Raw genomic sequence first — 72,089 nt, 5'->3', positions numbered from 1 at the left:
TTCTCTCCCATATCCCTGTCATCTGGGATCAGAAGGAAGATGGGGTTAGGACTTCACTGGGCTAGTGTAGGAGTAGATCAGCTTGAATATTTAAAAATGTTACAGAGTGGTCTTAAAGGAGTGGTCAAATAAGTTATTTGCTCTCTAGTAAGTTTCGGAGTTACCATTAAAGTCAGGATGAAGAACAACAAACCACTAATCAGAGACGATCAAATCCAAACATTAATCCTGAGCAAGGAAGACTCAGATTGTATTCTGTTAAGGCTAAATAAAATATAGCCTAGCTAAACTTTGGGTCTGTTCCCCAACTGTCTGCAAGGGTATCAGAACACTTATTTAGGTAATTTCTAGGGAATATAAATACAATCAATAAATTCAGCCAAATTCTGGAGAACAATATACCAGTCCAGCTTGCTATAAGGCTGCATGCAGATCAGGGAAGAAAGTGCTCAATAGATTTGTTTGCCTAAGTGACTAACAAGGCACTCACTTCCAAAAGATGCCCTAATTTACCAGTGAGGAGACAGGTAGGTAATCCCACTGAACTGAAAAAAAACACAAGAGAATGATGTCATAGGAAGAATGTGAATTCTAAGACTACACTGCAAGTCAGTAGCAGAACATGCCAATTCCAGGAATTTTTTTAAAAATATGTTTCCCTTTTCTAATTTCAGATCCAGTGGAGACATTCTTGTCTCGTTTGAACAAATTAAGTGACTTGATAATGCAAAATGGGGTGCCTGGGTGGCTCAGTCAGTTAAGTCTGACTCTTGATTTCTGCTCAGGTCATGATTGGGTGTTGAGATCGAGCCCAGTGTCAGGCTCCATGCTCAGCTCAGAGTCTGCTTGAGATTCTCTCTCCCTCTCCCTCTGCCCCTCCCCCTGCTCATGCGCTCTTAATTAATTAATTAATTAAAAAATCTTCAAGTTAGTGTCACTTGCCTTTTGGATTGGTAAGCTTTCTTATTCATCTTTTCCTCCCTCTCTGTCTCTGTTGTTTGGTGTCATAAAAAAAGCTCAGAGGTGAAAACTCAGGAACATTTCTCCTCTGAACATAGTTAGGAGCTGAGTTTTCCATTTCAACCCACCACCGGTACCTTGATCATTCAGGACTTACGCACTGTAAATGAGAAAAAACTTGGTGTAACCATACTTGACGGTTGCTTTTAAAAGAGCCACTGCTGAATCGAGATCATCTCTCAACATTGGTTGTGGGTGTCTGTTTAATGAGAACCTCTTTATAATTTTCTAGCACGTTATTAATTCGCAAGAATTTATATTATTAAGGTCATTAAGCTATGTTATTTGCTATGGGCTATTAAAGAGGATGCTAATAATTTAAACTTACTCCCTGATCTGGCAAAAAAAAAAAAAAGATGTTGTGTCCCGTTTCATTATAGCTTCATTCTTGCCTTTTTAAAAAAAGAGGCATCCTTATCTTTGATTAATTTTTTATGAATTGTTACATTTTTCTGTGTCAAAAGATACCATTTGGTTGGGGGGGAAAAAAAACCTTCAACGTAAATGAAAAAGTTTCCCAAAACATTAGTAATATTGATTTATGTCAGCCCACTCATTATTTAAAAGGTGATATTTACACTTTCCTCCCCATCACCCTCCCTCTGCTGGTGACTGTACATGGCCTCGTAAACGCAGCGCGCAGCAGCAAATATGTTTAGCTGTGTCAGGTCATGGGTTTCCGGAGAGCTTCAGACAAGGGACGTAAAAAAGGACGACAGTTTCAGAAGCCACTAAAATTTTATACTTGGCTTTGTGACTAGGATTAACGCATTTTAACAAAACTCTGTGAGGAATGCTGTGTGCCTGTCTCAGCCATCAAAACTCCCAACATGTTGGTCTTCCTCATAAATAGTAAGTATATTGTAAAACCGTTTATAGCCCCTATAAAAATATTTTGACTATTTTACCCAACTACCTGAGTAGGACACCTGGTAGTAGTTAAGGAGGGAAAAAAAAAAAGATTCCTCTTTCCAGATTCCCCTTTCTAGTCAAGGCTTTTTAATTCAGGGGAGGGTAGAGAAGAGGAAAGCCACTTTTCTGTGGAAGTAGTATGCTAGTACGCCTAGGCAGCACGTCTGTTATAATGGATTGTCAAAACAAAGCCTCTTTTCTCGTCGTAGTTTATTTCTAATAGCAGCTATAACAGATCCAGCTCCTGGCTTCATCGGAGAGAGGTCAAGCATATCACTGGGATGGACTCCAAATTACTGTGTATCAAAAGGAACGTGCAAGCCAACAATCCATATAAGCCATTTCCAGTGATGTCCTAACCATATCCTGAGCCTTAAAAGGCATCCCTTCCTCCAGGGGATACAGCCCCCAGGAGCCCCACTCCAGCGCCTACAGCCTGGCACCCTTGTGAGCACCCAACACGTCTCAGCCTTGCACATCTCCACTCTATATGCAGCTCTTCCCACAACTTTTCTATCCATCACACTTGTGTGTTTACCAAACAGACTCTACTCTTCCTGCCAACCAAAACCCCAGAAGCCAGGCCTTATTTCATGTCTATGGACTGAGAGCCTATATATACAAATGGACAATGGCGAGACCATATATAAAAGTAGGGCTCTGACTCACAACCTGCAGGAACCAGCCCAGGAAACCAACCCATTATCCACAATAACCAGCCCAGGAACCCAGCCTGCTAGCTATAAGCCAGACTTATAAGAATTCAGACTACTATCTGTAGTAACAGTTCAGGACACCAAACAATGTGTTAATTAACGGACAGCTTCCCTAATTTTTGTCCCCACTCCCAACCATGGAAAAGTCATATATGCACCCCTACCCAATCACATGGATGCCCCACTTCTAGTTAGCCCACCCCCAGCATCCCCAGGCCAATGGCCTCCAATCAGAGCACACCTGAAGCCTTCCCTTTTTCCTACCATAAAGCTTTCCCAGTCTGCCTGCCTGAGTCTGCCAAAATTTAAGTAAGGGATGGTGGCTGGCTCCCTTGTTATAGCAAGCTCTGTATAATAAAGAGCCTTTTCTTGTTCTTCTTGGACTTTATTTATTTCCACAGGACAAAAGAAATTCTCCCCCAATGACTTCCGACACTTCTTCAAGGGCAATTCTATTGAGTGAAGAGACTCAGTTTACAGAAAGATGTTCTTGAATCCACTGCAAGTACAAACAGATTACTCTCAGCTTTCTTTGGGATTTTCCCAGAGGTCTATGTGAGTTGAGTGACTGGCCACACTGTCCCGTGGGTGGGTCAAGAGAGGAGGATAAAAGTATAGATTCTATAGCACTGATGGCCAGGGACTCTTGGCCTAGTGTGACTATTCAAAATCCTCCCAGACTCCAGTACTCATGTCAACAACTCCTGGTCTTACCATGCCCCAAATATAAAGGGCACATTCATCTCTCCTAAAATGGAAGGAAATGTTTGCCCAATGTTCAAGGCCAAGTGAAATGTCACTTCCTCTCTTTCTCTTCTCCTCATTTCCCCAGGTGAAATGATTTGCTCCCTCACCTGTACCTACAAAACTGGACATAAACCTCTATAACAGAACTTGCCATAGGACATCATAGCAATTTGCTTATATGGCCATCTCTGCAGATGGACTGAAACTCCTCAAGGGCAGGAACTGTATCACTGTCCATCATATCTCTAGATGGAGAGAAATATCCAAAGGGAAGAAGGAAAAAAAGAAAAAGAAAGGAAGAAAGAGAATGGGAAGGAAGGAAAAAAAGAAAGAAAGAAGGAGAGAGAGAGAGAGATGGAGGGACAGAGGGGAGACACAGAAAGGGGAGGGAGGGAGAAAGGTAGGGGGAGGGCAGTGGAGGAACGGGGGAAGATAGACTTTAAGAATTGCTTAGCAACATCTAGCCTTTATCATGTGCTTCAGTTTTCTTTATAAACCCTTCCGTCTTTCCAAGTGCTGTTTTTGCTCAGGCATCCCTAATAATGTTGCAATCAGATCACAGTGTATATAAACTGCTCATAATAGAACATTATATGTATACCTCACTGAAGTCAGTGAGACACCAACCCTTTTTCTTAGCCCAGTAGCAGGTTAGATGGATTTCCTTTGAATCCCTGCCCTCCACGGGCTCTGGTTCTGCTTCCTACTCTCCCTGAACCCTTGCTTTGACATTTCTAACCTAAAAACAGTGACACCAACTCAGAGGGCCATTTTGTGCAAATAAATGAGACCAGTAGGTAAATTTTCTGGACCATAAAAGTCAGTCAATATATATTCATATCTTTCTCCACTTTGACCTTCTCCCTTTAATTCAGACATCCAAGATCAGAATTCAGTAGCCCCAGTTCCTTAAGTCCTTGATTGCTTCAGGCACCCAGTGACACAAGTTAGTAAGAATTTTTTTCTCAAAAGGAGCCCAACTTTTAAGCACTTTAATATTTGTGATCACCACCTCCATAACAGGAAGTTCCATTTCAAGCCAATCCATCACTGATGAAATAGGGTCACCGGTCGCAGAGATGAGAGCATGCTCAGTGCTGTTGTCTTAGAAACCCATTTCTCCCTCTGGACTTGGTTTATCCATCCTTCCTTCCCGTCCCCTGCTCCTCTCCACATCAGGAGGAAGGCTACCCAGACACAGCTCCATAGACACAAGCCTCCAAAAGAGCTCCACATTCCAGGGAGCTGAGTAGCAAACAGTAAAAACAAAAATATTGCCTGAGGTGAGGATAGCAGTAAAAGGATGGTGGGGCATGAAATAAGCTGTCCATTTGACTTCAAGAGAGCCCAGCCGTGCTCTCAAAGGGCAGCTTCTGTGACCTCACCCCTCTCCCAGAATACCTGCTGTCTCTCTGGTTTTATTTATAGTGGTCGCTGTCAAAGCAAAGGGTGAAAAATGGTTTAGGCAGGTTGTGGGGTGGGGGATGGGGAGAGTAAGAAGAGAAGGGGGAGGGAGTAACAGTTAAGAGAAAAGGAATTAAAATTGCCTTAAATCAGAGAGGGGGAAACTCTACTAGGGAACTATTTAAGTGAGGGCAATGAAGGGCTCCCAAGGGTAGCCTGAAGTTAGTCTGAACAGGCCAGGTTCATCCTGGTGCCCTTCCCAAACTCTCTGTTTGGAGTTCCTGTCATTGGAATCAGCTCAGCAAGGCAGAGAGACAGAGGGTTCTCGGGATGCATGACCACAGGTCACACGAAGGTTGGCATCAGTTCCCCTGACATCTACAGATCTGTGAGCAGCCTTCTTCAAACACTGAACAAGTGAGTGTGAAATCTATCGGCTTCCATCCTAAGGATTGCCTTACTGCCCCAAGCTAGGAAGTGGGGGCAGCCTCAGGCTCAGAGCCCATCTGGTTCACGTTAAGTTGACTTTATTTTCAGATTTTCCCTAGGAAGCAATGCATGTGGGAAGCTCAGGACAAAGGGGAGGATCGGGTCATTTGACTTCAGTTCTGAACAATACTTGTCTTTTGAGGAGACCCTGCGTAAAAAGGGTGGAGTGAGCCTGAAGTTGTCCATGTAACACAGAACGAAGGCGGGAGACCCATGAACATTCAGAAAACCTTAGGCAAGACCCTGCATCAACTTTTGAAGTCTATCTTGATCCCAACAGAGCTGACCTCCCCCCCGCCCCTGTCTGTGTTCCCTAACCATGTAATCCACACCCCAACTATATCATAGATCATATTTTTTTTATGATCTGTACATTTGCATGTCTGCCTGCCCAATAGCCCAGAAACCTCTCAAAGGCAAGGAATATGCTTCATTCAACTTTTTACCTCTAGCTTTTAGCACTGTACCTGGTATATTATAGATACTCAGGACATGTTTGTTGGATAAATGAATTGAATGAAACAAAATCTAAAAGAGGGAGCCTCTTTCTCAGTCAGTCCCAAAAGTGATAGCAGAATGAAGAAGTCAATAATTAATCGACTTTTGTATTTCTACCTTTTCCTTCGTTGGTCCCAAAAGTGATAGCAGAGTGAAGTCAATAATTAATCGACTTTTATATTTCTACCTTTCAACTTCTGCTGTACTTATTAAGGACTGCCAATGTAATTTTTTTCTTTTCTTTTTTTAAAGAGGGAGGAGGGGGAAGGGGGGGCAGAGAGAAAGGGAGAGAGAGAATCTTAAACAGGCTCTGTACCCAGCCCAATGCCGGGCTCAATCTCACAACCCTGAGATCATGACCTGAGCCGAAATCAAGAGTCGGACGCTTAACTGACTGAGCCGCCCTGGCACCCTGCCAATGTAATTTTTTAAAGTAAACTAATATCAACAACTTTTGTGAAGCGGATAGTAAATATTTTCACTTACATTTATTTGCACTGCACCCCAAAGCAGCTGGATTCCTAGAACTCTAATCAAGAATTCCAATGATGATGTTCAAATACAATAGTCTCTGCCAATTCTCTAAAGCTGGTCTTTAAACTAGACTCCTGGGTGCCACCCCAGCCTCACTGCAGTAGAAGACAGGAGAAGGATTCAGGAATCCATACATTTTTAACAAGATCTCCAAGTGTTGGGATCCTTTGAGCTGAGGCAGTGCTGTCCTTTACTGGATGGACAACTTCACACAGTTGTTTAACAAAGCTGACTCTGTTTCCCTATTCCATATCTGTAAAGGAAGGAAAATAATGCCTTCCTTACTAACTTGCAGGGTCATTGTTAGGATCAAATGCAATGCTTTAAAAAAGTGACAATGTGCTGGTAAAACTCCATTAGTATAATGAACTCTGCTTCAACCAAAATTATTCAACTTACTGAGAAATGGACCTTCTTCTGGCTCCAAGGCAGCAAAATCTCAAAGTGGAGAATAAATGGGCATTTCAGGGCTGAGCAATATAATCAGGAATGCCCAAAAAACTTGCAAATGGAATGGTTTCCCAGTAATGCGAGTGACAACCCAGAAACAAAACTATTGATGTGCATAGTCTAAATCTCACTAACACAAAACAAGGACAGTATAAGCAGGCAAACGAGAGGTCCCACCCTTCTAGAACCTTCCCAGGGATTCAAGAGCAACATCTGCCCATCTGAGGAGTGAAGGTCAACAAATGCAGTGCTGGTATAAGAGGAAGCATCTGTGGACCCACCGACATGGGAGAAAAAGGAGAGATTCTTTCTGTCTTCTGTTTTCACATACCGGTCATCTTTGACACAGTTCTAACTATGCATCACCCAATTAATTAGGTTATTTCACTTAGTCTGGTTGGAGAAAATGAAAAACAAGGTGCTCATGCTCCTCCCTTTTGGTTTTCATCGCATCCTGTATAAATTGTTGACAATGTGAAATTGATCCCTTAGCCTTTTGTTTTCCGGTGCAGCTCTCCAACGGATGTTTCAGTGGCTTTTTCCTAAATTTGCCGGCTTACGTCTGACACCCTAGGAAGTTGAGTGGGTTTTTTGGTAATGGCACCAGGCATTCTGGTTTTGAGAAGGTTGTTTCGTGGGACGTCAGAACTGCAGAGTCAGCTGGAGGGACAAAGGCAGATCAGCACAGCAAGGGCAAAATTGCACAGGACCAGGAGGTCATAGGAAGGGACAAACATCATTTGAACACAGTGATTCTAACAAGGTTAGCATGTGAGGAATAATTTTATAGTAATTAGGGTTGCCAGGGTTAGCAAATAAAAACACAGGACATCCAGTTAAATTTGAATTTAGATAAACGTGTAATGATTTAGCATAAGTATGCCTCAAGCAATATTTGGGACAGACTTATACTTAAAAAAATGTTTTTGGCCATCTGAAATTCACATTTAACTAGGAGTCCTGTATTTTAGCTGGCAATCATGATAGTAAGAGTGTGTTTTCACTATTTCTTTTCCTGGTGATTCTCAGCCTTGGCTGCCCATTAGAATCACCTGGACAAATTTGAAAAATCTTGATGCCTAGACCACATCCCAGACCAACTAAATAAAATCCTTAGGGGTTGGTACCCAGGCTTCTGTATTTTTAAAACTTCCTATGCAATCCCAAACCTCAGCCAAAGTTGGGAACCACTGTCAGACTTTTGTTTTTTAGCTAAAGAAACTGTAAGAGGGATAGACAGATCACTGATAGTTGTTTTTTCCAAGCCTTCTTTAATTGGGAAAAAGTTTGAGCTTTTCATCTAACTCTGTCTTACCATGAAAGTATGAGCTATGAACTCTTCAGTAAATAAACATTGATGGAGCAGTGTGCTGGGCGATGGAGAAATAGAAATGGACAAGACATGGTTCCTGCATTCATGGAGCTCATGATGTACTATACTTTTATCAAAAATCTTTCCAGGTAAAGCCTTTTCTTTTTTTTTTTTTTCTTTTTCTTATTTAAATTTCTTCCCAAGGAAGAAGCAACTTTAGAATGGAATCTGAAGAATGATGCCCCCATGTTTTGTGGACTATGATAGAATGACACTGAAGAACAAGGAGGAAAGGACGAGGAAGAGAGAGAGAGAAAGGGAGGGAGGAAGGGAGGAAGAAAGGGAAGAAGGAAGGGAAGAAACTATCTCAGTCTCATATCATACACAAAAACCCAAAAATTAATCCAAGAGTATTGTAGATTAAATGTGAAAGGCAAAAATGGAAAGATTTTATAAGATAATATTGGAAGTAGGGAAAGTTCTTTTAAAGGACTAAAAAGTACAAACCATAAAGAAATAGATGAATAAATATGACCACATTAAAATTAAGAACATCTGATCCTCAAAAGACATCAGTAAGAAAATGAAAAGAGAGTGAGATAAGATATTTGCAAGTGTATCCTGCTCCTATCGCAAATATATTTTAAAAGAAAAAAGCTCCTACAAGTCAAAAAGAAAAACATAGACCACTCAGTAAGAAAATGAGTGGGAGACTTTACTTCCTAAGAAGCCATGAGAATGGTCAATAAACATGAAAAGGTATTCAACTCATTTGTAACAAGGGAAGTGCAAATTAAAACCACTTCCATTCTATACCCGCCAGAATAGCTAAAGTTCAAAAAAGCAAACTAACCAAGTGTAGACAAGAAGATGGACCCACAGTAATTCCCATCCCTGCTGGAAAGAGAGGACATTAGAACAATCATTCTGAAAGATAGTTTGACACCATCTATTCAAGATGAGCAAACAGATATCCTGTAACCCTGCAATTCCAGTCTTAGATAAATGCCCTACAGACTTGGCTATACCTGGACACCGGGAGACCCTCACAGGGACATTCATAGCAGGGAATAAGCCAATGGTAGAATGAGTAAAAAATTAGGGGTATTTATTCCGTGGGATATATAACAATACAAACAAACCACAGCTACAAACAACAACTTGGATGAGCTGCACAAACACAATGTTGAGGGAAGGAAGCCAGACAACAAGTAAAATAAGTAAAAATATAGTTCACTGGTATCCTCGAATACACAGATGGGGAATGAATAAAGTAAGCTAGGAAGTGATCACCATGAATGTTTGGAGAGGGGTTACCTTTAGGGAATGGGGGGTGAGCTGTAATTGAAAAGGGACATAGAGGAACCTCTGAGCTTGTTCAAATTCTTGCCCTAAGTGGTGGTTATGTGATTATTTTCTTTATTATAATTCACTAAACTATATATCTATGACTTGTGCACTTTCTTGTATAAATACGCTATATTTCCTAAAGGTTTTTAAAATGATGCTCAGGGCAAATTCATATTTCTTGCATGAAGACTTTTTGCACCCCATTTTCAAAAGAGGTTTTACATAAAACTGCCCCTGAACCATGAGAGACTATGGACCTGAGAAACAAACAGGGTTTTAGAGGGGAGGGGGGAGGGGGGATTGGTTAGCCCGGTGATGAGTATTAAGGAGGGCACGTACTGCATGGAGCACTGGGTGTTATACGAAAACAATGGATCGTGGATCACCACATCAAAAACTAATGATGTATTGTATGGTGACTAACATAACAATAAAATTAAAAAAAAAAAAAAACTGCCCCTAAGGTGGACAGGGCTCTGGGCAGATGACTCTGGTCCCGCGCCGAGTCCCTCGATAACCAGCTTTCTTCCCCAGAGCTTTTTCAGGGGAATTCTGGTTAAAAATGAACTCTAGTCACAAATGCCAGTTGGGTCATGTCACTCCTCTGCTCCCAGAGCTCCCCAGGTATTTCTTTCTTTCTTTCTTTCTTTTTCTTTTTTTTTAAGATTTTATTTATTTATTTGTTAGAGAAGGAACACAAGCAGGGGGAGCAGCAGAGGGAGAGGGAGAAACAGGCTCCCCACTGAGCTGGGAGCCCGATGCAGGGCTCGATCCCAGGACCCCAGCTCACCCTCTGACCCCTCTGCAGACACACAGGACACATCTGTGCTTTGCTGCAAACTGGCCACACAGACTCCCACCTTCTCCAACCTCTCCCTCAGACCACCGATCTCCTCCCCAGTATTCACCTAGTCCACTTGCTCACCTCCCTTGGGCATTAGACAGAAAGTCACCTTCCCATGGAAGCTTACCCTAGCCACTTCGTTTGGAATTCTTACCTCTCCCCACTGCACTCCCCAACTCTTTTGTCTGGTTTTTCTTTTTTTCCCATAGTATATATAACCTTCTACCATAGGATTTTTTACTGTTCTACTAATATTTATTGCTGTCACCCCCACTGGAAAGTAAGCCCCACAAAGGCACGCAGGTTTTTGTCCGTTTTGTTCACTGGGTATCCCTCCCACTTAGAAAAGGGCCTGGAGTGCAATAGGTGTATAATAAATATATGTTGAATGAGACAGTGGATGAACGGATGGATGGATGAAACAATTTATCAAATGCAACTTGAAAAAAAAATAAGAAAAGCAGCTATCACCAAAGAAGCAACATGCACGTTGGGATAGCACGAAGGATGAGATTGTCAAGCCAGTCTCATAGAAGTCAGAAATTCTACTCAATACCAAGCTTTACTGGTCATTTCAAGGATTCGAGGCATCTAGAGGCACTGATGGGGCAGAGGAAGCTCTGGGACCATCATGGTAGCTATCCAGGTTCTTCTCACCACATCAGATGCTCTCTGGGTAACCCACGGTGTCTAAGTAATCTGTATAGCTCATGTCACTGACAGAAGAGTTTCACATCCTATACAACACATCCATTTTTTTAAAGATTTTATTTATTTATTTGACAGAAAGAGAGAGAGAGCATAAGCAGGGGGAGCAGCAGAAGGAAAGGGAGAAGCGGGCTCTCTGCAGAGCAGGGAGCCTGATGCAGGGCTCGATCCCAGGACTCTGGGATCATGACCTGAGCCAAAGGCAGATGCTTAACCAACTGAGCCACCAGGTGCCCCACTACACATCCACTTTTACTCAGATAGTTCCTGTGGTATTTCCCAGGGAGCCATACTTCATATATGCATACATCCTGTGTCAGTTTACGACAGGCAATTCTATGCAACCAGATACATCCTGTTAAAAACATTCCCTGGACAAAGACTCTCCTGCTAGCAAATACCATTCAGTTATTTACCAGAAGGTCTGTCATTTCCAGGTTTACAAAGAAATTAGACTGAGTTATCTGACTTTTCTTCTTCCTGGGGACATTCCCCTACCCCAGTACCCCCCAAAGTAAAGGGACAGAATGGATCGAAGACTTGCTGCCTAATTCTTGTCTTCCCAGATACAAAAGGAACACAGGATCAGAGCTGCTGTGACGCCATCCCCAGGTTATTTAAAATGAGAAAAAAAAAAGTAGTAGAAAAAAAGGCCGACTAGAATAGACTAATTATGCCACATGGGCTTCTGGTCTATTCTGGACCTAACTAAATGTCCTACCCCCTATTGCTCAACCCTGCCTGCTGCCTCCTATGGTCTCGCCGTATAAGGGGTCACAGGTCACTGCTCCAAATAGGTGTGTCAGAGGAACGGGTCTGGATTTCTGATTTGGGCCTTAGGCTCCTAGGATTACTTCCTTCAATCCGGCCTGGAATGGCTTCCAAGGAAAAGGGAAGCAGGGATTGGTGTAAGGAAAAGAGAAGGGAAAGAAATGCCTTCCTCTGTCTCTATGTACAAAGAGGCACATGCAGCTAGTCCCTGTGCCTGTCAAAAAGGAATCAAAAAGAAACGCTCCTGGCGTAAGTTACTCCTTAACCATGAAGCAGGCATTTCTGGAAATAGCCCTAGCTCTTTCAGACACTGGAGCAACGCTTCATGAGTGAGAGCTTCTCTGCAGTGACATTGCTCTGAAAAAGTGCAGCTTCCAGAAAGCTCTTGCCTAACCTGGGGCTCTTACGTGAACCATGGCCCAACTCAAGTCACATTAAGATGCACGTAGGGCCAGTCTTGGGTTTTTGTGTGGCAGCCACTCACATGATGTGACCTCAGCAGTTCTAGTCAAGCAAGCACAAACCCCCAGATACTTCCTTGCATCCCAGCGGATGCCTCAGGTTAGGCTTCATTTCTGCGGCGTGAGGCTTTGTCCGTTCTGCTCCGGTTTAAATGGCATATTCGAGGGTAACATCGCTAGCCTAACATTTTAGCCTAAAATTAGCCTAATGTTTAGCCTGTCTTTCCCACCTAGAATCACGGAGCTGCAAGAGTTCTAGAAATATCACTCACCTAGTTCAACCCTTTCATTGTATAAATGAGGACGCTGGAGGCCAAAGAGGCGACACAGTTCACCTGACATCCACCCCAGGACAAACTGGTAACGAAGCCAGCATCAGGCCCGTGGCCCCTTATTCCCTCTCAAGGCTGTCAAAGTCTTGGCTTCGGTGTAAATAAATTTAATGAGGTATTTCCTAAGAGCAGAGCGAGAGAAATGGCAAGAAGGTGGGTATTGGATTCTTGAAGTAGGTAGAGGCGCAGAGAGAAAATGAGTAGACCCAATTCACAAATTTTGCCTAGGGCTAGACCTTTATACATTTAATATATGATAATAATAATAATAGATCCACTCATTCCTTCTTTTCTTCCGAGGGACTAAATTCGCCAGTTCTTTTTGATGGTCAGATAGGAACGATATTTGAGGGCAATGACATTCCATATACATTATGCCCTTGACGTCCCAGGGTGCATCTTCCTTGAGGGTTATAATTCTTGAGCTGGCTTCTCATCTACTCCTGGTTCTCACACCAATGACTTACACCCAAGAGTGTATATCTATTATAATTGCTACCTAAAGAGAATAAGAATTACAGATAAGTAATTTTCTTTTTCTAATCTAACCCCCTGGAGGCATTTCAGCAGCTAATACGGGCGATGACAGGCATTTCTGCTATAATTTATACAATTTCATTTTTCTTAATCATGAATTTTAGTTCTCTTACGTCACCTGCTTGAAATGGAAGCAGGTCTTTTTTTTTTTTTTGTCACTGCTTTTGCATTTGTAGCCTCTCTTGCAAAACGATTAAAATGTCCACACGATTATGAGAAATGTGGATTAGCCTCTTCTCTGAAAGAGCTTGCCTCTAATTGCCTGTAAATCCTTTTAAAACAAAGTGGAAAGCATGAGCTTCAGTGAGATACCACAGTTTGAGTATTTAAGGATATATGTGAAAAGTTTATAAGTGGATCTCACAGTCCATTTATAAATAGCTATTTGCCTTCACAGAGAAATTGATGATTAAGAATGTGTATTTAAAATAATCTGTATAGTACAATATGGAAGAGATTTAGGGAATGCCTGGGGTGGGTTTGCATAGTTCATTTTTGTGGTTTTCATATCTAATACAATGCTTGATGCATGGAAAGATGTCAGTAAATATTCATCATTTGCATTTAATATAATTAAGGGATAGTATTAATGTAGTATTCTGATTACACCTTTAACCTCCTTACCACTCCTTCAAAGCCAATTCAGTTCAGCCAGCCCTGAGGAATCCAAGACAAACTAGTGTTCTCCAACCAAGAGAGTCCAGACATTCTGGTATAGCCCAGGATCATCTGAATTTAGAATTGTTGGTGGCAACACCATTAACAGGTCATGTGATCGATTCAGTAGATCAGCAAAGAGGATTTTGTTGGAGTAGCACGCAATGATATAGAATGGAATGGAACATAGTACATCTCACATGGTAATAGAAAGTACTGTTTCTGTAAAACTTTTTCATTTCCATGAGGCACCTGGGTGGCTCAGTCAGTTGGGCAAGCAACTCTTGGTTTCAGCTCAGGTCATGATCTCAGGGTCCTGGGATGGAACCCCAGGGTCGGGATCCATGCTCAGGGAGTCTGCTAGAGATTCGCTCCCTCTGTTCCTCCCCCCAGCTCATGTGTGCACGCTCTCTCTCTCTAAAAATAAATAAATAAATCTTTAAAATAAAATAAATAAATAAATAAATAAAATTTTTCATTTCTTATATGCAAGGGAGTTAGATTATGTTGTAAAATGTTTTTCTTCCTGTGGTTCAAGAGAAGTTTGAAAGCTACTATAGGGGGCGCCTGGGTGGCTCAGTTGGTTAAGTGTCTGCCTTCGGCTCAGGTCATGATCCCAGGGTCCTGGGATTGAGCCCCGTGTCAGGGTCCTGGGATTGAGCCCCGTGTCAGGCTCCTTGCTCAGTGGGGAGCCTGCTTCTCCCCCTCCTCCCCACTCATGCTCTCTCTCACCATCTCTGTGTCTCTCTCTCAAATAAATAAATAAAATCTTTAGAAAAAAAGAAAGAAAGAAAGTAAGTTACTATAGTAGGTTAAATAGAGACTCCCAAAAAGATATGTCCACGTCCTCACCCCTAGAACCTGTGAATATTACTTTGAGAAAAGGATCTTTGCAAATGTAATTAAGGTAAGGATCTCAAGATGAGGAGATCATTCTAGATTATGCAGGTGGGCCCCAAAATCCAATGGCCAATGTCCTTATGAGAGAAAGGAGAAGGGAGATTTGAGACAGAACAAAGAGGAGGAAGCAATGTGACCGTGGAGGCAGAGATCGCAGTGATGAGTCCACAAGTCAATGGACACCTGGAGCCACCAGCAGAGGGAGGAATGGACTCTCCTTAGAGCCTCAGGAGGGAACACGGCCCTGCCAACACATTGTTCCAGACTCCTGGATTCTAGAACTGTGATAGAATAGATTTCTGTTGTTTTAAGCTCCCCAGTTAGTGGTGATTTGTTACAGCAGCCACAGGATACTAATACAGCCATTGATCTGAAAGATCCAAAATCCTAGGTGTTTTCAAAAACTCCAGAACCAGCCTTATCCCACCCTACTCTACACTGAAACCCCAAAGTTACCCAAAGGATGAAGTCCATTCTTTGGTTACCCAAAGTTCACTAATATTTCTTAAAAGCCATGGTCTTTTATGAGAAACATAGATATTCAAGGCCCACGATATGAGACAGCCCCTGGGGAGGGAAAAGAATCTCATACACTCATAAAAACCATCTAAAGACAATTCTCAGCTTATTCTCTTCTGAAAAATAAATTTTATCGAGCTTAACTTTCTGTGCAGTAGGTATTTTTTTAATTTTCCTAATATAAATTTATAATAATAGCTATGCTTTTTCAAACCGAAATAATGGATTAGAAAAATCACTATTTTAAACTTCTCCCTAGTCACTAGAGCCAGCCAAAAAAGGGAACTTGGCAAGAATGAGGAAAGATGGCTCATTGAATAACAACAAAATTTTCAATTCTTCCTATATTTTTTCCAAGATTGGCCAAAAGAAATGTTGTTTCTAGAAATGTTCCCACATCAATCACCATAGGGCATGTTTACCCATTGCTGGTCTTACCCATAGGCCTTAGCAACTGTAAGATATCTAAGCTGAATAGCATATACTTTAATTGGAGCATGATAAAATGGAATCATAAGTGCTTATAACTAATCCATTGTCCTATTTGTATGAGCAGTAATTAGTGCTATGAATTACCAAGTACGTATCATAGTTTTAAGCTCCTGGCTTTCTTTGGTTCTTCTCCAGTTTTACATGAGGACTGAAATGTGCATCATTTCAAGACCAGCACCTATGTGAAAAAGGAGTTAGCCATCATCATCTTTCCATCTTCATGTAGTGACTCATTGCACTAGTTTTAGAAAACCTAGTATAATGCTTTGCACATAGTAGTCATTCAATAAATATATCTAACCTAATTGAATTACCTATTTTGAGAATATAGTGAAAACTAGATGGTAGGCATAATTGTCAAGTGGTGTGGGGTGGGGGTGGGAAATAGAAGAGGATATAAGATGAATTATGGCAAAAACCACCAACAAACTCATTGCGCTTCTGAGCAGCGTGCCTTTTTCCCCTTACATCAAAAAAAGAAAAAAAAATCAAGACAAACAACATTTTCAAATTGGCATAGGCCTCCTCTAACAATATGTCAGTTGAAGTTCAAACCTCTCACCAACCATAACCCCTCCATTGCCCAGCAAACCATGTGAAATGAAATTCACTAGGGACTCTCGGGCCTGGCAAAGACAAACCAGCCTTCATCAAGCACATGTTAGCATTCATGAATTGCTCTCTCCATACTCATATCTCTGTCTGTAAAGGTGATTTGTGCACATCGGGATGGTTGTAAGAATGACATGAGAAGCCCTTAAGAATGAATCGAGACAAAGAGAAAAGATGGCTAGGAACGGTCGAGGAGCTACCAGAGTTGATGGGGTCAGGGATGTTCAGGAGAAGGCCACCTTTCCAGATGACAGAACTGAGTGGAGACATTTTTTTAAATTAATATTCTTTCAGGTTTTTAGGCAAATAGCAAGAGATAGAACAGAGCAAAATTATAGAAATAGACAGTCCTGGATTTGAAGATTGTCTCCCCATTTAACTCTGACCTTGAACAGGTGAATTAATAACGTCTCTAAGCCTCAGTTTTCCTTCCTGTGAATTTAAGATCACACCAGATTTCAGGTGGTTATAATTACTCATTGAACTAATGTCTATAATATGCTTAGCACAGTAATTGACGCTACATGCAATGAAGATTTACATGTTTCAGATGCAACCCTATTCTTAGCTTCCCTTGGTTCACTTAGCTTAGTAGAATCTAGGAATATTAGGTATATTATTAACTTTTCTTCAGACACAAATTAGCATATTTCTTCATTGAGTATAAAACTAATAAACTGTATTTTCTCCAGCCCAGCCTACACACCGCCACCAGCTTCCTGAGCAAAGAGCTCTAATGCTGCCTCTCTTCACTCAAAACATCCCCAGAGGCTCCTCCCCTACTGTTTCATTAGAATTTCATTCAAGACAGCATGAAAACATGGAAAAAAATGTGTGCTTAAGAGTCCATCAGACCTGGGCTTAAATGCTAGTCCTGCCACTTAGTGAGAGGTGACCTCTAGCAAGTTCCTTAATTTCTCTATGCCTCAGATTCCCCATCTGTAGAAAAGGAACAATAACACTTTACAAAAAGAAAATTAACATTTATCTGGGGACAGTTGGTCTAGAAACTAAAAATTATGACAACCTCAAAAAGATGTATCAATGCCTGGTACAAAGTAAGCACTAAGTAAATTTTAATATTTTCATTCTTTTCCAGCTTTATTCCACATCTCCCATCCTTCCATCCCATATTCCATTCAAAATGGGGGTTCCCCTTCAATGCCTGTGATGCCTCTCCTTGGCTTTGCCTGCACACTGCATTCTACTGGAGTGTTGTGGCCCCAGGCCTCAGTATCCAAATCTTGCCTATTCTTCAAAACTCAAGTTAGGGGCACCAGGGTGGCTCAGTCAGTTAAGTGTCTGACTTGGTTTTGGCTCAGGTCATGATCTCAGGGTCCTGAGAGCAAGCCCCACTTCCAGCTCAGCACTCAGCGCAGAGACTGCTTGTCCCTCTCCCTCTGCTCCTCGCCAGCCCCCCCCCATGCTCTCTCTCTCTCTCTCAAATAAATAAATAAAATCTTTAAAAAAAACTCAAGTTAAGCACTATCTTTCCCACAAACCTTATTTTTGCCCAGAAGAGATATTGCCTCTCTGAGCTTCCTGGACAATTGTCTTTGGCCTTCTTGTAACCCTTCACAATGTGTTTCTAGTCATTGCTCTAAGTTTTATCTCCCCAAAAAAGTAAACTCCCTAAGGGCACAGTCTTCTGCATCTTCTTCCTTACACACCTGGCATACCTCATTCACTCAAAAAATATGTGTTGAATGAATGAATCAATAACAAATTATGTGCATTGAAAGAAAAATTTCTATTAAATACCTATGCTCAATTAACAAGAAATTTAAATGAACTGTCTGCACTAAAGCAAAGATTCTTTCATTTTACTTTGTATGTATACATAAAGGAAACTACATATGTTTACAAACAAGCTTAAGAAGATTCCCAATGCCTACCTTTAATATTTCATTTTTATGGTTTCCCATTTCCTGTAAAAAGCAAATGGGGAGTGCTGTCACCAAGATGGCAACATAGGCTGTTCCTGACTTAACTCCTCCTCACAAGAAGAACATCTAACAACTATTCAACAAGATGCCAGTGAGAGAATCCTAGAACACAGTGAAACACCCCCGCACCATAGAGACCAAGACAGACTGCATTAGAAAAGTAAGAGAAACAGTTACATGTGGACCACATTGCCCCTCCCCCAGGCCAGTGCAGCACCACACAGAGAGGTCTCTCCTGAGCTTCCAGTTCTTCTAGTGGGAAAAGACAACCCTGGGGAGACAACCAGACTCCCAGAACTGTGGGTCACTTTGTGGGAGCCTCCACTCTGATCTCATACCACAGGGACTGCAGGGGAATCTGTGTGGCTCAACCACTGGGAATTTGAATATGACGGAGAAGGGAGGAGGGGCTTGCAACAACCAGCACAGGGATCCTAGCAGAGCAAGCTCATACCTGCAGTGCCCAAGTAGTAATCCCAACCAGCAGTTTTGTTCATCTGCAGAACCAAGTCAGGGATGCACTCTGGCCAGGGAACACAGTGGGGTGCACATCTGCCTGATTTGGAGTTGCTGACCCTAAAGCCTAGTTTGCCCATGCCCAGGCAAGGAGCTATGTCACAGTCCCACCCTCTGTGGAGAGTGCCTTCTGCCCCATCTGACTAGAAAGGCTAGAGAAAACTCCTGGAAGAAGTCAAAGCATACTGATACCAAAAGACATCAAAACACAAAAAATGACAGCAGGATAAGAAACAAGGAACAAGAATCTATAAAACAAACAAAACAATTAACAAAATGGCAATAGTATCTCCTTACCTGTCAATAATTACTTTAAAAGCAAACAGATTTATTCAATCAAAAGACACAGAATGGCTGAATGGATTAAAAAACAAAACAAAAACAGAAACTAAGATCCAGCAATATGTCTACAAAAGATTTTGTTGCCTACAAAAGATTCACCTTAACCTTGAAGACACACATAAACTGAGAGCAAAGGGATGAAAAAGACACTTTAAGCAAATGGTAACCAAAAAATCAGGAATAGGTAGCTATCCTAGTTATACCAAACAAAATAAACTTTAAAAATGGTAAAAGAAGACAAAAAAAAAGTCACTATGTAATGATAAAAAGGTCAATACATAAAGAAGATTTAAAAAGTGTTAATATTTATGCACCCAACAACAGAGCATCTAGATATAGAAAGCAAAATCTAACACAGTAATAGTTGGGGACTTTAATACTCCACTCAACAATAGATAATCCCGACAGAGAATCAGTAAGAAAATAGTGGATTTGAACAACACTATAGACCAAATGAACCTAACAGACACAGGACATTTACCTAACAACAGCAGAATACACATTCTTCTCAAGTACACATGGAACATTGTCTATGATAAACCATATGTAAAGCCACAAAACAAGGCTTAGCAAATTCAAGAAGATTGAAATCATACCAAGTACCTTCTCTGACCACCATGGCATGAAACTACATATCAATAACAAGAGGAAAACTGAACAATTCATGAACACATGAAAATTATACAACACTCCCCTGAACAACCAATGGATCAAAGAAGAAATTAAAAGGGAAATTAAAATTTTTCTTGAGACTAACAAAAAGCAGGATTTGTAGGATGCAGCAAAAGTAGCTCTAAGAGGGAAGCTCATAACAACAAGTATCTACATGAAGAAACAAGAAAGGTCCCAAATAAACAACCTAACTCTGTGCCTTAAGGAACTGAAACAAGAAGAAATTGAGCCCAAAGTAATCAGAAGAGAGAAAATAATAAAGATTAGAGCAGAAATAAGTGAAATAGAGAAAAGAAAAAAAAATAGAAAAGATTAACCAAACTAAGAGTTGGTTATTTGAAAAGATAAACAAAACTGGCAAACCCTTAGCTAGACAAATAAGGAAAACAGGAAAAAGACCAAAATCGACAAAATCATAAATGAAGAATGAGACATCACAACTGATACCACCAACATCCAAATGATTATAAAAGGCTACTATGAACAACTACATGTCCATAAACTAGACAACCTAGAAGAAATGAAAAAAAAAAAATTAGAAACATACACCTTACCAAACCAGACTAAATCAGGAAGAAATAAAAAATATGTATACACCAATTATTGGTAAGGTGATTGGATCATAAACCAAAAATCTCCCAATGAAGAAAAGCCCAGAACCAGATGTCTTTACTGATGAATTTACAAAACATTTAAAGAATTAATGCTAATCTCCAACTCTTCCATAAAACTGAAGAGGAAAACTCCCAAACCCATATTATGAGGCCAGCATTATCCTGATACCAAAATCAAAGAAAAACACTACTAGAAAAACAAAACAAAAACCACTACAGGCTAATCTCTCCAATGATATAGATGCAAATTTTCCCAATAAAATACTAGCAAACTGAATTCAGGAGCATCATAAAATGATCATTCACCATGATCAAGTGGAATTTATCCTTGGAATGCAAGAATGGTTCAACATACACAAATCAATCAATGTGCTACATCACATTAATAGAATGAAAGAAAAGAATCATATGATCATCTCAATAGAGGCAGAATAAGCATTTGACAAAATTCAACATCCATTCATGATAAAAATTTCTAAATTAGGCACAGAAGGAACATATCTCAACATAATAAAGGCCATTTATGACAAGCCCATAGTTACATCATACTCAGTAGTGAAAGGTTGAAAGCATTTTCTCTAAGATCAGGAACAAGACAGGAGTTCCCACTCTCACTACTCCTATTCAACATAATATTAGAAATCCTGGCTAGAACAATCAGGAAAGAAAAAGAAATAAATGATATCAGAATTGGAAATAAAAAAGTAAACTTGTCTCTATTTTCGGATGACATGACTTTATATGCAGAAAATCCTGAAGATTCAACCAAAAAATCTGTTGGATCTAATCAGTCAATACAGGAAATACGGTATAGCAGCATGATTCAAAATTAGCATACAAAAAATCAGCATTTCTATACATTAACAACAAATTTTCTGAAAAAGGAAGAAATCAATCCCATTTACAATGACATCAAAAGCCATAAAATACATAGTAATAAATGTAACCAGGGAGGTAAAAGATGTCTACTTTGAAAACTACAAGACATTGATGAAAGAAATTGAAGAAGATACAAATAAATGGAAAGGTATCTTGTGTTCCTGGATTAGAAGAATTAATAGTGTTAAAATGTCAACACTACCAAAAGTCATCTATAGATCCAGTGTAATCTCTATCCAGATTCTATTAGCATTTTTTGCAGAAGTAGAATAAAAAACACTCCTAAAATGTATATGGAACCACAAAAGACCCCAAATAGCCAAAAAAGATCCTGAGAAAGAAGAACAAAGCAGGAGGCATCATGGTTCCTGATTTCAAGCTACACTATAAAGCTATAGTTATCAGAACAATGGTATTGGCATAAAGACAAATAGATCAATGGAACAGAACTGAAACCCAGAAATAAGCTCACACATATACAGTCAACTAATATTGATAAGGGAGCCAGGAATACTCAATGGAGAAAAGACAGTCTCTTCAATAAATGGTGTTGAGATAATGATTCAGATGTAAAAGAATGAAACTATACCCATATCTATGTCACGCCTCAAAAATTAACTCAAAATGGATTAAAGATTTAAATGGTGGGGGGATGAGGAATTAGAGGCAGTTGGTCAAAAGACACAAACTTCCAGTTATAAGATAAGTAAGTACCAGAGATGTAATGTACAAGGTGATAGCTAACACTACTGTATGATATACACGAAAGTTAAGAGAATAAATCCTAAGATTTCTCATCACAAGAAAATTTTGTTTCCTTTATTCTTTCTTCTTTTTTTTTAATTGTATCTGTATGGGAAGATGGATATTAGCTGAACTTACTGCAGCAAGCATTTCACAATAGATGCAAATCAAATCAACGTGCCGTATGCCTTACACTTATGTAGTGATGTATATCAATTATTTCTCAGTAAAACTGGGGGAAAAGTAAATGAATTTAATTGTGCTACTTAATAGCATTTGACAGCTTTGGGGCTTTGTGTAAGAGAAATCAAAGCAGTCAGTTATTTCATTAATTCAATGGTGAGAAATGTCAAAATATCACCTGTCTTTGTGTACATTAGTGTTTTAACTGAATTTTTCTCTTTTAATTTGCTTAGGGGTCACATAAACAACACTTCAAACACAACTAAAATATTTAGTTTCCTGAAAATTCATCTCTATACATTTTTAAAGTTTTGTTTTATTTAAATTTTTAAAAATCTTTAGCACTAAAAAAAAAAAACTAATAAATGTGAATTTTTCAAAGTTGTAAACAGAAAACAATACTTTTCCTTTAGGACAACCAAAGTCAAGAAACTGAGCCTGTGAGCTAATTTCAAACTACAAACCATAGAAATGCAAGTCCAACCATCTTGTGTAATTGGAGCCAAATTCTTCCACCCCATCGTATTGTCCTGAGTATGAGAGGTAAACTCTCTACTCAGGACAAAGCAAAGAATAAGTCTAGTTATATTCAAGGTCAACACCGCCTTACACTTTCACCCCAATTTATAGATTTTATCTTTGACAAGAGGCCTTGGGACACAGAGGCCTTGGGAGCCCACAGAAACTAGTCCTAGTGCATTTTTATTTGGCTACCACTTTGCTCAGGATTTAGAAACGACCCATTGATACAGAATCACAAAACTGTGAGATTTTTGCCAGATATATTTTGATTCATTCATCCGGCTTATAGGAAGGCTGTCACGATGTAATGGAGCAGATGCTACCAGCCTGAATCTAACCCTCTCTTGTTCCACAACCTCTAACAAATCCTTCTTCATGACAATGCCACCCTTTTCAAAGGCAAAGCACGATATTTCTGCCATCTTCTTTTTTTTTTTTAAAGATTTTATTTATTTATTTGACAGAGACAGACACAGAGGGAGAGGAAACACAAGCAGGGGGAGTGGGAGAGGGAGAAGCAGGCCTCCCGCGGAGCAGGGAGCCCGATGTGGGGCTCGATCCCAGGACCCTGGGACCATGACCTGAGCTGAAGGCAGACGCTTAATGACTGAGCCACCCAGGCGCCCCTCTGCCATCTTCTAAGAACATTATGAAAGCTGATTTTTAAAAATATACAGCATTTTCAAAAAAAAAAAAGTGCTTTGTTTTACTGACAAACCTCTGAGAGAGTTAATGATCCATATCATTATATCAATACTGTTCTCTCAAATGTTAGAATGCACCCAAATCTCTTTTTGTGATCAAAGTGTTTTCTGCTGAATCCATTTAATGACTATGTAGAAGACGACCTGACATGAGATGAGACTGCATGCCTATATCAAGTCTGACCTTGTCACTGGACCTTATCATTCACTGCCATTAAATTATAAATGAAGAGAGTAACATCAGCAAGATGGCAAACAAGGAAGTTCCAGGCCCTTGTTCACCCATAGAAAACATTGGGAAAATGAAAAGAAAAATGGAGATGGACTCAAATAACTTAATAGGAAAACTAGTCAAAGCTATAACCACTAAGTAAATACTCAGTCAAGAAAAAGCCACATTCAAAATAGCATTTTACTCTCCTTTGTCCCACCTTCTGCCCAGAACTGCACAATCAGAAAGAAGGAGCAGAATAGAATTTATTGGCAACATGTCTGTTGGTTCAGGGGGATTGATCTCTGTCTTGTTAGAATTACAGTTTTCTGATTCTGTATCAATAGGTTGCCTCTCAATCCTCAAAGAAAAGCTCAGAAACAGATGGCTTCACTGGTGAAGTCTACCAAACATTTAAAGAAGAATTAACACCAATCCTTCTTGAACTCTTCTTTAAAGAAAAAATCAAAGAGGAGAAAACACTTCAAAATTCATTCTATGAGGCCAGCATTATCTGATACCAAAGCCAGACAAAGACACTACAAGAAAAGAAAACACAGACTCGTATCCTTAATGAATATTAGTATAGAAATACTACCTAACAGAATACTAGCAAATATGTTCAAGAACACATTAGAAGAACTATACATCATGAACAAGTCGGGTATGTTCCTACAATGCAAGGATGGTTCAACATATGAAAATCAATAAATGTAATATACCACATTTGCAAAATGAAGTAAAAAAAACCCACATGATCATGTCACTTCATACAGAAAAAGCATTTGGCAAAATTCAACACTCTTTCATGATAAAAACACTCAACAAGCTAGGAACAAAGGGAAACTACCTCAACACAATAAAGGCCATATATAAAAAATCCATAGCTAACATCATACTCAATGGTAAAACACTGAAGGCTTTTCCTCTAATATCAGGAACAAGACAAGGATGCCCATTTTTGTCACATCTATTCAACATAGTATTCAAAGTACTACCCAGAGCAGTTAGGCAAGGACAAGATACAAAAGGTACCCAAATTGGAAAAGAGATAAAAGCATTTTTTCTTATATGCAGCAAATCATAAACTCCACCCAAAAAATCCATAAAATATTAAAACTAATAAATGAATTCAGCGAAATTGCAAGATACAAAAAGTTGTTTTTATACACTACTGATGAAGAATCCAAAAAGGAAATTAAGAAAACAATTCCATTTACAATAGCACTGAAAAGAATAAAATATTTAGGATGAACTTAACCTAGAAGGTCAAAGACTTGTACCCTGGAAGCTACAAAACAGTGCTAAAAGAAATGAAAGTAGAAAAAATAAATGGAAAACAATCTATGCTCAAGGACTGGAAGTCTAAATATTGTTAAGATGTCTATACTACAGTGCAATTCCCAACAAAATCCTAATGATTTTTTTTTTCAGAAATAGAAAATGTCATCCTAAATTTCATATGGAATCTCTAGGGACCCCCAAATAGAACAAACAATCTAGAAAAAGAGGAACAAAGTTGGAAGTCTCACACCTTCTGATTTCAAACCTTACTGCACAAATATACTAGTCAAGTGGTGCCAGGGTGATGCAGTCAGTTAAGTGACTCTTGGTTTTGGCTCAGGTTGTGATCTCAGCGTCATGAGATCCAGCCCCACATCAGGCTCCATACTGAGCAGAGAATCTGCTTCTCTCCCTCTCCCTCTCCTTTTGTCCCTGCCCCCCCCAAAATAAATAGATAAATCTTTTTAAAAAAAATTACACTAGTCAAAACAGTGTGGTACCAATATAAAGACATATATAGGCCAATGGAATAGAGAGCCCATAAATAAACCCTTACATATATGGTCAAATGATTTTTGACAAGGGAGTCAAGACCTTTTTCAACAAGTGATGCTGGGAAAACTGGATATCCACATGCAAAGAATGAAGTTGGACTCTTACATCATATACACAAATTAACTCAAAATGGACCAAAGACCTAAACTAAGAGCCAAAACTATAAAACTCTTAGAAGAAAACAGAGGAAAGTCTTCATGACATTGGATATGTCAATGATTTCTTGGCTATGACACTTAAAGTACAGGCAACAAAAGTAAAAGTAGATAAATTGAGCTTCATCAGAATTTTAAAACTTTTGTATATCAAAGGACATAATCAACAGAGTGAAAAGACAACCCATGGATTAGGAGAAAATATTTACAAATCATATATCTGATAAGGGATTAATATCTAGAATACATAAAGATCTTCCACAACTCAACAATAAAAAACAACTCAAATGAAAAATAAGAAAGGGCTTGAATGGACATTTCTCCAAGGAAGACATACAAATGGCCAATAAGCACATAAAAAGATGCTCAACGTCACAAGCACTAGAGAAATGCAAATCAAAATTGCAATGAGATACCACTTAACATCCATTAGGATAGTTATTACGTTTTTTAAAAATCTTAAAATAACAAGTGTTGGTGAGGATGTAGAAAAAAATGGAACCTTTGTGCATTGCTGATGGAAATGTAAAATGGTGCAATTGATGTGGAAAATGATATGGTGGTGGGGCGCCTGGGTGGCTCAGTTGGTTAAGCGACTGCCTTCGGCTCAGGTCATGATCCTGGAGTCCCAGGATCGAGTCCCGCATCGGGCTCCCTGCTCGGCAGGGAGTCTGCTTCTCCCTCTGACCCTCCTCCCTCTCATGCTCTCTGTCTCTCATTCTCTCTCAAATAAATAAATAAATAAATAAATAAATAAATAAATAAATAAAATAAAATGATATGGTGGTTCCTCAAAAAATAAATGTAGAATTACCATATAATCCAGCAATTCCACTTCTGGGTATATACCCAAAAGAATTGAAAGCAGGTACTTGAACAGATATTTGTACAACTATGTTCATAGCAGCATTACTCACAATAGCCAAAAGTTTGACACAACCCAAGTGTCCATCAACAGATGAGTGGATAAACAAAATATGTTGTATACATACAATGGAATATGATGCAGCCTTAAAAAGAAAGAGCATTCTGACATAGGCTACAACAGGGATGAACCTTGAAGACGTTATGTTCAGTGAAACAAGCCAGACACAAAAGGACAAATACTATATGATACCCTTATCTGAGAAACCTAGAGTAGTCAAATCATAGAGACCGAGAGTAGAAGGGGGTTGGCTGGAGGGTAGGGGGGCAGGCAGTATGGGCAGTTAGTGTTCAATGGGGGCAGAGTTTCAGTTTGGGAAGGTGAAAACATTCTGTGGATGGTGGTGATGACTCCACAGCAATGTGAGTGCCACATGAAGCCACCGAACCGTACACTTGACAATGGTTAAAGTAAAAAAATTTAAGAAAGAAAAAATAATAAAAAAGATCTGAATCCTTTCCACATTATCAAAAATACTAAACATATGATAGTAACTGCTGAAAGAAAGTTTGTGTTATAGATATTAAAAACTCAAAAGATGAATGGATAGAGCCTATCCTACACGCAATGGTGTGCACCATTCCTGGCCGACAGTATCTCGCCGAGTTCAATGGTCAGACCTCCGCGTTTCATATCTCCATACTTTCCTCCTATTTTCAAACATATTTTACTAAACCATTGACCTGGAGTAAAAACAAAACAAAACAAAACAAACAAACAAACAAACAAAAAACACCTCTACACTGAACAGCTAGGTAGCATTAAATTATTAAGATCAGAATGAATTTGCAGAATTTGTCATCCTGTAATCAAGTGGAATCATGGGAATTCAGTCCTAAAACAATCAAAATTAGCAGACCATTCTGCAAAGAAAAGACAGATTCAAGTTTTAAAGAATGTGACGCTAAAGGAGCAGCACCTGGGAGTTTGGAAGTTTATGGAAATGGTTTTCATGTGCTTGTGGTTGCACGAATCTCTGCATGTGTTAAAATTCATACAACAAAAAGGAGTCAGTATAAATGTTTTCAACAGCATAGATCCCTGTGTTTAATTTAATCATTTCTGTCTTTTGCATTTTCTCTCAGTCATAGAATCCACATCCGAGGCCTCTCCATTGGCCACGAGAGTCTACTTGTACTTGTGGAGGATGAGCGAGAATAGCTAGTAACCACCCTCAAGTACTAAACAAACACTCCACGATCTCTTTAAGCAACTGAAAGAAAGTTAATCTGAATTAAGCATATGATATGACATTCCACTCTTGGTCTCTCCTAGTTCTTGAGCTCTCTGAAGCTTCAGAAGTGTGCACCCCATAAATATTAACCACCAGACATAGACCAGCATCTCCCTGTTCCACAATATGCCTCTTGTCAGCTCTCCTTAGGATGTAATCAGACCTACATTTAATATACTTGTAACAATAGCAAAGCGCCTCCGGGATATGATGTGAAAAGTAAAAGTCAGAAATTATTTTTGCTTTATTTATTATGCTGTCATTTACTGTCATGTGGTAAAGGCCAAAGAATCTAATTCCCTTCGCTACTGGGATTATAGCAGCTTGTCTTTTTTTTATGCAGATTTCATATTTGAAAGATGCTTAACTGGGCTCGCATTGTTACCTGATATTGGTGATCTGGTCTTCCCACTGTCTGGGTCTTACATAGACAAAAGTGAATTCAGCCCGAGTCGTCTTGCTGTACCTCGTCATCTCTTTTGGTGTCTGCCTGAGACAAAACTGAAATAGAGTATTTTTATGTGAATATATTTACATCCGTGCCCTTCATTATATGCATTTTTAAACTCAGCTGATCGTTCAGATGTTGACAGAAGTACCATGCCAGACCACGCTGGGGCAAAAGGAAAAATTGGCAATGCTGAGCCTGTATTTAAAATTTTGATATTTTTGGGGTGCCTGGGTGGCTCAGTCATTAAGCAGCATCATTCGGTTCAGGTCATAGTCCCAGGGTCCTGGGATCGAGCCCCACATCAGGCTCTCTGCTCAGCAGGAAGCCTGCTTCTCCCTCTCCCACTCCCCCTGCTTGTGTTCCCTCTCTCGCTGTGTCTCTCTCTCTCAAATTAATAAATAAATCTTTAAAAATAAATAAAATAAAATTTTGATATTTTGTTCACCATGGCTTTCTTACATTAATTTTAATTTTTTTAAAAAATATTGCCTCAGAATGCTATTTACCTTAATTGTTGAGTTTTTGGCAGCTGAGGAGAATGCCGAGTTGCTCCCCTCTCTCTGGTCCCAGATGGCAGTACAAAAAATTTAGGTGGAAAGTCATAGAATTTCCTTAAGAAAAAATGCAAAAGACTGAGAAACATAACTTCTTGATTCTGCCATTCAGAATTGTTTTACCAACTATATTCTTTTCCTAGGGCTGCCATTACAAAGAACCACAAACTGAGTGGCTTAAAACATCATTAATCTATTGTCTCATAATTCTGGAGGCCAGAAGTCTGATATTAAGTTATCATCCAGGGCCTTGCTCCCTCTAAAGCCTTTCTAGAGAGACTCCTTCCTTGTCTCTTGCTGGCTTCAAGTGGTGGCAGGAAACCTTTGGCTTTCCCTGGCTTGCAACTACATCACTCCATGTTTCGTCTCTCCCATCACATGGCCTTCTCTCTATGTGTCTTCATATCATCTTATAAGGACACCAGAGGTATTGGACAAAGGCCCTACCGTCCTCCAGTATGACCTCGTCTTAACTAATTACATCTGCAATGACCTTATTTCTAAATGAGGTCCCCTTCTGAGCTACTGGAGGTTAGGTCTTCAACATGTCTCCTCAGAGGACAGAACTCAGCACATAACACCCACCAAAACAGTTGATAATTTTTATGTAACTACTTATTCAACCTGCCAGCACATCAAGTTGCTTGGTGGGATTTGTGTGGGATGTGGCAGTGTGCTGGTGGCCATCGAAGGTCTCCTTGGCTGCCTGATGGTCCCACTCTACTTTCTCAATCACTGAATACACTCCCTCCACACCCCCTCCTGCTCGCTTTTTCCTCTTCTCCCTCTCCGCTCCTACTTGCTGCCTGTTACCACCTACCCTCATCCACTCTGTTCCCACTTGCAGCCCAGCTCCCTAATATCTTTTCTCTTCCCAGGGCCCCACGGGTGCAGAGCCTGTAGCCTAAACAGTCCATCTTCCTCTGCCCAGATGCTTCCTGTTCTCATTCAATTGACCTGAGTCTCCTACTCAACTCAGGTGCCTGAACTTTGCTCGAGCTAGGTTGTGCAGACCTCATGTGAGGTGATTCTCATGCATGCTATTTTCTAATGACTTCTTTTCCTCACTACATGGGGAGTCTCCCAAACTCCTCATGCCAGCCACCATCAGACTCAAGATTCCATGAGGGTTTGGGGGAGCAGGAAAAGAGAGAGAGCCAAGACAGAAATGCAACATTTGTCTACCAGCCCCACACACTGGTTTTCTATTCTTCTTGGACGGCCACCACCTAAGAGCAGTAAACCATTTGTTTAATCACTTTGCTTTTCCCCGACTGCTAGTAATGAAATGCTGCCCTCTCTAAAATAATTTCCTGACTATTTGCTAAGATTCATCTCTGACATTTCATTAAATATGATCATTTAACTGTACAAGTACAAATGCATTTTTAATTTAGCTTACTGCAGATATTACAGATGTGGGGAAATGAATTCGTATTGCTCTAGGACAAATATATCATTCACATATGCATGCGACAAAAGAACAAATTATTAAAAATTACTGAAACTTCCACGAAGATTTATATTTAACTTTTCCATTTTCAATCTCCATGTCATTGTGAAAACATATAGCATGTCACTTTGTCAGACATGATTCTATGAAGAATGTGGGGGGGATTCCATAAGGATCTTGATCAATAGCCTACATCTCTGTCCTTGACACAGTGTGGTATTAAAAGAGATGGAGACCAGTTTCAAGTGTGAAGTGATGAGGTTAGCAGTCTTATCACTAAAGCAGCGGGTTGTTTGCCTTCTCTACAAAAAAAAAAAAAAAAAAAAAAAAACAGCAATAGGAAGTGTGTCTCCTCTCCCGTGGATGGTAAATCAAACTATCATACACACTAAAGTTTTGTTTAGTAGGAAAGTACTCAAAACGTAAACTGACATTCTTGGGGCGCCTGGCTGGCTCAGTTTGTAGAGCATGGGACTCTTGATCTCAGGGTCATGGGTGCGGAACTTCATGCTGGGTGTGGAACCTACTTTAAAAAAAATGTGAACTGACATTCTTGAATGTCTTCTTGGTGTCTCTTGTCATTGGACTCAAAACTGACCAATGAAATGCACAAGGTTGGCTTTTTTGGCTTCAAGCTACAGAATCTATCACTTAAAAGTCATGAGCTAACAATCGTTATCCTATAGGATGTTCAGTGTTTCCACAGAATGTACCTTTATTACTGTGGAAAGAAATAAGCTTATTTTCAAAAATCACTGTGGCATATTTTAGACAGAAGATGAAAGCAAAATAAAACAGGTTTGAGGCAGAAGAAGAAAATTTTTTCCAAAGTGGGAGTTCGAAGCTTGTCATTTTCAGATATCAAAAAGCTAAAAGAACTCAAATAATCCTTCACACTTAAGACACCAATAAAATAAAAATAGTTTCCAAATCATCTACTAATTACAAGATTTGAAGTTTGGAAGGGACCTTGGAGATCATGTAAATTATGCCTGACTTGGTTGTTTTATAAATAAGAACAATGAGGCTCAAATAACCTGCACAGACACACAAGAAGTGGGTGGCCAAACCGAAATGAAAAGCCAGGGCACCCAGTTCCTGGTCAGCACATGATCCTCAAGGAATTCCTAAAGGCCACACAGGCAGGGAATGTAAGCCTCACTTTGTTTGAGGATAGGAAACTCTACAATCAAAGGACCAGTATGCAGCTGAGCGATCAGCCTTCAACTGAGTGACCTGTGGCTCACCCACCCACATTGGCAGAGGTAAGAAAGGTTGTGTGATAACAGGGAGTTAGAAGAATTTGCCTCATCAGCCTAGTGAAAAAAAGCTTATCTCATAGACCTCCTGATTACCAATTTAGTACTTTGTTAGTTGATGCCTGTGCTAGTTATGTTTATATGTCAGTTTGACTTTGTGTATCAACCATGCCATTCTGGGTGTGTCTTTAAGTGTGTTTCTGGACAAGATTAACATTTGTATAGGTAGACTGATTAAAGCAATTTGCTTTCCCTAATGTGGGTGGGCCTCATCCAATCAGTTGAAGGCCTGACTAGACCCAAAGGGCTGACCCTCCCGGAGTCATAGAGAATTCCTCCCATCTGATTGTCTTTGAACCAGGATATCGGCTTTTCTCTGCCTCCAGACTCAAACTGAAACATCAGCTCTTCCTTCAGATGCTATACCATTAGCTCTCCTGAGTCTCTAGCTTGCCAACCGTAGACCTTGGCATTTATCAGTCTCTATAATCACATGAGCCAATTCCTTACAGTAAATCTCTTTCTCCATATATATGAATCCTATTGATTTTGTTTCTCTGGAGAACCCTGCTACAATGTCCCCGTCATCTTTCTTTTTTAGAGAGAGAAAGAGAGAGACAGTGCAAGCGAGGTGGGGGGATGGGCCAAGGGAGAGGGAGAGAGATTTTTAAGCAGGCCCCATGCTCAGGGCTCAATGCGGAGCCCCATGAGGGCTCAATCTCACGACCTGACAGTCTGATCCGAGCCGAAATCAAGAGTCGACTGCTTAACTGACTGAGCCACACAGGCACCCCTCCCTGGCATCTTTCAATTTCACACTATCTATTTATAATTGTGTTTTTTTTAATTTCCAAGTCTCCATTCAGAAGAAACTTTAACTCGGGCAAACACTGTAGCGACCCAATGCCCAAAAGAGTTTGCAGAAATACAAAAGCTTACATACCAGGGTTATTGGATTATAGTTCTAAAATTGATGCCACATAAATATCACACGTAAAAATTCTCTCTGTGACTATGAGAACACTGTCATTCTCTGGCCTCTGTTGAGTGTGAAACTGACCAACCCAACCATCTTCTTTTGCCAATGGAGGGGGTTTTGCAATATCACACTGAGTGATCACACTACTTGCAAGATTACTAGCCCTGCTTCAGTCACTCATATTTGATTTGGTTTTTCTCCCTTCTAATGAACAAAATATTTTTTTCTCCCTCAGCAAGCTGTGAAGGGGGATGTTTCCAGGCACAGTGTGTTAAAATGCAAGTTCTCTTACTTTTGAGTGGTAGCATAGGATCACCTTGTTATGTGATGAAGCACTTAAACCTGCCAGGAAGAGCCTCATGCGCTCCAGGCTGGTACAACACCATCATTTACAAGTGTTATTTTTCTGCTTCTGTGACGAGTGATGGCATTGAATGAGACTGTGTCCTGTGAGGACTTTGCTCATTGCCAACTAGGGGGAATGAGGGGCGTAGGAGCATCCCAAAGTGATAAAGTTGAAGTGAAAGGATCATTGACAAAGATTTTTTTTTTTTAACACAGGAACAAACATGTCAGTTTTCAAAAGCTGAACCACAATCTGCTAATTCAAACAGATTTTTGCATGCGACGTGTCAAAACATGAAGAGAATAAGTCTGTCTCTTCAAGACTTAGCACACAGCTGGACCCAAGATAGAAGTGAACAACTCTCCTCCCGAAAGTGTTTGTTTTCAAATATTTGTAGCGTGTAAGGCTACTGCTGAGTGTCACATGCAAACACATACTAGTGAGGGCTTGTACCCCACCTTTCATGGAAGAAGTCTGGTGGCAGTCTCGTTTGTGTTTGATGAGAACAATAGCATTGCTTCCATTACTTGTAGTGTGTACGAGGAAATTGCATCCTCTGCTTGCTCAAACAGAAATTTTCCTTTTTATGATGAGTGGTAAGGAAGGAGCAGCTGTATTCTCATGGAGGTGGGAATAATAGAAATGATCCCCTCACCTGAAATGAGACTCAGCTGTAACCTCCTATAGCGATAACCCAAGGGGAAGTAGCAGTAGGCTTATCTTGACTGCATTTTCATCCTCTCTTCCTAAGAATTTGGAGTGCCAAGCAAAGCCTTATATGGGATAGACAGCTTGACCCCATCACCAACCCCATTCAGCAGCAAACAAGCCTTCTGTAAAAGGAATGCCTGCAGTTTCCCAACCCTGATGCAGTTTGGTCCAGAACTGCCACATCTCCTCAGTTTGATCCCATACATATCTTGACTGTTACAGATGTCTACTCTTTTGTCAATCACACCTTTGGTGCCCTCCCTCTATCCCAAGCTTGATATTAAAATTTGCTACCCACACCCCCCCAGCCCTTTGAATTCTGATCTCTTCTGTCCCCATATCATGAACTGATAAGACTGATAATGACCTCACTGTTGAGAATCAACTTCCCCACCTGGGTACTACTCTTGCAGGTAACTCCTTTTAGAAATGAGTCACCTTTTGGATGCGTATGAGTGGTCACAAGGTAGAAGTCAGTGGGCTCTTGAAGATAGAAATTGAGCTTTCCATCCAAACATAAATCCACACGAGCTTTCTCCACCCATTTAAGCAGGTCATCCCAACCTGGAAAATATACAGTATCAGCAAAGTTCATCTCGTTAGGCCCAGCCTCCCTCTTGTGTGCTCCTATTCATCCTCCAAAGCCCTGCCTCTCCCCATCCTCTCGCAGGCATCAAGACTTTCATTGCCTTTCTGCTGATCCTGCAACTTTCTATCAGCTTCCAATTTCAAGAAAGGATGTACTATCAATTCCAAGCACCCCAGTGTAAAATCAAGTTGTGTTGCCCCTGATGATCAAACAATTATTTGGTGCCCAGGAAGTGCACTGTTCTGCCTAATAAGAGAAGCAGTGGATGGAGATCAGACTGCACCTGCTCAGAGTCCAGAAACCTGAGCACCAGCTCAGCCACACTAACCAGTTCTGCAGCTTTGCCTTCGAGAATTTCAGTGTCCTCATGTCTTAAACAAGAGCACTGGCCTAGGCAATATGTAAAAGATCTGTCCTTCTGTGTCCCTGTGGACCTACTCTGCACAGTATTTTATACTTTTCAACATATTTTCACTTATATATTCAACATGTATTATCTCATCCTTAGCTTCAAAACAGCCTGTGGGGTAGATTGGGAAGGTATTATTAGTAGTAACTCCCATATTATAGATGGGAACTTTAAGACTCAGTCCGATTAAATGGCTTCTACTAAGTTATGTCTCTGAAGAGACTCACTGTGTAGTTAGAATTCATGCAAAAAAGAATAAATAATAATAAAATGTAATATGTTTTGTAAGGCAGTGAATACTGTGGGAATTCAGAAAAACCACCCCACCCTTTCAAACCCCAAGTATCATGATTGACAGCTTTAGTTGGAAAAAAATATCTCCCAAGGGGAGGGAGAGTCTGGGCCAGACCAGAATGGAAAAGCAGGTTTTAGTAAATGATGGTGATCCAAAAAGGCATTTATAGTGAGGAAAACAGCATGAGCAAAGGTCTAACGAGTAATTATCATTTTCCTAGATGTATACTTGGCAGAGGATCTTCCTTTCAGTTCTACCGGGAAACGTTGATTTCCGAAAGGTAAGAAGTAACTAAAAGGCTATTTCTGGACCATAAGAGAAGTGCCCACTGAGTTCTAGAGTGCAGTGGCACTTAAGATAAATAGAAATCAGGAGGAGAGAACATATTCACTGACCCAGATGAAGTCAAATACCTTGCCATGTATCAAGGGCTACTTTTGATCACCAAAGAAATGACTATCCCCAATTTACCATGACTGCTGTCCTGCCAAAGAAAATAATCCCACTTTCATAAAAATTACTAACATAATTTTTAAAAAGCTGTCAGTGCGGCTGAAATACCCTATCAAGTGAGACATCTGTTTCCCTTTTCCAAAGCAGTTCCTAAACTAATGCCCCCCTACCACTTCCCTAAGTCTCTCTCCAACAAATTAGAGGAGGGGTAAAAGCATTCTCCTGCCACCCACTCTGGATAAAGTACACAACAGTTGGAGTTTTCCTTCACTCCTCATCCTTAAAAAAAAAAAAAAAAAAATGTTATATGTAAAGGCAAGGTTTCAATTATTTCTGCAATCTAAGCTCTTGTTTATTCTTTATTCAAAATGCAACATTTTATTGTTAGCCTATGTATGAATCAGTTGCCTTGAATTGCATGACCGAGAGGCAGGACTGCATGCATTTATTTCCATTTTTATGGCATTCCTAGTGCTACTTCACATACACCAAGTACCTAGTGGCAGTGCAAACACGCACAATGCTGGTGAAGACGATGTTGGGGCAGAGGAGGAAAAGAAGGATGAAGAGGTTTACAATGATTAATGATAAAGTCTTCCTCTTCGGTAGCTTCTACATCCAATAGAAGCCATTTTTCCATAGGTTTTGAATTTCTTTCCTCCTTGGTGACACCAAGTTTCACTAAAAGGCTTTCACCTGCCCTTCAGGATGGAAATGGGAAGGCGATCATCTTCAGGATGATTTGGTGGGACAAAAGAAAATAAGAAGTTGTCCATAACTCAGAAGAACTCCTGCTTCATCACCAGGGAATGCTGCAATAAAACATGTCAAGTGGGATAAAGGAGAAATTGCAGAAGAGAAATAAATCAGAACGAGCCTCAGATGACCTTCTCTGAGTAAGAGGACGATCAAAATAGAACAACAAATAATGCAGCAAAAAAATGCAAGAAAGTTAAGTTTTGCTGATAAATGTTTGAAACTTGAGCCCTTCTAAGGAGATGCTGGAGGCAAAGATGCCATCGGATAAGAGCGCTGGGTCTGAGGAGGCAGGACAAGTCCACCTCTTCCCATCAGGCAGGGCCAGAGCTGATTAGCTGTGACAGGTAGCTTTGAATAATTGCTCTAATCGCTTCAGTGAGCTCTCTACCTTGTCCTAGCAGAGGAGTGATGCTTTAGCCAGCTTCAGAGGCCAGACGCCCCTAAACCTGACATCTCTAACAAAGATGCATTTATTTTAATGCAACCATTACTTGATGTCGCTCATCGGAAGAGGAGATGCGAAAGAGTTCTTTGGAGACCTCAATGTTGGGTGTAGATACAAGGGCCTCATTAAATGACTCGGGAGTTTGTATTTGCAAGTTGACCTGATGTGATGACCGGTCAGCGGAGACTGATAATAGCAAGAAAGGCAAAAAGATGTCACCCAGAATTGGGTTGTGGATTCAGCTCTTCCAGAGAGTAGGGATAATTAGGGCGGTGTGTCATCAAAACTTTTCATGTCAACTAAGGAACGCACTCTCTCTAAACAAGAAACTGTCAGATCTGCTTAAAGCTATGAGCGACGGAGACTTAGTTCCAGACTATACCTTCTCTCTAGAAATGCCAACTTACTTTAGAAGGCTAAGTGGTGAGATGCTTCACTTGTTTCTTGGTCTCCTGTGCATTTGTCTGTTTTGTTACTAAATAAAACACAAATAATAAAACTTCTTCACCCTTGAGGAAATCGAGTGTCTATGGCTTTCCCTTACACTGAAGCATTTTTGCCTCACTACCAAGATAATTTTTATAGAAGCCTAAATAACTGATTCTGAATCTGAGCAACAAATTACCCCAACCGTCCATCCAATGGCGAGGAATTTTCGTGGGGGAAGAGCATTGTATCAAAAGCTCTGTAATGTACTAGTGACTCTTGGAGCTCAGGAAGCTTCATCTGAGTAATCTTTGTAGTGTAATATCACCCATCTGCTCACCAATGTGCACACTCTTCTTTATTACAGAACTTAGTATATCTTATTGGAGATAATTATTTTTGTATCTGTTTCCCCACATGAACTTGAGCTCCTAGAGGGCTGGAACTAGTCTGCTCACCAGGTAATCCCTGGTGCCTACCCCAGCAATTAGTAGGTGCTAAATAAATGTGGCACAACCAATTTTTCTTTAAAGCCTGAATCAATTACTTTGGTTAACACGATACCACATAATCATTTTAGCTAAACTTGTGCTTCCAAACCAATTTTTATGTTACGTTGACACAATTCCTTTATTCTTTTTTTCTTCTCTTTTTTCCTCCCTCTCTCCCTTCCTTTTTCCAGGGTTTCATTCATTCTATCTCATTCATTATGAGGCGAACATGAGATTTTCCTTAAGGGAAGAGGATGTCAGAGAAGAAAGTGAAAAGGAATGGATATTTATTGAGTGACTATTATGTGTGATGGAATGCTAATTTTTTTTACACTTTATCTCATTCAATATTCACAAAAAGAGAGGTGGTTAATACTATTTCAACTGAGAAACTGGGTCTCAAAAAAGACTGAGAATTTGCCCTGTGTCTATTCCAACTCCAAATGGCATAAGCTTTTCCCTGTACCAAACTGCAAGGAAATAAAATAGGAAAGTTGCTAACCGAAGTAAGGTAAAACATGTTCTAAAAAAAGGCTCAAAGTTCCAGTGGATTCCTTTATTATCCAACCAAATTTTCTATACCTCTCTTCTAAGGAAACTAAATTTTGGACCAACCAAAGCTCTTCACATCTGCCTTAAGCCTTACTGACTATATAAATGTGGAAGCTCACAGCATCTGCCACATAAAAGAATGTTTTAAAGAAAATACACACCTACTCACGTAACGCCTCTGCCCTTCTTTCCAGGAAACCTATAAAAATTCTATGTCCTTTTATAGAGGGGAGAAGGTAAAAAGGCACGAAGAAGTGCAATCCATCTGCAGATTAGTTATCACACTTTGAATTGTAGAAATGACTACTGGTAGAGCATACCCCTAAAATTTGATTATAGCTGCTTTTACAAGTATAACACATGGTAAAAAAACAAAAAAACAAAAAAACAAAAAAAACAATGGATTCTATTTTGGTAGTGAAGAAAAATAAGTCATTTTCACTATGAAACATACTGTTACATTAAGAGCTTTAGTCAAGGGGCACCTGGGTGGCTCAGTCGGTTAAGCAGCTGCCTTCGGCTCAGGTCATGATCCCAGGGTCCTGGGATCGAGCCCCGCGTTGGGCTCCCTGCTCAGTGAAGAGTCTGCTTCTCCCTCTCCCTCTGCCTGCCTCTCTGCCTACTTGTGCTCTCTCTCTATCTCTCTGTCAAATAAATAAATAAAATCTTAAAAAAAAAAAAAAAAGAGCTTTAGTCAAGAATTGGAAGGCCTCCAATGCACATGAGTTGACGCAGGGGCTGTGTGCTCATGGAGACCAGCATCACAGGATTGCTTCCCGGTTGAATGCAGCCGGGCTGTAGATCCACTGGAGCGTTTGGTTCATAACCTGACAGTTATCTGAAAAACAGGACATTAGAAAACATAACCTTGAGTGAAGTAACTGCATTTTCTCTTCAGCACCGAAAGACTACCTGAAGGCCCCCTAAAGCCGGGAGACACAAAAGTCACACAGCCCTGGGCTTCTATGTAAACAAGAACCTTTTTAAATTTTTTTTAAAGATTCTATTTATTTATTTATTTGAGAGAGATAGAGACAGAGACAGAGACAATGGGCATGAGCAGGGGGAGGGGCAGAGGGAGAAGGAGAAGGAGACTCCTCGCTGAGCAGGGAGCCTGACACAGGGCTCGATCCCAGGACCTGACCTGAGCCAAAGGCAGATGCTTAACAGACTGAGCCACCAACCTTTTTTTATTTTTTTTTTAAGATTTTATTTTTTAAATAATCTCTATACCCAACATGGGGCTTGAAACTACAACCCTGAGATCAAGAGTTGCATGCTCTCCTGACCGAGCCAGACAGGTGTCCCTAAATAAGAACGTTTTTATGGGGATTTTACTCCAATTGGTGCCCAGCTCTCCGACTTTGACCCTGTACCACAAGGAGAAGGCACAAACTTGTAAGCCACTCTGACTGGCATTCTGATGAACAGATTGCAAGCTATTCTGCCTTTCGAAGGTAGCAGTTGGCTTTCTTCATCTGTGCATAACCTCAGACCACGTCCACTAACATTTAAAAAGACATGAATGTATCTTTTACAATTCTTATGCCATGACCACGTAGGTTTTTTTTTTTTTTAATCTATAGGCCAAATATTCAAGAACTTCTTCAAATAGTTTGGGGATGATAAGTACATAAAATATCTAAAGATTTGGAAATGGAAAGCAAGATCCCTAGGAGAAAACATGCCTTTTCCGTGACACGGGAAAGACGATTCCTCGCATGCCATGTTTCCATTCCATAAAATCCACCGTAGACTTCCCTCTAAAGAACTCAAGGAAACCATCCAATCTCCCTTATAAATCTATGGAATTACACATAACATGCAGCCGTAAACTTCTCCCTCTAATTTTCTCTCTTACTTACAGCAACTAGTGACATTTGCCGAAAATGACACAGCACGTAGATGCACGGGAAGGCACAAAAGGGCACAAAATCAGAACAAACATTTTATAGTCACCACCAAGAACCAACTCACATAATAAGATAGCCGTAACTGCCATGCAGGGAACTTTAACAAACAGGAAACCAAACCTACCCATGCAATCAAAGACTGGAATTTAAATGTTACAACTCCTTAAATAGGACAGAAATATTGACACATGACCCTCCCCCCCAAAAAAGGGATGCATATTATTTGCATGAATTTTGCAGACTTTCACTAAACCGTTCACAATTGTGTCATTTGAGCACCCGTAAACTGGATGCAGATATTCCCCCTGCCTATGGTACAGAATCTGTAGACAGATAGGCATCTTAAAGCAAAGTGCCTGGGTGCTAACTTCATGTCAGTCCATTTATCAAAAGCAACAAAGTCATGCATTTTCATGGGGAATACTTCTGACATGTCTCCCTCTGAGCTTAACGAGGAATGAGCTAGGAAGCTGGAGGGAAAGGGAGATGGACAGGGAGGGTAGCAGCCTCCAGATACAAGGGGAGGTCTGAGAGGGAGGTTCCCTGGGCCACATCTTGGTCTGGAGAAAGCTATCTCTCCTCCTCTCCCTGGCTAACCTATCACCCTCCATTTTCTTATGATGGCACACCTAAATGCCTGGGAAGCATCCGTTTTCATGCAGAAGCCAAGTTAATCACTGTTTTCAGATTTCCCATCTCCATAGGAAATGGAGATATTTTAAAGCTCCATATTTTGGATAATATTATTTTATGATGTAATAGAGTTATGTTCATCAGAACAGGTTATGCTGGGGTAACAAACTGTACCCCAAATCTCAGTGTCTTGCACTGATCTTTTGATCATTTTAATGGTCCACAACATGTCACCTAAACACAGGGAGATTATAATCCCACCAGATTTTAAATGTATGTGTTTTCATCTATAAGTCATTATCCATTGAGTGTTTTTGGTATCATAATTATTCTTTTTTTTAAAAAAAAGATTTTATTGGGCGCCTGGGTGGCTCAGTTGGTTAAGTGACTGCCTTCGGCTCAGGTCATGATCCTGGAGTCCCTGGATCGAGTCCCGCATCGGGCTCCCTGCTCGGCAGGGAGTCTGCTTCTCCCTCTGACCCTCCCCCCTCTCATGTGCTTGCTCTCTCTCATTCTCTCTCTCTCAAATAAATAAATAAAATCTTTAAAAAAAAAAGATTTTATTTATTTATTTATGAGAGAGAGTGCATGAGCAAGAGAATGAGAGAGAGTATAAGCTGTGGGGAAGGGCAGACGGAGAAATGACTCCCCGCTGAACAGGGAGCCCAGCGTGGGGCTCCATCCCAGGACCCCAGGATCATGACCTGAGCCGAAGGCAGACGCTTAACCAACTGAGCCACCTAGGCACCCCTCATAATTAATTTTTCAATGGAGCATGGGTAGGAAATAAACCATGGAACATATAGAATTTCCAGTAAGTTAAAATTTTCTGATAAAATTTTAGTGTATGTTAGTGATTTCTATTTTTCCAGGAAAAAAAAAAAAAAAAGCAATTGTGTTTAATGATGTTGGATGCCAACCCGTGACCTGAAAGGGGGATTTCGCTGAGCTAGTCATATGTTTCTTCAAACAAATACCTCGACCAATGCAACAGACCCCTTTGATCTGGCCCTTGCAGTACAGCCCACAGAGACCATGTGACCATGTTACTCATCTGCTTACGAACCTTCAGTGGCTTCCCAGTGCTCTTAGACCACACTTCCTGTGGGTGCTATAGCCCATCTCACGTGGTCCCAGGTCCCTCCTCCAGCCTCATCTTTTGCTGCTCCCAGCTCCACCTAAACACACCTTACTTCTACCTTACCTCCCTCCACCTCTGATTTGCACATCCCCTGATACTCAGTACTTCCTCTACCACAGCCCTTATTAGGCTTTATGCAAATTGCTTCTTTAATTGTTCACCTCCTTCAATAGACTCTTAAGTGAAAGTACTAAGAGAACCAATAGCCCATGGAGGTCTGGGGTCAGTTCAAAGGGATCTCAGAGTTCAGGGACCACCGAATTCCCCAGCAGGCACTAGGAGGATGCCCAAGGCCCATGCAGAAACTGCCATATTTCAGCAGATCCCTGTCAAGGTACAAAGTGGCCAGGAAGGAGTGGACACCTCAGCCCCCCCAGGAGGATTTATGGGCTTCTCCCGTCATTCAGATGCCATCTGGAGAAGAGTGAGTGACAGGAGAAGACCCTGCAAGGGAATTTGAAGTTTTTGCATTGAACCAATTTATCTGAAAAGGACTATTTTAAAGAGAAAGAGACCATTATATTCCGTTGTCAAATGTAAGTGTCTTCTGGGGTGTGCCTGGGTGGCTCAGTCGGTTAAGCGTCCCATTCTTGATTTCTGCTCAGGTCGTGATGTCAGGGTCGCGAGATTGAGCCCCGCGTCAGGCTCCACAGTCAGTTTAGAGTCTGCCTGAGATTCTGTCCCCCTCCCCCTCCCTCTGCTCCTCTCCCTGCTTGCTCTCTCCCTCTCTAAAATAAATAATTAATAAAATCTTTTTAAAAATGTGTCTTTTAGCATCAGTGAGAATAGGGCTCAAGAGTAATACACATTTAAGTTAAAAACAATAAAGACAACTACATTTTTTTCACACATCTACAGTATAGTGTATTCAATTTGAAACTGCTTTATCAACAGGTAAATTATCAACTAAACACTGCTGACCAAATTATTATATTTGAACAGTACAGATGTGTGAAGAGTAATTAAATTCACACTTTTAAGAAATACTCATCATCCTTAAGGAGGGCACTTGTTATGATGAGCACTGGGTGTTGTATGTAAGTGATGAATCACTGAATTCTACTCCAGAAGCCAATATTGCCCTGTATGTTAACTATCTAAAATTTAAATTAAAAAAATAAAAATAAAAGCTATCAGCCTCAAAAAAAGAAAAAAAGTACTCCTCATCCTTAACAGAAACTTCCTCATTGTGATCAATTCATGTGATATATTTAGAATTCTACAAAATATAACATTTACCGGGTGCTTACTATTTCTCAGGACAAGCATTTTCATGTTGTAAATGAAGAACTTGAGGTGGGGGAGGGGTAAACATACTGCAAAGGGCCCACAGCAGCGTGTGGACGTTAAGCCCCGATATGCTCAATTACAAAACCTATGCATGTTCTACTTTTTCCAAAAGTTTGTAACAGGAGTTTCTGTCTTTAAGGCATGAGGTTAAAAACATTTTTTTAACCTCTAATACAAGATTTGAAGTTCTATAAGTATGGAGTATCATCTATATAAGTAAACAGCATGATTTTCTAAAAAAAAAAAATAGAAATTTCTATTTTAGGAATCAAAAGCTTGACTCTTCTATGGATATCTATGTGACACCTTGGACAAGTGATTTAACCATTTTGAGTCCAGTGTTTCCTCAGTGGTGAGATGAAAGGAATGATACTGACATCAAAGGAAGGGCTTGAGGTATTGTAAACATTAAATGACTCTGCCCTTGAACTCCTCCTTTCCCTGGGGGAGTCAAGAGGAAAATGAACTTTGTTTGAAGAGAATGGCTGTGGATCATGATGTGTCCATGGCTTCTTCCATCTGACTGCACCGTGCTGCTCAGGTTGTTGACATGGTTGGTGTTTCCGTGGGAAAGGCAGTCCTTGATGCCCTTCCCTCTCCTGTCCCTCTTTAGCAGCAGGAGCACCAAAGATGGGCTATTTCTCCCCACCACTGGTTTTGAAGCTTATAAAGCAAGAGCAGAGCTTGGCTCCATGTCCATAGGGTCAGAATTACAGAAGAAGCCCTTGTACACGTGCTTCCTCATCTTCCTGCTGCGGTTCTCAGTAGACTCTTGTTCCGTGAGCGACAGAATGCAGGACCAGAGAGAGAGGACAACCTCACTACGGCACAGAAGAGTGCAGCACATTTAATGCTGCCATCGTGATTGATTAAACCTGTTAACAGTATAGTGATTTTTATGTGGTCATTGTTCACTGTTGAGAACATACTTTCCTAAAACTTCACATTAAATTAGGCTGATCTGGTGATAAAAACGTGGTTGTCCAGATGATATTAACCAAGCCTGGGCTATAACAAATACAGTTGACCCTTGAACACCATGGGTTTGAACTGTGTGGTCCACTTATACATGTTTTTTTTTTTCCAATAAATATAGTACAGTACTATAAATGCGTGTTCTCTTCCTTAGGATTTTCTTAATAACATTTTCTTTTCCCTAGCTTGCTTTATTGTAAGAATACAGCATTTAATTGTTATATAACTTACAAAATATGTGTTAACCAACTGTTAATGTGATTGGTAAGGTTTCTGGACAATGGCAGGCTATTAGTAGTTAAGTGTTGGGGGGGAGTCAAAAGTTATATGCAGATTTTTGACTGCATGGTGGGGAGGGGTTGGTGCCCCTAATCCCAGTGTTGTTCAGGATTCAACTGCATACATTCTTCAGGATGGCAGGCACTGTCTGTTGGTTATAATCCTACTGGCTGGTATTAATAGCAAAGAAAGAAAAAGTCTTTTAAGCTTAAAAAGAAAAGTCACTCATGTTTAAACCAAGAAATCACAATTTTTTTAAATAAAATGAATAATCAGACAACTTATGAAATATATTATTTTATATCTATTATTTTCAGGGCTTTTTAAAAATGCAAGTCATAGTCCAACACATAGATATCACCTTACCATCTTATACATGTTTTAAGTAAAAATCAGAAGCAGTTCAAAGAAATTAAGTGTAAAATAGAACTCCAGAGTTAGAATCAGGGCCTTTGTTGTTAAGAATTAAGGAGGAGGTTTTCCCTAAACATACATTTGAGTTTGAGCGATGTTTGACAAATAATATATTATTTGCAATAGGAAATAAGTAGAATAACAACAACAACAAGGAAGTTTCCTCATAAGTAGAACCAACATTTCTAGAAAGAAAATTAAGTGGTTGTAACTGTGATGATTTAAGTTTTCCTACATAACCTCTAGGTGGCATGGTAGAGACCAAGCTTTTTATTTAATGATTATGACCTAAAATCTACTGTAAAAAAAAAAAAATTACTTATTTACCTCAAAGCACTGATTCCACTTCAAATACAAAGCATTTAAGAAGGGGTACACTTTAATCTTTTATCAGTCATTTACCACTTAGTATAAGTTATCTCCTAAAAGCAAGTGTTGACAGCAAGAATGTGTAGGGGAAATAGGGCGGGTAGAAAGATGGAATGGGGTCTTAGAGGCAGTAGGTCCTTATAAGGTGATGTCTAGAACACTAACCAAAAAAAAGGAAATTTACCCAAAATGATGTCTACCTCCTGAAAGCCAACTTCTTCTATTTAACATTTTTGCCAAGTCCAAAGCAAATGCTGAAAGAACTAAATAATTCCCAAGTAACTTTAGTGAGAGGCAACTCAAATCCATTTATAATGTCCATTTATTTCCTTTTTGAATATGGCTCAAACGACGACAACTATTCACACCCTTTCTGACATACTGCACATTAGTTTTTATCAGTTGAGCAGAGGAAGCAGAAGGAACCAGGGAAAGGTCTCCCTGGATAGATGGGGAAAAGCTGGATCAGTACTCCATCAAGTGTTGCCCTCTGAAGGAGGGTACCATCTCTGCCTTCTTCAATCCTATACTCCCCACACCAAGCACAGACCTGGGGCATGGTCCTCAGTAACAGATCATATGAATAAATATGTTTAATGCCACCATTAAACCCCTACAAAATACAGAGGGTAGGTATGATTTGACCAATGAGGATACTGAGACTGAAAGAAGTTAAAAGATTTCCCCAGGGTCACCCAGGACAAAAATACAGGTGCTCCTGCTTCCTCCTGCAAAACAGTTCTATCCAACTGGGTGCCTCTCTTAATGGACTGAATGTTTTCTTCCTCCCAAAGTTCTTATGTTGAAGCTCTAAGCCCCAGTGTGTTGGTATTTACAGATGGGGCCTTTGAAAGATAATTAGTTTTAGATGAGCTCATGAGGGTGGGGTTTCCATGATGGAATTAATGACCAGAACGCTTTCTTTCTCTCTCTCTCTCTCTCTCTCTCTTTCCAGATACAGCAAGTAGGGACCTTTTGAAAGCCAGGAAGAGGACCCTCCTGATCAGGAACCAAGTCCAGATTTTCAGGTTTCTTGATCTAGACTTCCAGCCTCCAGGACTGTGAGAAAAAAATGTCTATTGTTTAAGCCACCAGTCTGTGCCATTTTGTTATAGCAGCCTGAGCTAACTAATACAGCCTCCAAGTTTACCTTGAATTTATATGAGTGACTTATTACTACCTGATACAGCACCATATTTCATAGAATCTAAAACACAATTGAGACATGCACCAGGATTTTATGTGTACCACTGAGAGAAAACTACCTCCGTTTCCACTAGGAAACACTGCTTCCTTACCTCACAGAAAATCATTTTATGTTCATTGAGAGAGCTTTTTTAAACCAAATCAGGCATAGATTTTATCAACTATTTCTTTTGCACATACGTTTGCAGAAAGTGAAATAAATTGGTTGATATCGCTAAAACTTTTTCATAGAGTGCAAATTTTTGTATCATTTTTTTACACAGACCCATCCTTTTATGTTTTAAGTTTTTATTGAAAACCCAGACCCATCTTATGTTTATGTTTTGCTATGCAATGTCATCTTCAGTGCCTTAAAATCTTTGGCCACGGGCACCTGGGTGGCTCAGTCGGTTAAGCAACTGCCTTTGGCTCAGGTCATGATCCTGGAGTCCCGGGATCGAGTCCCATGTCCGGCTCCCTGCTCAGCGGGAAGCCTTCCTCTTCCTCTGAACTGCCCCCCTTCTCATGCCTCTCTCTCTCTCTCTCAAATAAATAAATAAAATCTTTAAAAAAAAAAATCTTTGGCCATGCAACATTTCTTAAAATAAGTTCATGGGCGACCTTAACTCATTGGACCTGGGCTCCCACTCAGCTTCGTATCATGCAGTGTGGGCCTATTTTGGAGCCCTTCTTCCTGGAGGCTGCTTTACATTGCTCAGATTCATCACTGTTCCAACTCCCACCCCATGACCATCCATTCACAGAGGTTAAAAGACTGATGATACCCACTGTCTCTAGAATTTTCTTCCAAGCTCTTGACTCTCATTGTGCAGTCTCTGATGTCACAAGTTTCAGGCAGTGACCAATACAAACCAATGGTGACTGTAAGATGCAACTCAGTATCAAAGATACTTCAACAATTATATGCATTTGGAATCAATGAAATGCACTTTTATGGATTTTCTATTTGCTCTGTGCTTCCTCACTAGAACGTGAGATGAGGGATTTTGCCTATTTATTTACAGCAATGTCTCCAGCCCTAACACAGTCCTGGTGTGATCAGTGCTCAATAAATATTTAATGAAGACATGATTGAGTTAATTTATTCATACATTCTATTAAGTTACCAATTTAGGAGGAGCTTCCTTCTTTTCAGTTAAGATTTGTTCTTTGTTGGAAAGCAGTATTTATAGTATGATCTCTTCAGAGAGAAATAAAGAAAAGATAAATAATCCTATGTTAAGAGTTGTAACTGATTTTTCTTCCTTTTATTTATCTATACTTTCTAAATTTTCTAACATGGTATTATGCTACTAATTTTATAATAAACGTATAATATCTGCACATTATTTTAACTTGCATTACTTTAATTTTGTTTAGTAAAAGGCTAAAGTCATCTATACTACAAAGCAAAAGCACAATCTCAATTCAATTATTTTTGCATTAACTCTATTTTCAATAATTTAAGTTTTAGAGCATCTTGGTATAGGGTTCCTAAAAAATGCATATCTATAGCCTGAGGATAAATGGAAAGAGTCCAAGTTAAGGTACTATGGGATCAATCAAAATCTCATTATGAACCCCAGGCCTGAGCCTCGGCTCCTAGTGGCTTGAGCAGATCCCTGTTGCCCAGGTTCTGTGGTCTTCAGGGGGATCCCTGGACATCCAGAGGTTCCCTGAGATCTCATGGTTGTGAAGAGGCTATTGGCAAGTCTATTATATGCTACTCAAAAAGACATAAAGAAGCTAAGGAAATTGGGAAACATATTTCTGTCGAATCATCAGCATCCCAGATGCTGATCTATCAATCTAGATGAGTAAGGGGAGTGGAAAGAGTATTATGGGCTGAACTGTTTTCTTCCCTCAAATTCATATGCTGAGGCCCTAATCACCAGTACCTCTGAATGTGACTGCACTTGGACACCTGCCTTTAAAGAGGCGATTAAATTAAAATGGGGCCCTTAGGGTGGGTCCTAATCCAATCTAACTAGTTTCCTTGTGCAGAGAAGAAATTAGAAAATACAAGAGAGACACCAAGGATGCTCACCTGTACAGAGGGGTGGCCACGTGAGGACACAAGGTGAGGAGAGGAGCCTCAGGAGGAACCAATCCTGCCTGCGTCTTCATCTTGGACTTCTAGAACTGTGAGAAAATAAATTTCTGTTGGTCAAGGCACCCAGGCTGTGATACTTTGTTACAGCGACTCTAGCAAAGGAAGGCAGGAGGTGTGCAGTTAGTGACCGTGAGTCAGTAGGACTCTTCTTTTAATACAACTTTAAACTTAAATTTGAAGTGATCCCCTGCAGGGGCACCTGGGTGGCTCAGTTTTGTTTAAGCGTCCAACTCTTGATTTTGGCTCAGGTCATGATCTCAGGGTTGTGTGATCAAGCCCCACATCGGGTACAGAGCCTGCTTAAGATTCTCTCTCTCCCTCTTCCTCTGCCCACGCCCCTCTCTCTCTTTCTCTAAAAAAAAAATTAAGTTAAATTAAAATAAATAAGTAAATAAAGTGATCCCCTGTGGCCTCTGAGAACCTGTATATGATTTGTCGCACGGATAGGAAGTGATGACTCTAAGTAATTCCAAAACTCTTATTAGCTCTTCCTCTCAACCTTCCCCCGTACCAAATCCCCACGGTTTCTAAAACTTTGTGACCAAGAGACTGATTTGAAGTCTCAAGTCCAGCTGGGACTCTGTGATAGCCCAAATAGATCAAGGGCAGGCACAGAAAAGGATACAGGACATAAGTCTAGAAAATACACCATCCAGTTAATCAGCCCCTTTATAGATAGTCCTAAGTTGGTTGTACCTAATGATGGAAATGAAAGCTTATAGCGTAGGAAAAAGAAACTGACAGATTATTAGCCTGACACTCTCCATTTGCTGAACAGAGATAACAGATTCATTATCTCGGCCCCCTCTCCTTAACAGTATGGGTTTGATTGCCCTCTTGCCTACAGGTAATTCTCCATCAAAATTAAATCCGTCAGCTAGTTCTCAATTTTATAAACTATGCAGGCAGGGGGAGAGAGGAGGTCGGGGCGGAAGCTGGCACTGGGTGGGAGGGAGGTTATCTTTCCCGGGGCGACTAGAATGCCAATCCAAAGTTTCTCTGAACCAAGGGCCTTGAAACGGGCCTGCATTCACGGTCCCATAGTGACATCAGCTGGTCAGATCCCAAACAACAGCCTAGCTAGGGAGGACACGGTTCAAGAAAATGTTTAAAAGTCAGCTATAGCCAGGAATCACTGGGTAAACATATTTTTTTCAGCACCAGCACATGTGCTAGATTTTCATATTTCTTCCAGATATGTACGGGCAGACCTCATTTTATTACACTTAGCTTTACTGTGTTTTGCAGATACTGCGTTTTCTACAAATCGAAAAAAATGTGGCAATCCTAGGTCAAGCAAGTCTATCAGTGCCATTTTTCCAACAGTATTTGCCCATTTGGTGTCTCTGTGTCACATTTTAGTAATTCTCACAATAGTTTAAATCTTTCATTAGTATTATATTGGTTATGATGATCTGTAATCACTAATTAGGACTCACTGAAAGCTCAAATGATAGCATTTTTAGCAATGAAGTATTTTTACATTTAGATATGTACATTGTTCTTTTAGACATAATGCCATTGCACACTTAACAGACTACAGTAGAGTGTACACATAACTTTTATGTGCACTGGGAAACCAAAAAATTCATTTGACTTACTTTATTATGACACTCACTCTATTGCGGTGGTCCGGAACCAAACCCGCAGTACCTCCTGGGTGTGCCTGTAATATTAATAGCTGGTGGTAAGTACAAATTTAGAAGCCAGCTCCTAGAAATGGGACTTTAAACCTTCCAGTGACAACAGTATGATAATAAGTCCAAATTAGCTACGTGAATTTTATGGATCAGGAATGATTTCTAATGTTATGATATTGAGTGACACCTGAGTGCAAGTGAGCTAGGGTCTCCGACAATGGTTTTTTTTTTTAAGATTTTATTTATTTATTTGACAGAGAGAGACACAGCAAGAGAGGGAACACAAACAGGGGGAGTGGGAGAGGGAGAAGCAGGCTTCCCGCGGAGCAGGGAGCCCGATGTGGGGCTCGACCTCAGGACCCCAGGATCATGACCTGAGCTGAAGGCAGACACTTAATGACTGAGCCACACAGGCACCCCTCTCCGACAATGTTAAGACATAAAATGACTCCTTTTGGAGAGTTGCATAGCTCAATTAGCCCAGGCCCAGTTTAAAATACAAGAATACTAATGATTCAGGGATTTGGCCATAAGAAAATATAGCAGAGCCTATCTTAGACCTCTTTGATTGGTTTACCAGAGGAAAGCCTTTGGTCGAAATTTTGGCACAGTGCTGATAATTTCTTAACCCTGTGGTTTCCTTTTTTTTTTTTTTTTTAACAGTACAGGAGATTCTGTGGTTGAAGCAGAACTAGAAGGCAAGGATGGAAGAAGAATCTATAGCACTATGCTTATAATTCACAGTGGGGAGCAGAGGTGAGATTAAGAAATATTCTTGGTATCGACAGAGCACAGTTTGAAAACAACTGTCTAAAACCTACCAGCGTACTGAAGAAATGAAATCAGGTGACCAAGTATTAAATGAAAGAAGCTAGGCACTCAGGAAATGATTTATTTCTTAATTCACAAACTCATTTTAAAAGTAAAAGAAATATATTGTTAAAGAAAGAATAAGGAGATTGATTAAAACTGGTAAAAGCCTTCAAATTTAGATATCGGAATGTTGTGTTATTGTAAAAACACAACCAATAATTCAATCATTTGAGTTGATTTTCTTATGCAGAAGGTAGCTAAGATCTTACTTGTAACGACTGCTACAATAACAAAGATTTCTTGCTCACTATCCATCTCAGCCACAGATCTGCACTTGTTCTGTTCTATGTGCCTCCTTCATTCAGATTCTAGGCTGAAGAAGTGTCCTGTGTCTAGGACATGGTAATCTTGTGGCAGAGAAAGGAGCTAAGATCAAACCATTCAATGGCTTTTCAAGTTTCTGCTCGCATTTCATTGACCAAAATAAGTCAAACATCCACCCCCTAACATCAGTGGGGTGGGGAAGTATAATCCTCCCATAGAGAGACACTGCAAGCCACATGGCTACAAACAAGAATATATAATGCTCTTATAGAAAGGGCAGAAAACAATTAGAAACAATAATGTAATCCACCATTCCACAAAATGCCCAGTGTCTAGCACAAGGTGTTGTGCAAAGTAGATGCTCAATAAATGCTTTGAATTAGTGTGTGAATGACTTACCATTAACAGTGACCTCACACTAAATGTAGATAGATTTATCTGCTCTGGTACAGAGTTTTATCCCATGGAGTATTACAAAATAACTTCCCCTTTTCTCCCACAAATGTCCTACTAGGAATGAATCTCACAAACATAATGTTGAGCAAAAGAAGCCAGATGCCAAAAAGTACTTACTAACAGGTGCATGGATAAAGAAACTCCAGTATATCCATGCAAAGGAATACTACTCAGCCGTTACAAGGAATGATCTTTTGATACACCCAACAGCATGGATGAGTCTCAAAATAGTTAAGGGGAGTCTAAAACAAAAAAGAAGAGCACATTCTGTAAGATTACATTTGTATAAAATTCTAGAAAATGCAGACTAATCTGTGGTGACAGAATGTGGTGGCCTGGGGAGAAGAGAGGTAGGGCTGGGAGAGAGAGTGATAAGGAAACTCTGGGGATGATGGATATGTTCATTATCTTAATTGGTCTCATAAGTGCATTCATATGTCAAAACCCATCATATTGTACACTCCAAATATATGCAATTTATTTGTGTCAATTATGCCTCGATAAAGCTTTTAAAAGAGAACTTGTCATATGATTACCTTTATTTGACATTCAACAACAGGCAAAACTAATCTATGGTGGTTCCTCTTGGGATAGGTCATGACTAGAACGGGTGCAGGAGATCTGGCTTCCTGATCTGGATGCACATTCAAGTTACACAGGTGTGTTCTACTGACGAAATTTCATTGAGCCACATGTTTATGATTGGTGCACTTTTCTGTAGGCAAGTTGTGCTGCTATTCTTTTAACAAATAGTAACAAATACCAACCATATTTTTTTAAAGATTTATTTATTTATTTTAGAGAGAGAAAGAGAAAGAGAGAGTGTGGGGGTGGGGGAGGGAGAGGGAGAGAAGCAGACTCCTTGCTGAGCGTGGAGCCCTGACATGGGGCTCGACCTCACAACCGTGAGATCATGACCTGAGCCGAAATCAAGAGTCAAATGCTCAACTAACTGAGCCACCCAGGTGCCCCCAGATAGCAACAGTCTTAAAAATATGAAAGAAAGCCACTCTCATCAATAATTTATTTATGACAGAAAAATAATAGTTATGGTAATTGCATTCAGTTATCATCTACTTCTGAAATTCAATTCGAGAGTGGTGAGTGGATTTTTTCCTGCAAGTCTCCATGACTGAAGACAGACCAAAAAGATTTGTAGGCTGTAGACAAAGGGACCAGTGGGGGAATGCATCAGCATGTTGACCGTGGGGGCAGTATCTGTCCCCAAAAATGTGTAAATGCTCATGCTTCTGCTCTCTTTTGTGTCACTAATTTTAATTACTGTCACTTGCACTCTCTTTTTATGCAGAGACATGGGGAAACTACATATATACACAAATGGTACAAAGGCACCCAAAACAACTCAAAAAGCAAGTGAGATATATATATATATATATATATACATATATATATATGTATGGGATCATACTATTGCAGAAGGCGGAGCTAAGATAAGAAATGAAATTTCCCAGACATTTTTATTAACTCATCATTTTCACCATTTAATATATTTAAAAAATAAAACCTCATTCCCACTGATTGATTACTTTAATGAATAAATATAATGTAGAGTCAATGGTTTGATGGTCGAAGTGGATTAAATTCCACTTCCTGACAAGAATGAGCTTAAATAAAAATGTATTGAAAATTTATCACTTTCAGCAACCCCCACCCCCCCAAAACAAAGATAGAAAATCAGTCTGAATGCCAAGTGACTTTGATCTTTGTATTTTTTTTATAAACAATTACCTGGTTACTGTGAATGACCCTATGGAGTAAAAACAAATTACAGTGTCTCAAATTGCTTAAGTAATTTTAAATTACCTAATAATTTATAATAAGTAATTAGTAATAAGTAATTTTAGAAGAAAATTTTTCAAAATGCCATTGATCTGTTATAAAAACTACTACACTCTTCTCATGCATAAAACTTTAAGATAAGCTCCATCTAATAAAAGAAAAATGAAAATAACATAACTACTATGATTATCATTAAAAATGTGAAAAAGACAAAAATAAAGAGCTCACAATTCCATTCTGCATCAGATATCCACTACCTACCAGGTGCTGTGCTGTGGCTGACATGGATAAATTACAGACTGATCTGGGTATGCAGAAATGGGGTACTGCCCTAACAAAATCCTAGAATATATGCAAGTTTTCAGGACAGAATGGTTGGTAAAAGTCCTGAAGGCCAAGGGGAGGTCCTTGAGCAGAATCTTATCGATGGCCCCAAGGAGGCAGTTGCAGAGATCTCAAAGGAAAATGAAGAAAATGTCCTAAGAAGCTAAGGGAAAGGGAGTCTTCAATGTAGTATCAGAAAATTTAGCAATATTGTTGCTATGCAAAGGTAGAAATGTGTGTCTGAAATGGATAATCTAGGTAAGGAGATACCCAAGCATAGTACTGAGAATGTCACCTGCCTCTATTCACAGTGTAGAGTAAAATGTGAGTACAGAAATAAAGTAAATTAAATAAACTAAAGGACTAATACATATAAAGGATCCAGGACCTGCTAGGTACAAAAATAAAACACTCTTGGGGCACCTGGGTGGCTCAGTAGGTTAAGCCTTGGAGTCTTGATTTCAGCTCAGGTCATGATCTCGGGGTCATGAGATCTCCAGCCTCACATCTCTCTCTCCCTCTCTCTAAATAAATAAATAAATAAATAAATAAATAAATAAATATTTTTTTTAAATAAGAAATAAAAATAAAACTTTCTCACTCCCAGCCTTTCCAGATGGCAAATGATGATAAGACTAAAATACCTTTTGGACAAAGATTGAATCCAAGGCATGATCAGGAAAACATAGTCTAAAGATAAAGCCAAGGTTGTGACTATAAAGTCTTTTGTTAAGATCTCAAAAGACTTTCAAATAGGGAAAAATCTCAGGTCTTAAAAGTCATTGTCCCTCAGCTTCCTTTCAGGGAATCTAAGCTGCAGAGGGATTCATTCAAGAGATTTGGGGTTTTATAGATCAACGGAACAGAATAGAGAGCCCAGAAATGGACCCTCAACTGTATGGTCAACTAATCTTTGACAAAGCAGGAAAGGATGTCTAACGGAAAAAAGACAGTCTCTTCAACAAATGGTGTTGGGAAAATTAGACAGCCATATGCAGAAGAATGAAACTGGACCATTTCCTTACACCACACACAAAAATAGACTCCAAATGGTTGAAAGACCTCAATGTGAGACAGGAGTCCATCAAAATCCTAAAGGAGAACACAGGCAGCAACCTCTTCGACCTCAGCCGCAGCAACTTCTTCCTAGAAACATCGCCAAAGGCAAGGGAAGCAAGGGCAAAAATGAACTCTTGAGACTTCATCAAGATAAAAAGCTTTTGCACAGCAAAAGAAACAGTCAACAAAACCAAAAGACAACTGATAGAATGGGAGAAGATATTTGCAAATGACATATCAGATAAAGGGCTAGTATCCAAAATCTATAAAGAACTTATCAAACTCAACACCCAAAGAACAAATGATCCAATCAAGAAATGGGCAGAAGACATGAACAGACATTTTTCCAAAGAAGACATCCAAATGGCCAACAGACACATGAAAAAGTGCTCAACATTGCTCAGCATCAGAGAAATCCAAATCAAAACCTCAATGAGATACCACCTCACACCAGAGAGAATGGCTAAAATTAACAAGTCAGGAAATGACAGATGTTGGTGGGCATGTGGAGAAAGGGGAACCGTCCTACACTGTTGGTGGGAATGCAAGCTGGTACAGCCACTCTGGAAAACAGGATGGAGGTTGAAAATAGAGCTACCATACGACCCAGCAATTGCACTACTGGGTATTTACCCCAAAGATACAAATGTAGGGATCTGAAGGGGTACGTGCACCCCGATGTTTATAGCAACAATGTCCACAATAGCCAAACTATGGAAAGAGCCAAGATGTCCATCGACAGATGAATGGATAAAGAAGATGTGGTGTATATATACAATGGAATATTACGCAGTCATCAAAAGGAATGAACTCTTGCCATTTGCAACAACATGGATGGAACTGGAGGGTGTTATGCTGAGCAAAATAAGTCAATCAGAGAAAGACATGTATCATATGATCTCACTGATATGAGGAATTCTTAATCTCAGGAAAGAAACTGAGGGTTGCTGGAGTGGTCGGGGGTGGGAGGGATGGGGTGGCTGGGTGATAGACATTGGGGAGGGTATGTGCTATGGTGAGCACTGTGAATTGTGTAAGACTGTTGAATCATAGACCTGTACCTCTGAAACAAATAATACATTATATGTTAAAAAAAAAAAAAGAAGAAGAAGAAGATAGCAGGAAGGGGAAAATGAAGGGGGGAAAATCGGAGGGAAAGATGAACCATGAGAGACTATGGACTCTGAAAAACAAACTGAGGGTTCTAGAGGGGAGGGGGGTGGGGGATGGGTTAGCCTGGTGATGGGTATTAAAGACGGCATGTACTTCATGGAGCACTGGGTGTTATACACAAACAATGAATCATGGAACACTACATCAAAAACTAATGATGTAATGTATGGTGATTAACATAACGTAATAAAAAAAAGAGATTTGGGGTGTTGTTTTTGTCTAATGGAATGGATTATAAACCAATTCCCCCCAAAAAATCTATGAATTTTTTAAAGGAATAATATTAGCTTGAATTGAGGGGGATAGACAGTACAAAATTAATGCTAAAACTTGCACGGTTAGGATGTAGACTGAGGAATTACTCAGCTTCAAACAAGGGCCACATCTGATGGACAAGGAAAGCTATTTCAGAGGACGGTGTCAAGAGCCACAGTGATTCACTCCCAAGCATTAATCATGGAACTGGCAACACTCACCCAACTGGATTTCAGGATTGTTGTGAACCTGTAAGGGTGGATGTACCTTCACCTTTTCTGAACAGGAATGTCTACAATGGTTACCCCATTTCTATTCCATCATTGCATGTTGGGTTAAGTGGGATCTAGGTAATGTATTACTGTATTTACAGGTGTTTCAGTTAAAAAGAAGAGTTCTCAAGGAGTTGTTTCAGATGTATAATGTTCAAAAGCCTCATCCTCACCTGGATAAGACTTAAATGACGGGATACTGGACATTGAGTTGGAGCCTGTGCTCCAGGTGAGGCTTTGGGGCAAGTGTAATTTCCATACAAGGAAGACTTGAATTGTTGTGGCCAGAATGGAGACTCTAGTAGATGGCATTTTCCAAAAATGGCTGCAACAATAGTTTTAGTCCCACATGCTCTTCCAGAGTTTGCGGCTACTCTTCCAGAGGTAGAGTCTATGTCCCCTGCCCCTGAGTCAGGGCACCCTTGATTAATAGACTGGGATAGAACTGATAGTGAGACTCCCAAGCCTTGGTAATTTTAGAAGTAAATTTTTCAAAATGTCATCAATCTGTATGAAAGCTACAACTCTCTTCTCATGCATAAAGTTTTAAGATTCCCCATGAATCCCCACCAGAAAAGAGGAAAAAATTAAAACAACGAGAATAACCTATGACCATCACTTGAAATGTGAAAAAGACCAAAAGAAAGAACTAAAAGTGCAATTCAGAACTGGATATCCACCACTGATCTGGTGCTGTGATAAGACTGGGTGTGCCCAGGAAGGTAAGATGGCAGCGGAGTAGAACTCTAGGCTGGTCTTGTCCATGGAACACAAGGTAATTGTCAAATCATCCCAAATTGGCCTGAAAACAGAGAACAAACTCCACAACTAAAGAGAGAGAAGAAGCCTCATCAAAGAAGTGAATACTTCCCTTTAGGAAATTAAAGAAAGTATGAGAGTCCTGGAGGGAAGATGGCAGAAGAGTAGGGGACTCTCATTTCACCTGGTCCCTTGAATTCAGCTAGATATCTATCAAATCATTCTGACACCTGTGAATTCAACCTGATATCTAAGAAAAGAATTGCTGCAATTCTACAAATAGAAAAGTGACCACTTTTTGCAAGTGGTGCAGAAAGCATTCAGGTAATAAAAGCCACATAGAGCAACCCAAAGCAGTTTACACTGAGCCCGATCCCCTGGCAAGGGGTGGTGTAATTCTGCCCTGGCAAAGACACCTGAGAATCAGGGCAACAGGCCCCTCCCCCAGAACAACAGCAGGAACATCAGGCTAATACCAAGTTTATGGATCACACAGAACTGAAAAACCCCTGTGCTAGGGAAAAATAGTATACAGAATTCAAGGTTTCGTCTCATGAGTCTTTAGCCTTTCAGTTTAAAATTTTCTTTTTCTTTTTTTCTTTTCAAGTAGTTTCTTGTTTTATCAACTTTTTGTGTTTTTTTGTTTGTTTGGTTTGGTTTTTGTTTGTTTGTTTGTTTTAAAGATTTTGTTTATTTATTTGACAGAGAGACACAGTGAGAGAGGGAACACAAGCAGGGGGAGTGGGAGAGGGAGAAGCAGGCTTCCTGCTGAGCATGGAGCCTGATGCGGGGCTCGATCCCAGGACCCTGGCATCATGATCTGAGCCGAAGGCAGACGCTTAACAACTGAGCCACCCAGGCGCCCCCAGCTCTTTGTTTTTAAGTCTTTTTCTAATTCTCATTTTTATATTTACATTTTATACATATGTTCTTCATTTTTGGCTTCTTTTCACTGTATTCAATTTTATTTGTGTGTATATCTATAGATAGATAGATATAAGTTTCTCTTTCTTTACAGTATTGGGATTTAATGTCTTCTAACAAACAGAACAAAATACATACAGGACCAAGTGGATCACCCTGTTTTGTCCACCTGTGAGATTATATTCTCTTTTTTTTTTTCTTTTTTTAGTTTCAGATGTCTTCAGATTTGTCTATTGTGTACTTTACTGGGGTTGTGGTTGATATTTTTGATTTTATTCTATCGTTCAACTATTCTTCTCTTGGCAAAATGACTAGAAGGAGAAATTCACAACAAAAGAAAGAACCAGAGGTAATACTCTCTGCCATAGATTTAATCAATATGGATATAAGTAAAATGACAGAATTCAGAAAAATGATTATAAAGATACTAGCTGGGCTTGAAAAAAGCATAAGAGACACTAAAGAATCTCTTAATGCAGAAATAAAATAACTAAAATCTAATCAGGCCGAAATTTAAAATGCTTTAACTGAGATGCAGTCTAAAATGGACACTCTAACGACTAGGAAAAATGAGGAAGAAGAGAGAGTCAATGACATAGAAGACAAAATTATGGAAAGTAAGGAAGCTGAGGAAAAGAGAGAAAAACACTTACTAAATATTTACACTTACACTTACTAAATACTTACCATTTACATTGACATGGATCATGAGGGGAGGCTTTGAGAAATCAGAGACACCATAAAGCAAAACAATATTAAAATTATTGGGGTCCCAGAGGAAGAAGAAAGAGAGGAAGGGACAGAAGGTATATTTGAGCAAATCATAGCTGAGAACTTCCCTAATCTGGAGAAGGAAACAGGCATTCAAGTCCAGGAGGCACAGAGAACCCCCCTCAAAAATCAATAAAAATAGATCAACACAATAGATCAATATAATAGTGAAGCTTGCAAATCTCAGAGATAAAAAGAAAATCCTGAAAGCAGCTCAAGACAAGAGGTCCTTAACCTACAAGGGTAGAAACATTAGACTGGCAGAAAACCTATCCACTGAGATCTAGCAGGCCAGAAAGGGCTGGCATGATATATTCAGGGTACTAAATGGATACTAAATGAGAAAAACATGCAGCCAAGAATACTTTATCCAGCAAGGCTGTCATTCAGAATGGAAGGAGAGATAAAGAGCTTCCAGGACAAACAGAAACTAAAAGAATTTGTGATCACTAAACCAGCCTGCAAGAAATATTAAAGGGGATCCTGTAAACAAAGATAGAGCTCAAAAGTAACATAGACCAGAAAGGAACAGAGACAATATACAGAAACAGTGACTTTACAGGTAATACAATGGCACTAAATTCATATCTTTCAATAGTTACTCTGTAAATGGGCTAAATGCTCCAATCAAAAGACATAGGGTATCAGATTGGATAAAAAAGCAAGACCCATCCATATGCTGTTTATAAGAGACTCATTTTAGACCCAAAGACACCTCCAGATTAAAAGTGAGGGGGTGGAGAACCATTTATCATGCTAATGGACATCAAAGGAAAGCTGGGGTAGCAATCCTTATATCAGACAAATTAGATTTTAAACCAAAGACTGTAGTAAGGGATGTAGAGGGACACTGTACTTAAAGGGTCTATCTGACAAAAAGATCTAACAATTATAAATATTTATGCTCCTAACTTGGGAGCAGCCAATTATATAAACCAATTAATAACAAAATTAAAGAAACACATTGATAATAATACAATAATCATAGGGGACTTTGACACCCTACTCACAGCAATGGGCAGATCATCTAAGCAGAAGATCAACAAGGAAACAAGGGCTCTGAATGACACACAGTACCAGATACTTCACAGACATATACAGAGCATTCCATCCTAAAGCAACAGAATACACATTCTTCTCGAGTGCACATGGAACATTCTCCAGAATAGATCACATACTGGGTCACAAATCAGGTCTCAACAGGTACTAAAAGATTGGGATTATTCCCTGCATATTTTCAGACCACAATGCTTTGAAAGATGAACTCAATTGCAAGAGAAAATTTGGAAGGAACTCAAACACTTGGAGGTTAAAGAGCATCCTACTAAAGAATGAATGGGTCAACCACGAAATTAAAGAAGAAATTTAAAAATTCATGGAAACAAATGAAAATAAAAGCATAACTGTTCAAAACCTTTGGGACTTCATCAAGATAAAAAGCTTCTGCACAGCAAAGGAAACAGTCAACAAAACTAAGAGGCAACCCATGGAATGGGAGAAGATATTTGCAAATGACATTACAGATGAAGGGCTGGTATCCAAGATCTATAAAGAACTTCTCAAACTCAAAAGCAAAGATAGAGCTCAAAAGTAACATAGACCAGAAAGGAACAGAGACAATATACAGAAACAGTGACTTTATAGGTAATACAATGGCTCTAAATTCATATCTTTCAATAGTTACTCTGTAAATGGGCTAAATGCTCCAGTCAAAAGACATAGGGACTTCTTCTATCTTGTTTATCGGCCATCCTCCAAGTGTGGCTTCCTCCTCATGGTCCAAGATGGTTCTTCCAACACAAGCCATCTATATCTGCATTCCAGCAAAGAAGGGAGAACTCCTTCATGTGGCACTTTAGCTTAAATCATTCTAGCCAGAATGTGGTCTCCCCTACATACATGAGAAACTGGGAAATGTGGTGTTTATTCTGGACAAACAAATAATCCAGTTAAGAAATGGGCAAGACATGAACAGACACTTCTCCAAAGAAGACACACAAATGGCTAACAGACATATGGAAAGAATGTTCAACATCACTAGCCATCAGGGAAATACAAATCGAAACCACAATGAGACACCACCTTACACCAGTTAGAATGGCAAAAATTAACAAGGCAGGAACCAATGAATGTTGGTGAGGATGTGGAGAAAGGGGAACCCTCTTACACTGTGGTGGGAATGCAAGCTGGTACAGCCACTCCAGAAAACAGTATAGAGGTTCCTCAAGAAGTTAATAATAGAGCTACCCTGTGATCCAGCAATTGCACTACTAGGTATTTAACCCAAAGATACAAATGTATTGATCTGAAGGGGCATCTAAACCCCAATGTTTATAGCAGCAATGTCCACAATAACCAAACTATGGAAAGAGCTGAGATGTCCATTGACAGATGAATGGATAAAGAAGATGTGGTGTGTATATATATATACACAATAGCATATTACTCAGCCATCAGAAATGATAAATACTGGGGTGCCTGGGTGGCTCAGTTGGTTAAGCAACTGCCTTTGGCTCAGGTCATGATCCTGGAGTCCCAGGATCGAGTCCCACATCAGGCTCCCTGCTCAGCGGGGAGTCTGCTTCTCCCTCTGATCCTCCCCCTCTCATGCTCTCTGTCTCCCATTCTCTCTCTCAGATAAATAAACAAAATCTTTAAAAAAAAAAAAATAAATGATAAATACTTACCATTTACATTGACATGGATGGAATTGGACGGTATTATGCTAAGCAAAATAAGCCAATCAGAGAAAGACAATTATATGGTTTCACTCATATATGGAATATAAGAAACAGCACAGAGGATAATAGGGGAAGGGAGGGAAAACTTAATGGGAAGAAATCAGAGAAAGAGAAAAACCATGAGAGACTCTTAACTATAGGAAACAAACTGAGGTTTGCTGGAGGGGTGGTGGGTGGGGAATGGGGTAACTGTGTGATGGGCATTAAAGAGGGCATGTGATATGATAAGCACCAGGTGTTGTATGCAGCTGATGAATTATCAAACTCTACATCTGAAACTAATGATGTACTATATGTTTTCTAATTTAATGTAAATTAAAAAAAAAAAAGACTGGGTGGGCCCAGATAAATGAGAAGCAATCTCCTCATATAGTTCACTGACAGAAGGGACAGAATGTGATCCATTATTATAACACAATGTAAGAAGAGCTGTGAAAGATGCCCACATACAATGCTTTAGATATAAAATAGGACAACAAATAATTATTTTTGAAGAAGACCAATAAACACTAGTTTCAAAGAGATTATATCTGAATTAAGTGTTGAAGGATGAATAGGAATTTTCCAGGTGGGCAAAAGTCATCCACATAAAGGTCCTGAAATAATTAGGACTAGGTTTCACTATGTGTGTGACAGGAAAACACACACAAAAAACAAAAATAACTTGGCTTAACAAAACAAAATTTTATTTCTCTATGACAAAGAGGCATCTGGAGCTAGTATGGTATCTCTATGATCATCAGTGAGTTGGACTTCTATCTTGTTTGTCCGCCATCCTCCAAGTGTGGCTTCCTCCTCATGGTCCAGATGGTTCTTCCAACACAAGCCATCTATATCTGCATTCCAGCAAAGAAGGGAGAGCTCCTTCATGTGGCACTTTAGCTTAAATCATTCTAGCCAGAATGTGGTCTCCCCATGAGAAATTGGGAAATGTGGTTTTTATTCTGGACAGTCATAAGTCCAGGTGAACATCAAAGTTTCAATAACTGAGGGAGAAGAGGAGAACACTGAAAGATACTAAGAGTCTCTGCCACAGCCATGGAGAAATTAAGGTGTGTGGCCCATGGAAGGAGCTGAGAGAAATTCAGCATCTTAAAAACATAGCGAATGAGAAAGTTAAAAAGGCAGCTGGAAGATAGGTGGGGGCCACTGATGATGAGTTCCTGGCTGAGCTAGGGAATTTTAGAATGGCTCTCTAAACACCAGGGAGTCACGTGGAGATGTTTAAGCAGATAAATGACATGATTAGAGCATTGTTTTACGATAACTGGCAAGAGTGAGGTGATGGCTCTCAAAGTGAGAGAATACAGGTAATATAGTACATATTCATCACATGTGGCCAACTAGTATCTCCGAACATCCGCCCTACATTATGATAATTTCTCTAATTATGAGTTCCACCTTCTCAAAGTAGAAGCCAGAAACTCTCAACCCCAAACTCCCTTGGGGCTGCTAAGTGGAATCCAAGTCCCAACCCTTGTGAAATTGTATCAATCTATGGATGGAAGAAATTAGTTTAGGATCTGGGAATACCCATGAGGGTATCCTGGGTATGTTCCTCAGGAAGGGTATAACTTCTGGGAGAGGGACAAGTCCTTGTACTGACAGGCCAGTCAAATTTGAATTCAATTTTTGCTTTCTTCCTTTTGTTATAATTCCCTGTACTTGCTTTGACCTTTCAGTAAAATCAGGTGGTATGAAAGAAAAAAGTAAGAGACCAGAAATAGTTGTGGAGCGTGCCTATCTTCACTCCTCCCTAGGCATGTAGAGAGGAAGCAAAATTTATCAAAAAATTGTATCCAGCAGAGAAATGAGTAGATGTCCACAGGAAAGATGGGAGCAGAGATGAAGAGGACCAATGGCCAAGAGAACAGCTCAGGAGGAGTACAAATCAAAATCTTCTCATTCAATTTTACCAAGACACTTCAAGACAGGAAAGCTTAAGTTGCCTGTAAAACTGAATCATGGGAACTTGAGACATCACCCAATCCAGCAGTTTCTTAATTCACATTCATTGGCAGCACCTCTCTTCAAAAGAAATGTTATCATTGTTGAAACTGAGGGATTGGTAATCGGGATTCTTTATATTATTCTACTTGGTGTATGTTGGAAATTTTCCATTAAAAATATTTTAAAGAAATATTGCATTGAAACATAATCTACAAAACAAACTGAATGCATGCAGCTTAAATACTGTCAAATTATGCTTCCAAGATTCAGCATACGTGCTAAGAATGATTTCCAAGGTGGTCTACCATATACCAGAATGATAAGGAGCACATTGATTTTGAGGCACTCAGAGTTGGATAGCTCTGCTTGTCAGAAAATGCTGATATTGATCCAAAGTATGACCTCTTGTAACTTCAAATGAGAACCAGACAGTTCCCCCATCAAGAAATTATATTTACCCTTTTTGCTGCATTCAGTGCATTTTCAAATAATCCCAAATAATGGGCAAAGTTTGATATTCTGTATCACACTAATACATGCTACAAAGTCTGCTAGAGAGATGCTGAGGGCCATGTTCCAATCCTCTGGGTTAAAGAGATGTGAGCAAAATATTTAAGTTAAATTAAGACACCTACAGGCAAAACCTGACAAAGTGTTTTACATTGTGCTACATAACAGATTGAGATTTTTTTTTTTTTTTTAATATCATGGTACTCTCCATCTTCATCTACCTGTCAGCTCCACATCATTTGTTATTAATTTAACACCAGAGAGCCTGGAAAGAGCTGCAAGCTAGTGAGGGCACACAAATCAGGAGCAAAGACGGCAAAGCCTCCCTGGTGATTCTTGTTCACAAACTTTAAGGGAATTTGAAAAATGCCTCTCAATTTGGAAAATGCTTGATATGAAATCAAAGAAAGTCTAGCAACACAAGTTTCAGTTGCTTAATCTAAATGCATCAACTGAGAATAAAGTATAAGCAGCCAGGTCATCTGTGGAATTCCAAGACCACTGTGGGAACACATATTTGTCCTCCTGATTTTCTTTAGCATCTCCTTCCTTAATTACATGGACCTATTTCCCGGACCAGCTGATTCTAAGCCAGGGACATCTCTTGTGCATCTCAGCTTGGAGGATGAGTTGGAGGAAAAGATGTGTCTAGTTTGCAGACTGATCTTTATAGCAGTGCTCCTTTACTAAGAATCACAGTTGGCCTTACACTGAAAAATTACATGAAACATGCTTGTCCCATGTCCAGTCTCAGGTGAGTGGTGTTCATTCCAATACATGTCTAAATTCCAGCCTACTCTCAAAAATGTTTTAAAGCAAAATGACACTTCAGTGTCAAGTACATGGAAAAGACCCATCTCTACTAAATTTCCTAATCGAATCCCGTCTACTTAGGTTGGCATGCATATATATCCATATATGCTGAAAGTCAAGGATAAAATCTAAAGGTTGGCACTGACCATCATGGGATAGCAACTGACTAAATGTTCAGCAAACCTGTTTCCTCTTCTGCTGTCAATCAGGATTCTTGCAGGAAACAGAACCCAGCTCTGATGATTCAAGAAACTTTGATGAAAGAACTATTTACAGAGGTGTGGAAATGATTAAGAAAATCAGTAAGGGATGCTGAGGCACCCAGGGTCTAGCAAGAAGAGAAAGTCATTACCACTGCTAGGCTGCCAACTGCTCTCAGATAGCATAGCCTGTCTTCTGGTCATCCCATAGACACAGGATGGACGACTCCTCAAGGCTGGCCCTCTTGACTGATGACACTTCTTCATCCACCAAGCGAGTTGGAAGGAAGTCTATTACTCACACCCAAAGGACTTCAGGGGAGAGAAGGGTAGGTGCAAGGCGGTCTAGAATAGCAAGAGCAAAGAGCAGAGAGTTGCTTTGGCCATCATGCAAATGATCACTCTAGGGCATCAGAGTGAAAAGGGTTCCCATGCCCAAACTAGGACTATGAGGTTCAAACTTCCCATTGATGTCAAGAGCTCAAGGAGGTGTGTGGAATTTCCTTATTTAAAGTACCAGATATGTGCTGGTAGGGAAGAGTTAGCTGGAAGCCTAAAAGCTGTCAGCCATCAAACATCAAAAATTGAGCAGACTCTATCAGACAGCCAAATAAATGCAAGAAGGGAGTAAGACATAAAAACTCCAAACTCTAACCCTTCAATCCCCTGCCTATGCCTCCCACACTGAAACTTTCTGGAAGCCAGAGGGTGAGAATTCTTGGGTAATGTCATCCATAGGGTGATGTCACTCTTCTGGGGCCAAGAGCAGAGCTAAAGAGAGTGGAGAAGGGAACCTGGGGGTAAATACCAAAGAACAAACAGATACACAGACACCATTACTCAGCCTCTCCTCAGTTAGGTGAAACTTCACAACAGACTTCTAGCCAATAGCACGTGGACAGAAGTTGATGTGTGACAATTTCAATCCTAGCCCATAGCTCTTGACATGGCCCTCAATGTTCTTCCAGTGTTTTCATCTATAGTTCAGATTGAAAGGGTTCAGAGAAGGATTTTGAGGTCTTCAATGATCATGGAGCTACTAGACTAGCTGAGCCTGAGTTTTTAAATGACTATCAATCCCAGAGACCCACACTCAACAATGACATGAATGAGAAATCAATTTGTATGTGCTAAGCTTCCGAGTCTGTGGAACTGTTATGTAGACAACTGTAACCAATACATACATGAATATTGTTGGGAAAGAAAAAGTCTAAAATGAGCTGAAGTTTGCAAAAGAGACTTAGAATAACTTTTTAAAATCCATTCTAAAAATTATTAGCAATAAAGGACCATGAAATAATAGGTTACCTACTTGCGGCCAAAATGATCAAACCTTTGGTTCATTAGTTTTGCCTCTGTACTTTCTGCCAGTATTATAGGAGGTGTGCTCTATTGTATGGAAGAAAAGGAAGGAAAATAGCTTTGGGGTAGGAATCCAACCATATCTGCCATAAATCGGGACAAGTGGGACCCTTCAACACCAGCATGTAGACTGCTAGTCCTTGCATGTGTGTATAGTTTGGACCACTGTAAAGCCCATCCTCTTTCTTCAATGCTATTCTGTCTCCCTAAGATTTCATTCCTAGGATGACTATTGATTTAATCTTCATTCAATCTTCATTCACTCATTCTAGAAACATTTATTGAATGGCAACTCTGTGCCAGCCACCTTCCCAGTGACTTAGTGTCTACTTGGAAGAATCCTAGATGTGAAGTGTAGCAAGTGCTTTGTTGGAAGGACCTATAGGGTTCAGTGGGACCCCAAAGGGGGGTGACCAGCTTTGCCTTGCTCAGGAGCAGGGGTATGGTTGGATTAGGAAAGTCTTCAGAGAAAAGGTGACCCAGAGCAGGGGGAAAGGAAGTAGCTATATGGGCACATGTGCTTCCAAAAACCTGTGCTCCTCTTATGAGAAAGAATTAGCTGGCCCCAAGAGATGGGTCAGTGTATGCTGGTCACAGACTAACTCTTCACTTTAAGGGTAGCAGAGAGGACACGCTTCACCTTTGGGCCTTCCTCCAGAAACGTTGGGCAGATACTCTGCTGCTACAAATCTTGTGATTATCTGCATCATTGCCCCGGGGCTGAGGTTGAAGCTGTGCCAACAGCTCTTCCCTAACACATTCTCAGCTCAGCAACAATGTTGGCACCAGCAGCAGCTGCTGGAGGGCGGACAAGCCACCACTGCATAGCAGTGACCCCTGGATGGCTCTCAGGCCAAGCTCTAGCTGAGTTCTAATGAAGTGCTATCCCCAGGAAGAACCTAGAGCTTCATTGAGTTGCCACTGAGTCTGAGAGGTCTGAAGCTGCAAGGAACCCATCCAGCAGGGGTGGGCCTCAAAGCCTAGGGAAAATTGGATTCTTTCATTCTTCTAAGGTACTTCCCTCTCTGAATGCTCTGAAAATGCATTTTCTTACCTTCATGTGAGCCTCAATTTTCTCCTCTGTAATACAGGGTTCATAATAGTATTTGCTTCAAAGGTTGTTGTGAGGATCCACAAGCTAATATGAGTAAGGAGCTTAGCGTGGTGTCTGGGGCACAACAGTGAATGACAAATGTCTGAAAGTCCAATGATGAGTATGACAGTGAGATGGGGCTGATGAGATGATAAATGGCCATTCCTGAGCCCAAAGAAGGTGGTTCAGGTGATCAGTAAATGAGTGATTGGGGGCCGCTGAAGGAAATGATTTTTCCTTGAGGAAACTGCTTGCCAACTCCCAATTTGTAGTTTTCTGAATCATTTTATTTGCACTGGCCTACTGATCACATATGGATTTCTTGCTTTTGGGTTTTTAACACTTACTTAAAAGCAGAACTCTACCATATCCTCACAACTTGAGTTAATCATTTGACCCATCAGCCTAGCTTTCCACATCAATCTGTACCTCCATTTTTTCATTCAACAAATGAATTTATCCCCACTACTGTCCTGAGCCTTGTGTCAGGTGTTGATGACTCAGCAATAAACAGGACAGAGTCTATGCCCTCGGAAGTTTTGCTGGTGGCAGGCAGGAGACAAGAAAGTGGTTTCAGTGCAGTGGGGTACTTCTTGTGGAGGGAGCATCCCAAGGCTGCTGTGAGAGCTCAGAGCCCAGCCCTAGATGAAGGCAAGAGTAGGAGGGCGGGGCAATTCTGGTGGGGACAACCACAGATGCAAAGGCTCAAAGGCAAGAGGGCACAAGGGGCTTTCAGGACTGTGAGGAGACAGGCAGGGTTGGAGAAGACAACATCAGGCAGGAAGTGTCAAAAGATGAGTCTGAAGAGTCAATGGTGGTCAAGACCTTAGTTGCTGGGCCAAGGAGTCTGGACTAAATTCTCAGGCCTTAGCAGGGCACTGACAAAATAGACAGGTAGTTTAGATAGATGTCTAGAGCTGTAGGGTTGAGGACAGAGGGAAGAGGACAAAATGGATACTGGGACCCCCCAGGCAGGAAAAAAGCTCCCTAGGTAGGATCTACTCCAGGTAGCTAAAAAATTTCAAATGGTCAATGATGGTGATCATAAGATAAGGAATGAGTAATGAGGATGGGGAACAGCAGAGCAACATTCATGGGGTAACAGTGACCAGAAGGCAATCTGGGCCCAAACACAGATCCATTGTAGACCCTCTTAGCCAGTCTGCCTATGCTGGGGAGGCAGGAGAAGGAAGATTGTCTTGGGCCTTGAATCCACCCTCTGTTGCCCACATTGGAACATGAAGGAGAGGTAAGTCAGGGATGGCACCTGGACTTCTGACTTGGGCAAATGTTTGCATGTCATTCAGTGAGATAGAGATAGGAAAGGAGTATCCCTGAGGAAAGGGCAGGAGACAGTACAGCGAGCTCACTTTAGACATGCTGAGTTTGAGGCACCTAAGAGACTTTGGAGTAAAGACTTCTGAATGCAGCTTACAAGGCCCTTCTGATCCAGCATCTCTTACCTGTCCAGTCTCCCCTCTCAGTACTCACCTTGGGCAGTTCCTGCAAAGAATCATGTTCTCCTCACATATATAGCCTTTGCACATGCAATTCCCACCACCCAGAATTCTCCCCCAACACCATGCCACCCTACCTCTCTCCCAAACAACCTGTTCATCCTTCAAGTCTTCGCTTGGGTACCAGGACCTCCTGGAAACTTCCCTGACCTCCCCCAGTTCCACGTTAAGTGTCCCTTTGTGTGTTCTTGCCATTCGTTATCTACCACAGGGTTGTGATTATCTGTTTTCCAGTCTCTTCCCTCAAGATGCCCTAAGCTTGATGGAGAGGGGGGGATGCTCATCAATGTGTCCCTAGGGCTTGATCAGTGCCTGGCACATAGTAATGGCTTAACAAATAGAGAGGACACCCATAGACGTGAGAGGTCTCTGTGACAAAGAGAAACCAGCACATGTGGCACATACATCACCTATTTACCTCACACTTGATGTCACTTAAACATGGGTTCAAAACTCAAACATGTTCTGAAATAGAAAGTTACACTCTCCTAAAACTGAAAATTGGTGATAGGCACCGCTAAGAGCAATCTGATACAGTAACAGTTTCTGGCATATGCAGCTCATTTTAAAAGATGCCAATATGACATACAGAAAGCTGTCAGGCCTGCTCCAAAAAGGAAAGTCAGCCAGTTCATGTTCCACTTGCCAAATTAATTTCATTTGACGTTCAATTTGTATCCTAAGGTACTGTGGATTTAAAACAGCAGATTAGAGAAGTGTTCCATCTGACAAAATAAAATCCTCAAGTTATTTTTATTGTGAGTAAGGCTGTCTTGACAGGGTATCTCCAATCAAATATGCAAACCATCTAATAAATATATTCATTGATTTTTTCATTTTTTTATTATGTTATGTTAGTCACCATACAGTACATCATTAGTTTTTGACGTAGTGTTCAATGATTCATTCATTATTTGCATATAAGACCCAGTGCTCATTACAACACATGATTATTTTAAATAAAATTTACCTTTCTCCTCTTTCTTATGCTTAGCATTGAGTGAAGAGCATGCATCAGGGACGCCTGGGTGGCTCAGTTGTTAGGTGTCTGCCTTTGGCTCAGGTCGTGATCCCAGGGTCCTGGGATCGAGCCCCACATTGGGCTCCCTGCTTATGCAGAGTCTGCTTCTCCCTCTCCCTCTGCCCCTCCACCACAGTAGTTCTATCTCTCTCTCTCAAATAAATAAATAAAATCTTTAAAAAAAAAAAAAGAAAGCTGAGTTGAAATCTCAGATCCTCTGTCTATTAAAGGGGGTCTCAACCCTAGCTGCACGTTAGAATCACCTGGACTTAGGGGTACCTGGGTGGCTCAGTTGGTTAAGTGTCTGACTCTTGATTTCAGCCCAGGTCATGATCTCACTGTTGTGAGATCGAGCCTTGAGTTGGGCTCTGTGTTCAGTGTGGAGTCTGCTTGAGATTCTCTCTCTCTCTCTCCCTCTGCCTTTGCCCCTCCCCCTGTTCAAGCACTCTCTCTCCCTCTCTCTCTCCGTCTCTCAAAATAAATTTTAAAAAATCTTTAAAAAAATCACCTGGGGTTTGTTTTTCATTCTGTTCTCTTTCAATACCAATACCTGGCTCTAACCCAGAAAGAGCAAATCAGAATCTTCTGAAGTATGGTATGACATTTGCATTTTCTTAAACTCCAGGTGATTCATGCATGTGTTTATTAGCTATGTGAATTTTGGGCAACTAATTTAATATCCCTGGTATACAAAATAAACTGTAGTCAACATCCACCACTGTAACGGCTGATCACCCAAACTTCTCTCTTAATTTAACAGTTTTTTGCTAGAATTAGGCTTAAGAAAATATCCATACATTGCAGATAAGGAGTTAAGATGCCAGAGTAGTAGAGGGACCCTATGCTTTCCTCTTCACTTGAACACAGCTAGATAAATATCAAATCATTCGGAACACTCGGGAAATCAATCTGAGGACTAAAAGAACAAACTGCACAACGAGAGGGACAAAAGAGGCCACACTTTGGAAGGTAAGAGGTGTGAAGAGGTGAATTGGGGGAAAAAAGAATTGCAGGTGCTGTGGTGGGGAGGGAACCCTGATCACAGAGACAGGAGAGAGGGGAAAAGAGAGAGAGAGAGAGAGAGAAAGCATTATTTGGGGGGATTGCACAAGAAAAACACTTCCCCAAAATCATTGACTGGAAAAATGAGAGGGGCTGATTATCACAAATTTTTATAAGCAGCAGAGCTCAAAGTCTGAAGTTTTAGAAATCTGTGCCACTGCTGGGGTGGAGCCTGGTGGGAGTAGTGGTGCTTCCGTGGAGGAGGGCAGAGGCCTGGGAGTGGACAGCTTGGTCTGAGGATCCCCTGGGTTGCACTAGGAGAAACAGTTCCCCTTCTTGGAGTGCATTTGGGAGAGGTGGCATTGCCTCTCATGGGACAAAAGACCCAGCGGGCGCCATTGAGTTGATTCATACATCAGCATAGCAGCAGAGACACCTGCTGACGAGAGCTAACCTGGAAGTCAGCTTTTGGCTGCACTTTACCATAAATTCTGAGCCCCTACATGGTCATGTGACTACTTTTCTGGGACAAACCAGCACTAGCCACAGCATGGTGAGACCCTCCCCCAGAGGATCAGCGCAGATCTGCGTTGTGCCAGGTCCCTAAAATATGGAGTTTTGAAACCCAGCTGCATTCTTGAGATAAAACACAGGAGCACTGTGCCACCAGGTGGGCAAAGGGCTCAGACACAGACAGGGTGAAGACAGGATTCTGGCAGAAGCCTGGGACATAAGAGGGGAGACTGTTTGCTCTTCTGTGAGGGCTTCCTAAACAGCGACAGGCACGAACTCCCCTCTCCAGGGAAGAGAGCAGGCCCATGCCATTTTTTCGCCCCTCCCATCAGCATGGATGGACTTCAACAAGTGGCACAGCACACACAATGGAAGCTTGAACTGCTTGCACCAAGCCCCACCCCCTTGCACTCTGGAGGTGCTTTTTACTAGAGCAAGTGTGGTTGAGAGCCAGAGCTGCAGCAGACCCCTCCCCCAGAAGACCAGCACAACCCCCCACGCCCACCCCACACACACCAGGTCTACTGATCAGAGTGCTGCAAAGCTTCAGCTCTAGTGGAAA

General features: G+C 40.4%; 1 long non-coding RNA gene across 1 annotated transcript; it reads right to left on the bottom strand.

Moving 5' to 3' along the window:
- Window positions 1-38,033: 38,033 nt before the first annotated feature.
- On the bottom strand, window positions 38,034-51,712 carry LOC118553660 (uncharacterized). Its single transcript, XR_004926145.2, has 3 exons — window positions 51,586-51,712; window positions 48,170-48,264; window positions 38,034-38,761 (listed from the first exon to the last, which is right to left on the bottom strand). It is a non-coding gene; the product is annotated as an uncharacterized LOC118553660 (long non-coding RNA).
- Between the last annotated feature and the right edge of the window lie 20,377 nt (window positions 51,713-72,089).

The sequence above is a fragment of the Halichoerus grypus genome, chromosome 9 (assembly GCF_964656455.1).
Source record: "Halichoerus grypus chromosome 9, mHalGry1.hap1.1, whole genome shotgun sequence".
Taxonomy (NCBI): Eukaryota; Metazoa; Chordata; class Mammalia; order Carnivora; family Phocidae; genus Halichoerus; species Halichoerus grypus.
Note: the sequence above shows the minus strand (reverse complement) of the source record. Positions and strands in the feature narration are given on the sequence as shown.